The 72,089-nt window shown below is 48.2% G+C and overlaps 1 protein-coding gene across 1 annotated transcript; it reads left to right on the top strand.

Moving 5' to 3' along the window:
* The first annotated feature begins 39,473 nt into the window (after positions 1 to 39,473).
* B3GALT9 (beta-1,3-galactosyltransferase 9) lies at positions 39,474 to 70,073 on the top strand. Its single transcript, XM_086919344.1, has 2 exons — positions 39,474 to 39,833; positions 68,405 to 70,073. Exons 1-2 carry the CDS (start codon positions 39,474 to 39,476, stop codon positions 69,512 to 69,514), a joined length of 1,470 nt encoding a protein of 489 aa, XP_086775470.1. The 3' UTR covers positions 69,515 to 70,073.
* The last annotated feature ends 2,016 nt before the right edge of the window (positions 70,074 to 72,089 follow it).

Below are 72,089 nucleotides of genomic sequence, written 5' to 3'. Positions count from 1 at the left end.
AATGAGTCAAGACTGGAATGCCCCCCTCCTGTCAGGCCCCCCCCCCCCGCCGACACCCTCCATATAGTGGGATATTAAATGAAAGCGCAGGACTGGCAATATGTCTCAGGTGGCATGAAGTTATCAGGTGACTTTATTCCAGTTACATAGGGAAGCTGGTCATTGGAGTCTAGATGTGTCTGTGGCTTTCAGATGATGTGTCACCCACTCTTGCCACAGGACATTATTTGTCAAATACAAGCCCAGGGCCCAAGGTGTTCTGCAGCAGCCAGCAGCAATCACTGCTTCTGCCACTGCTTCCGAATGGCAGTGCCATCATTAACTGCAACCAACCGACTAAAACACATGTGACATTTTCACTATTGTACGCTGTAGGGATGGAATTGAACTGAGTGTTTTATTATTTTGCAGCACATTGAAATGCGAAGCACTCGTGCTAAGCTAAAAATAAAAATAGGCTCACAGCACCTCCATGTGGTGTACTCTCGAAAAGAGATGTCAGTGTTTTAAAATAATTGCTGAGGCCGAGCACTGGGAAATACCAGCACAAATTAAACCCTATTGCTTCTTATTTAAGCGTTAGGAAAGCAGTTTTTCAGCAAAACATGCAGATTTCTCGGAGTCTCCTTGCTGCATTTTATGAAGCTGATGACTAAAACTGAAGAGCAGGCCGAAAAGCACCAAAAACCTCAAAAACAGCAGTCCAGTAATGTGATTTGTAGTGATGTCAACTGGCTAATATTACTTCTAAGCATTGAAAAGTCCTTCCTTTTTTGCAACTAGCAGCACGTGTGTGCAAGTGCAGGCGCGCACCTGCTGCGCCCTATCCGAGTTGAGGATGTGGTGCCTGGTGCGGTATGTGCACCACCGTGTTGGGGACCTGCGAATGGGCCCCAGGGCCATTAATCTGGGTGTGCTTGAAAGCGCTACCAATGATGACGGCCCTGGCAAAAAGTATTGGTCAGTCCCCACCAGGGGTAGAAGGTGTGTTGATGCGGCGCGGCCTCGGAGTGGAGTTGAGCTGGACTTGTGCCTGCTGCCTGAGTGCTGGGTGTCAAGACTCCACAGTGACTGACTAGAATCAACATGAGTTCGAGACCGGGCTGTGAGTGACTTGCTTCACTTAATTGTCACTCTCTGACTGAGTCAGACAGTCCGACCCCAGGCAGTGGCTTAACGAAACTTGAGGGGGCCCACCTGCAAGATATGTGAAGGGGCCCCCTCCGGACTGTATCAGTAGCTCTTCAGCCGAAGTGCTATGCTGAGGGGGCCTCCTGGACTTTGGGGACCCCCACACAGCGGGGGCTGCAGGGGCCTGTGTTATGCCCCTGCTTTGAGCTGACGTTACCACCTCCAGAAAAAAAACACCTGTAAAGTCTGAAGGCGCAGTCCCGTACACGATGGAGATACAAACTGGGTGTACTGAAGAGCCTGCAGAACCAGAAGTAAAGTACAGGAGGGGCACACCACCTGAGGGAATGGACGTAGAATGAACAACCTCTCTATGAACCTGGAGACAGTCCCAGAACAACCACCAGACCCCCTTCAAGTGGACCGGAAAGTCTGAAATGCCCATCTTGGAGGAATGAGAAAGAGAAAACGGAACCACATTCATTCGAACACACCAAACCCCAAACAACTTCCAGTGTCAAACAGAAGAATACCTGTCAAACAGAAGAATACCTGGCAGACACCCTGTGGACGCTAGCACAAAAGAGGAGATAGAAGCCGAGAGACACTGCCACATGATGCCACCCCAACTAATCCCCAAGACACCAACGTGGAAATCGCCAGAGAGGGCACCAAGAAACTTTAAAACTACAGGGCAGAGCAAACCAGTGGAACCCGCCACACCAGACACACCACCGACTACATCAACAGAGGAAATCAAATAGAACTGACCCCACTGGAGCCACCAGAACAACCCGAGCCTTCCCCTCCGAACCGGAAACAGAAAACTTAGGAGCAAGGAAACGGAGGGAAAGAAACATTAGGCCCAGAGGCCAAGGAACCATCAGGTCATCCATTCTCGAAACCAATGCTCCCTACATCCGGAAAAAAAACCAGGGAAGAAGTGCAATGTCAGGGCACATAAATCGGCCCACCCAGGGGCGACCCCACGACCAACACACCTTGATAACCATGTGAAGAGAAGGGCAAAAGTCCAGAGGATGAAACTCCCTGCACAGGTGAACAGACTGACAGTCCAGAACTTGCTGAGCAAGAAAGCCCAGAAGAACTTAACAATGACGGAGCCCATAGAAACAACTGCCCTGCAAAGACTAAAAAGCCATGAGACAAAAGAACAGCCATCAGTGAAGCCAACATTATGGCAAAAATCAGTTGATCAGCCTACAACCCAAACGGCAGCACCAGGAACTGCAAAAGCCCAACCCCCCCCCCCCCCCACACACACACACACACACACACACACACATATCGAACCCCAGAAACCACTTAAGACACAGACATACAGGAACATGAAGGAACACTACCTGCAAAACGATCGCAGCCATGAGGACCCCAGGAGGTCTTGGGGGTAGTAGCTGCTGTAAGGATACAAGTTAAATGGAATGAGCTCCACCCATTAGAAGAAGCACCACAGACCTAAGACCGGCTAAAATACCCCTGACTGAAATTCTCCCGGTAACCTTCAGTACCAGGAAAAAGGACAGCATACACCCCAGACCGATCAAACTGTTTGAAACTGGGATGACTCACCTTGCAACAAGAGCAGGGAGGCACCCCGTAACTGGAGGAAGGAAGATGAAGTCGATAAGATTGAAGCTCCAAGCGAAGCTCCACACCCACTAAACGGAAAGTCAAGCACACATTCAGGAAGGAACGCAGCATTTTACCTTCCCCAGATCATGAGCCCAAGGCCCCACGCCAGGAGCACTGCCCGAGAGACCCACATCGGGAAAGATAGCCTGCCCCCTACCCACCTGAGCAGAGATAGCCCATATGGAAGGAATTGAAATGGGGGTCCGCACGTGGGAAACCCCTGGGCACCCCAGCAGCCAACTTGCATTGTAGTTCTTGTGGTTGTGTATCGTTCTGTGTTTGAACAACACTTGGTTCAAACCTAACATATTCAGAAATATATATATATGTGCATTTAAAAGGGCACTTCTGAAACTTAATGTAGTGAGATTTGCAGAAAAAAATTCTGAGGCAAAGGTTGTGTCTGGTCGGGCCAAGTTCTCGCATTGTAGTTTCCCATCAATGCTTCCCCATAGGTAACTAACATAAAAATAATCAAATTATTGTTAGTTGATTTAAACATTAAAATTAAACTACGTTATTTCATCAAGTAATTTTGCATTATTTGTGAGAAAAACTGACTGTTTTTCTCTTCAATTGGAAAGCCAATACTTCCACTGGGCCTGTTTTACGTGTCTGCAGATATTGATGGAGTTAAATTATGTATTTAATTTAATTTCTATTTAGCAGCAGATTTTCTAACTACATTTTTTCTTACCTACCAGTACTATTCTATCTTCAGGGCGGCTGGGCCTGCTACTTCCTCTGTTGCTCGAGTCCCACAAGGTCCTGATCGCTGCTGGCATTGCAAGATGCAGGCGTAAGATAAACAAACCCGGTACTTGATCCAAATAAGCACTTTGCATACCTGCCAAGGTTTCTGATTGCTCATGTGTGACATTTTCATAATTTCAATGGAATTATGAGTGACATTCAACTTGAGTGACACTTTCGTGCAAGCTAAATCAAGTACTAAAGACCAGCGAACAATTTAAATATCAGAAATTTCACCCAAATGAATTACAAGAAACTCTAGGAAGATCTTAAAACTGCTAAGAAAACACCAGAAATGGAAGGGCTTTTAGTGTTGCCAGTGAACTGCTAAATGTGTGACACTAGGGGGGACATTTTCTCTCAAGTAAAACAAAGCAATGAAGTGCAACGAAAGAGATCAATATTCAAATATCAGACACTTTTTATCAATGAGAAACCCTAAAATACCTTAAAACTGCTTCAAAACACTTGAAATAGAAAATTAAACTACTGATACTAATGATTTGTCAGCATAAAAGATATGAAAGTAAAGAAAATATAGTAAAACCTTTCACATCCTCATGCCATTGCACTTTATATCGTACATGCTGCAGAAATCAAATGAACTCAGGGCAGATATGTTATTCCGGCATGTAAAAAAGTAAGCAAATTCACCTAATGCTGATAAATATTTGCAACCTTTAACTGAACATACTACAAAGAAGTAATGCAAATAGAAAGCACTTTAAACGTGTTCTAGTGCTAATCCATGGCTATTAATTAGAGCAACCAAACACAGAAATAGAATGTTACAAATTAATACATCTGATGTTGTTTCCAGTTCTATTTAACAGACTTGATAAAACAAACTTCTCTTGGGAATGTGACAACCCTAGTCAGAGTGCTTGACTCACCTGACTGCTGCTGTCCAATCCACCACTGCCTGGAGTGGGTCTGAAGGCTGAAAGCTTCGCCAGCTAACTTTTTTTTCACACTGTTGTCGGTGCGACTTGCCTCGGTGATTCAGCTGGAGTTTAAAGCTGAGTTGCAGGAAACAGAGAGCCACAGGCAGCTCTCCTTAAGATTGTCCTGATCTAATTGGCAGCAGTTTTTTAGGTCTCGCCTGTCGATGCGCATGCGCATCGAGCTTGCGAGACTATGGGGGCTTACCAACTCTTTAACCAACTTGCAAGGAATCGTGGCGATTCCTTGCAGTGCACGAGAAATTTAAGCTCGATGCGCATGTGCATTGAGCTTAAAAGCGCGTGCACATGCCCCCAGCCGCCTGCCTTGCCTACTCTCTCTCTCACTGCCTCCCCCAGCTCCGCCCCCTCACTTCTTGTTAGGTCTCGCCTGTCGATGCGCATGCGCATCGAGCTTGCGAGACTATGGGGGCTTACCAACTCTTTAACCAACTTGCAAGGAATCGTGGCGATTCCTTGCAGTGCACGAGAAATTTAAGCTCAATGCGCATGCGTATTGAGCTTAAAAGCGCGTGCACATGCCCCCAGCCGCCTGCCTTGCCTACTCTCTCTCTCACTGCCTCCCCCAGCTCCGCCCCCTCACTTCTTGATTGCACGGCCGCTAGGCCGTGCCTCCCCTACTCTCCTCCCCCCTCCTCCTCCTACTCTCCTCCCCTGCCTGCTCGTCTTTAGTTTGCCAATGGCGCCCGCGTTTTTTTTGTAAAGGGGTTTTCGTAAGCGGTAGCAGCACGCATTTTATTACAGCTCCAGTCCTCTCCAAGGATCAGTTGTGTTTCACCTTCGGTATGCCATACCCTTTCTTCATTAAACCTCTAATTATTTCTAATTTCCTTCTGGGTTAAAACAGCTGCAGTCTAATGGGTCGCCGTTTTGCAGTTTTATAAATACAGCTTTATTTTGTGAAACATTTTGATTTACCTTTATTTTGAAGAAGGTGGCCGCCTCGGTGTTTAGAAGCTGACTCACTTCTTGATTGCACGCCTCCCCTACTCTCCTCCCCCCTCCTCCTCCTACTCTCCTCCCCTGCCTGCTCGTCTTTAGTTTGCCAATGGCGCCCGCGTTTTGGTTGTTAGGCACGTTGTGTATCAATGATCATTAAACTGCAGAGCGATATCACTAATTATAAAAGCCTGTGGGTGCCTTTTCTAACACATGCTCATTATCTGGAGATGGAGAAAATTAATGAAAATGTTTTATTTCTATGAAAAATAAATACTTGAGAAGTGTGAGGTTTCTGCTGTTCAGTTGAGTGAGGGATTAAATCCATACATCGAACTAATTGAGGTTATTGATTGAGATAAATACACAGAACAGGGGAGCCATTTTGAAGATATTTTGGCATTTCATTGGGATATTAGTAGTGTTGACTTCAGGGGTTTCCATCAGGCAGTTTTAGTATCATCATACACATAAAATCTATAGAAGCATGAGGCAGGCAGCTCAGCAATCCAAGCATTGTTGCATTCCGTGTGAAATTTAGAAGCTTCCCTAAGTAACCTTCCGTAGCCTAGGCAGAGAAAAGCTAAGACAATAAACCAATTATCTTAACTCCAGTGAATATGAAGTGGCCAAAAAAATAATTGAACCCTACATTTTGTCATACATCACCTATAAATGAATTTTTGTTTATTTTCTGTAGCTTGAAGAATGATCCGTGCAGAAATATGTAATAAGTGAAACAATATTATTACAGAACACGTGCTAGTTCCTAGGAGCTTTGACCTCTTTAAATGAATTCCTTGGCAGGCACGCTCTAGAATGTTCTGTCCATAACAAATCCTTTGGTCACCTGACTGCGACTGGAAGAGCGCTTTGTGCTACTTCCGGTTTTACATTTGTTGTCTTTTGTGAAGGCAATGCCCCCTTTTGCGACACAGTACTTCACCTTTCCTTTTGTCTTAGAGTCTTCCTAAGTACTTCTGTAAGCCTCCTCCTCCACCCCCAGCCCACATATCCCCCGAAAATCCGGGTGCTAAAAATGCATGGATAAATCCCAGCCATACAAAGTGCAGAGGGTTGGATGATACCGTTAAACAAAAGGGCACTTCTTTTTAGAAGCAGTGAATTACCTTTATTTGTGTCAAGATATTGCTAGATCGTTTTTTAGCACTTTGCTCAGTAATAAAAAAAAATGCAACGTGCCTTTTACAAAAATCCTTGAATGTACACCTGGTTTAATTCATGCACCTCCAGAACGGCAGTAAGTAGTTGAAGAATAGTTTATTGAAGTGTACAAATAGTGCAGCCATACCCCAGCAGAGCGTGCAGTCTATCGACGTGCAAGAGGGGCCCGTGGGGGGGTCTCCGAGGGCCGTCGGTCACGGGTCTCTTTCATGGCCGCTCATTTTAAAGTCCTCATGTGAAATGTGCTTTTGCAACGACCGGCTCAAACAAACCCGTCTTTCCGAATCACCATGCTGCTGGTGTCTGGACTCGGACAGGCTTGAAGTCTTTGCCGTTTGGAGGTGTGGCTACCAGTTGAATGTTTGACATCCCAGTGAATCACCCTGGGGCACGCCCCCTTATTCCTTTAAACGTGCCCTTCAGACATCTCACATAATCTTGGCACAGGCCTAGTCTTCCTGTCATTCTCGCTCGTTCCATTTCTCCTCCCCCCTCCCCTTATCTGCCTTCCCTCCTCGAGGCTCTCCGACGCCCCGCACCCTTCACTTTCCGGCCCACTGCTTGTGCTCTCGTCAGTCACTCTCTGCCGGCCTGTGTATGCCAGGCATGCCTCTGCTCTTTGGTAGCCTCGCTGGGCCCCTCTATGCCCGCTGGACCCCTCTATGCCCGAGCTTCCTCCATTCCTTCCGTATCGCTGCCTGTCCTGCCCCCCCACCCCTTCGTCCCTCCCTGAGCCCCCCCTCCCTCCCAGCAGAGCCCCTAACCTTCGCACCCCGCAGCTGATGCGCCCTCCCTATTCTCCTTGTCTTACCAATTCCTTTACTCTGCCAACCCCTTTTTCCTACCACTTACCCCTTACGCCGGGTCTTCTGTGGCTGCCTGCGTTGGTGCCCCATCCCCCCAATCCCTTTGGCGCCCTTTCCTTCTACCACAGTTTCTCTTTTGCACCCTGCTATCACCCCGAGCCCAACCACCCGTACATTTCACTGGGACCGCTCTTAATAACATTCTATGCCTTAATCGCTCCATTTACTGGTCGCCTCTGCTGGGAGCCCCCACCAGCTCCGTACTCACAAATATATGCCTAATCCCTCCAGTATACCTTGCGTGCCTCTTCACCAACCAGTGACCTCCAACAATATGATGTTGCTACACATGTAATATCCGCCTCGTCCTTCCCTTTAAACGGTAACTTTCACAATTACTTGCCACCCCGCGATGTCCTTGCCTGCGTGCAGCACAAGACCCCTTGCCCCTACTCCGCCCATTACCAACCCACAAGCTAGCCTAGGACCGACCCCCACGGTCCCGGGCCAGTGAAGCCAGCACCAAGAACCCCAGCTGCCCCCCCTATCCTCCGACACCCCTTGCTGTGCTTCTCTCCCCTGCTGCACTCTCCTGCTCTCTAGAGATGTGGCCTAACGACCAGAGCTGCCATCTAAGTCACGTAAATACAAAACATGTTGCATTCCAAATGCTATAGGTGTCACATTCGCGAAAGTTATAACTATTGGCATTGTAAATGACAAAGATATCAATTTAGCTATTTTAAAAACTAACAAATAAATAAAATATTTGTCATTTACAAGACCAATAGCTCCAACTTTTCTAATGCGAGACCTATTGCATTTCCAATGCTTGTTTGATAAAGGACCCAGAGCATGGTATTTTCGGGCGGGCCCGCCTGAGCACCAGTGATGCCTTACTGGGGGCTGGCAGGATAATAAAGTTAAAAACACCCTGCCAGTCATGAGCGCTGACGACCCTCTCAGGTTTGAGGTTAGCACAGTGCACTGCTAATTAAGTGCCATTTGGACACGAGGGCGCCAGCCTCTTACTCTCGCTCTGTCTGCTTCCAGGTGGCAGCGGTGCGTTCCTGAAAAAGAAACTTGAATTTCCTGTCGTCACTCATTACTTCATTTGCCGATAATCCCAACACAGCATTAGTGCTGTTCTCAGATTCAAGACTGTGCAGCAGGCTAAAAACACTGGCTCTCAGAACTGAACCGAAAGCAGTTCCTCCACCACTGTACCATTGAATTTTACTGCGACTGCGCACTGCTGCCTAATAGGAGGTGTGGCACCAGGCAATCAAAGTAGGCGCAGCAAAACACTCTGCGTAGGAGTGCAGACGCAACTTACGCAACTTACAGTCACGTTAACTTTAAAATGGAAGGTTAGCAAAAATAAAAAAAAATAAAAACAAGAAATGTTATGTAAAGTTTTAAACCGCACCATTTAATTAATGATAAGGCTTGCTAGTTCCGCTGAGGGGCCCCCTGGAGCACGGGGCCCCCCCGCAATGCGTGGGCTGCGGGGGCCTGTGTTACGCCCCTGACCCCAGGCAGACCGCGGGCAGGTGAGGTCATGTGAGAGTGAGATGAACTGAGTTGTCACATCAGCTCGACTAGAGTCTCGAAACTCCAACTTCCCTTGTGGTGGTGCTGGTCATTGTGACTCCTGTGAGCTGCGGGCCCTGGGCAAATCTCTAACAGAAGAAACAAGTAAAGTAAGAAAAGATTGTATGTGTTTTTGGAGTTAACCCATTGTCCTGCTTTGGGAGCATGTGAGATTGAGGACGTTGAATCATTGTCTCACTTTGCTAAAATACAATCATGAAAGAGTTCCATCTTGCATTGGGGAATTACGATTATTTTGTATGCTACAGCAAATAAAAGTATAGAGCAACAAATTAGAGATGTGATAGATTTGCAGAATCGTACCTCTGCAATGATAATGTCTACCACCTGCTCGCAAGAGTACTTAATTCATCCTTCACTATATGTCCTGCTGTTTGTACAGCTCACACTACAACAGAGGAATGTGTTCCTGTAGGCTACACTGCACTCCAATAGTACAGCTCAATTACAGAAGACTAAGGGATGCTATCATATTATTAACAGCTGTCGGTGGGCAGTGTTTCAAGCTGATGTAACTTCATTTTGCCAGTTTCCACCTCTGCAGACTCCTCTTTTTCCAGTAATTATAAATAAAGAACAGAGCTCAGACATCCCCATGATCTGAGACACTTACTGAAGCATGCCAGGGGGCAAAAGAACAGTTTGCACCTCTATTTCTAAGATGGCTCTGTGCCACCTTGACAAAAAGAGAACATTTATTTTGTGCCTGAAGCCCATTTTTATTGAGTGATCACAGAGTAAACAAAGAGGGTCCCTGAGTAGCTAAATATATTTGGAGAAGAATCCAGGGAAGGATACAAGTAGCAAAATTACATAAATCTGCATTTAAGAACCATGGGCCAGATTCGGAAAAGTAATCTCAGACAAAATCCTAACTTTAAAACAAACTTAAGTTTAACTGAGACAAAATCCTAACTTTACGACTAGGATTTTGTCTCGGCTAAACATAAGTTTGTCTTAAGTTTAACTTAAGACCAAAACTTAAGTTTAATTGAGACAAAATCCTAACTTTAGTACTCCTAAATGCCTTCTGTGAATACAGAAAGTCGTAAAGTTAGGATTTTGTCTCAGATTACTTTTGTGAATCGGGTCCCATGCGTTTATGATATGAAGCTATCATACATCAGACAAGTTGAATTGATAACTTATTGATCTGAAATATAACATTTTCTTTTTTCTTTTATATTTTTTCACATATTAAATAATGGTGTTTAATCTACATATACACATAAGGTTTGTGAGCAACACATACATTGACTAACAAAGAATTCATGTAAATGCAATGAAAACAAAAACACAAATGACTGACTACATATCAATTAAAGAAAAACACATTCATACACAAAGGAACTTACAAAAAAAACGTTTAAAAAGACATCAACAGCAAAAGAGATCAAAGAGTTCTTAAAAGTTATGACAAAAATTATAATGACAATGATAGTACAATAATGAGAATACAGCAATGATGTTTTGTGAAGAATGACGGAAATAAATAAACAGAAGTGCGCTGACGTGTGCATCGGAAGTAATACATCGATGCAAACATGTAATACAACCTTCATCAGGGCACTGTCTGTATTTTAGAATCGGTGGAGACTGCCATTCAGTAAAAACTTTGTTCAATTGACAATTGCAAAATGGACAAGCATTAGCAATGCAATAGGTCTCGCATTTATGCAAGTTTGAGATATTGGCATTGTAAATGACAATGCCTTTTATTTATGTTTTGGTTTTTAAAACCTTTATAAACGGCATTGTCATTTACAATGACAATAGCTTGAACAGGCATAAATGCAAGTTCTATTACATTGCAAATGTTTTAACGCTGTGCCCCTCCCCTTGCTCAGTCCGAACGAAAGCGGCCTGCAGTATTAAAAAATAAATAAATTAGCATGTCCACTATATTTAAAGCGGACGCGCTATATTTTAAATATATTCATCAGTAAAACCAGAGGGCCTGCTAACGGTTGACGGTCTTCTCGATGACTTTTGCAGGAAACGGGAGCAGCGAGATGGGGCGGTAGTTCTTGAGGTCGGTGGGGTCGGCTGATGGTTTCTTTAGTAGAGCGCTGAGTTCGGCGTGCTTCCAGCTCTCCGGGAAGGTAGCGGTGTCGAAGGAGGTGTTGATGATGTCCCGCAGGTGGGGTGCGATGACAGCGTCGGCCTTGTTGAAGACGTGGTGAGGGCAGGGGTCGGTAGGAGATCCGGAGTGGATGGAGTTCATCGTGCGGACGGTGTCTTCGGTGCTGATCGGGGTCCAGGCACGGAGGGTGGTGGTGGGGGGCGGTGGTTCGGTCGTGGCGTGCGTCGGTTGAGTGCTGAAGCTGTTGTGTATGTCCGCAATCTTGTTGTGGAAGTAGGAGGCGAGGGAGTTGCAGAAGTCTTGCGAAGGGGTGATGTCGTTGTTTCCGGCGTTGGGGTTGGAGAGCTCTTTAACGATGTTGAAGAGTTCCTTGCTGTTGTGTGCGTTGTTGTCCAGTCGTTCCTTGAATGCGGTTTTCTTGGTGGCATGGATGAGTTGGTGGTGTTTTCGGGTGGCAAGCTTGAGGACAGTCATGTTGTCCAGTGTTGGGTCTCTGCGCCAGGTTCTCTCGAGGGCTCTGCAGTTCTTCTTGGAGCTCTTGAGTTCGTCGGTGAACCATGGGGCTTTCTTGCTACCGGGTCTGCTAGGCGGGGTCTTCAGGGGGGCGAGGTCGTCTGCGCAGTTGCTGATCCACTTCGCGAGGTTGGTGGCCGCCTGGCTTGGGTTTGTTGCGCTGCTGGGAGGGTTCATGCTCAGGGATGCGTTCGAGCAGTAGCGGACCCCCCTCCCCTAGCGCCTTGAGACCCTCTGGGTGAGTAGTGCGCTATATAAATGCTTTGATTGATTGATTGATTGATTGATTGAAGATGTCGTGGGTGGAATAGGGAGGATCATTGAAAAAAGTGCTTACCGACTTATGGAGACCGAGTAACTCCACAAGTAAAAGATTCAGTTCTCATGGGAGGTAACAAATGGCGACAGGCCAATAACAAGGAAGGACTAACTTACCTCAGTATAAATCGGAAGCCAGCATTTACCAAGGACAATGACACCAGCCAATGAAAAATATGCGAGGACAGTGGGCGAGGCTTCCACAGCATACTCGACTACTGCATGCCTCATAGAGTGACAGCGCATGCGCGCTGCCGCTAGGCTTGACCTAAAAAGGGTCTCACAACAATCTTCGAAAAACTTGTTTTTAGAAGCTGTACAAACTCATCCTGTGGAATGTTGCTTAGAGTAGACAACTTCTCTGTATTCAATGTCTGATGTCATGTGGTGCTCAGGTCAGTAATGTACTTAGCCGAGTCTTGAGTACATGACGTCAGTACCTTTGTAACTGAGTGTAGTCTAGCGAGCTTCTGTTACAGTCGCACCTGCTGCCCCACCACCCTCTGAACCCCCCTCCCCCTCCACTCAAACCCAATACTACCGGTTACTTCAGAACTTGATGCGTCTCTTTCGGATACAGGAGAGAAGAAAGGGTGACATTCATTCTTTAGGGAGTGACATATGAAAGTTAATTCACCAAATGTGCATAAAAATTCCCAATTCTGAGGTAGCTTGGGAAAACTCAGATAATTTGGAAAAACGGCAGGCATGAGGAAGTAGATCAGATGGTGCAGCCGCTTGGTGGCGCCTTAAGGCGGCTGCCTTACTCTCCCTTCGGTACAGCCTCTGGAGAAACGGAGGTCACGTGCCCTTCACTGCTCAGCTACAAAGGTCTAGATCTGTCTTTGGTGGAAGGATTTCTCATTTTTCCCCAGTGCGACATTTTAAAACAGGAAACAGTACAATTTATTTTGCGTTCGTGTTATCCTAGATGGAGAAACAGATCCCACAGGCTAACAATAGAACGATTCCCTTATGCTAATGAAGGAATATGCAGCGTTTCTTTCACTGAACAGAAAGTGGGGGTGGCGACGATATGAAAACCTCACGTTTTGCAGAGCAGATTGAGCTACTACAAGTGTCATCTGTCAGCCTGTTTGTACTTGACCAAAAACAACGGAAAAAAGCTTTATCTACATCAAAGTAGGTGGGATGACGAAACAGGCAGCCAGAATAAACAGGCACAGAGAGGAGAGGCATGACCAGAGCGTGGAACAAACGAGCAAAGCTGCGTCGGCGCCAGCGCCTCATTCATTATTCAAAGGCTGAGCAGCTCACTTCGCAGCTGAAATGCTGCCTGCGCAACCAGTCACAGGAGCCATCAGACACCGGTTCATCCCGGGGTTAATATCCGCGATTAGACGTTCGATGAACTCTAGAGGGCAGCACGTACCTGTGCTCGAGACGAGTGCGTGGGCTGTGAGATAGGGGGCACCAGCACTTCACTCCCTAGAGGAGTTCATGAGGTCTAAGACATGAAGTAACTGCACTTCACTCCCTAGAGGAGTGCGGGACCTCTGAGACATAGAGTATCTGCACTTCACTCACTAGACGAGTGCGTGAGCTCTGAGACGGGGAGTACCAGCACTTCACTCCCTAGAGGAGTGCGTGAGCTGTGAGACATGACGTACCAGCACTTCACTCCCTAGACGAGTGTGTGAGCTCTGAAACATATAGCGCGTGCACTTCACTCCCTAGAGGAGTGAGTGAGCTCTGAGACGCGAAGTACCAGCACTTCACTCTCTAGAGGAGTGCATGAGGTCTAAGACATGAAGTAACTGCACTTCACTCCCTAGAGAAGTGCGTGGGCTGTGAGACATGGAGTTCCAGCACCTCAGTGCACTCCCTAGCGGCGGGCATGAGCTCTGAGACATGAAGTACCCGCACTTCACTCCCTAGAGGAGTGCATGAGCTCTGAGACATGAAGTACCTGCATTTCACTCCCAGGAGGAGTGTGTGAGCTCTGAGGCATGGAGTACCTGCACTTCATTCCCTAGAGAAGCATGTGAGCTCTGAGTCATAAAGTGCCTGCACTTCAGTCCCTAGAAGAGTGCCTGAGCTCTGAAACACAGAGTACCTGCATTTCATTCCCTAGAGAGAGAAGTGAGCGGGCTGTGAGACACGGATTACCTGCACTTCACTCCCTAGAGAAGTGCATGGGCTGTGAGACAGGAAGTACCTGCACTTCAGTCCCTAGAGGAGGAGTGCGTGGGTTGTGGGATAGGAAGTACCAGCACTTCAGTCCCTAGAGGAGGAGTGCATGGGTTGTGAGATAGGGAGTACCAGCACTTCAGTCCCTAGAGGAGGAGTGCATGGGTTGTGAGATAGGGAGTACCAGCACTTCAGTCCCTAGAGGAGGAGTGCATGGGTTGTGAGATAGGGAGTACCAGCACTTCAGTCCCTAGAGGAGGGTGTGAGCTCTGAGACATGGAGTACCTGCACTTCACTCCCTAGAGCAGTGCGTGAGCTCTGAGACAGTGAGTACCTGAGTACCTGCACTTCACTCCCTAGAGGAGTGTGTGAGCTCTGAGACAGTGAGTACCTGAGTACCTGCACTTCACTCCCTAGAGGAGTGCGTGAGCTCTGAGACAGTGAGTACCTGAGTACCTGCACTTCACTCCCTAGAGGAGTGCGTGAGCTCTGAGACAGGGAGTACTTGCACATTGCCTTTCAGTGGGATGCTACTGCTATGACACAACACGTTCTTGCACTTCATTCCCTAGAGTAGTGGAGATGCTGTGAGGCAGGCAGTTACTGAAGTTCACATCTCATATGGTGCATGTATTGTGTACACAAAGTACCCACACTCCACTCCACAATGGGAAGCAGGTGCTATCAGCCAACACGTTTTCCCTACAGTAGTGAAGGTGGTCTGAGGCAGTGAGTTTACATCTCATGTGATTCACGTTGTGAGACACAGAGCACCAGCACTTCACCCCCCCTTGGAATGCAGGGACTATGAGTGAAGACGTTCCTGCACTCCGCTCATGAGAGGAGGACATCTAATGGGGTGTGAGGCAGGGGCTACTGCAGTTTAAATCTCCTGGGGTGCATGTGCTGTGTTCACATGAAGTGCCCACACTTCAACCCAAAGTCAGAAGCAGTCCGCATCTCATGGTGCGTGTGGTGTGAGGCATGGGTTTACTGCAGTCCGCATCTCATGGTGCATGTGGTGTGAGGCATGGGTTTACTACAGTCCGCATCTCATGGTGCATGCGGTGTGAGGCATGGGTTTACTGCAGTCCGCATCTCATGGTGCGTCTGGTGTGAGGCATGGGTTTACTGCAGTCCGCATCTCATGGTGCATGTGGTGTGAGGCATGGGTTTACTGCAGTCCGCATCTCATTGTGCATGTGGTGTGAGGCATGGGTTTACTGCAGTCCGCATCTCATGGTGCGTCTGGTGTGAGGCTTGGGTTTACTGCAATCCGCATCTCATGGTACATGTGGTGTGAGGCATGGGTTTACTGCAGTCCGCATCTCATGGTGCATGTGGTGTGAGGCATGGGTTTACTGCAGTCCGCATCTCATGGTGGATGTGGTGTGAGGCATGGGTTTACTGCAGTCCGCATCTCATGGTGCGTCTGGTGTGAGGCATGGGTTTACTACAGTCCGCATCTCATGGTGCATGCGGTGTGAGGCATGGGTTTACTGCAGTCCGCATCTCATGGTGCGTCTGGTGTGAGGCATGGGTTTACTGCAGTCCGCATCTCATGGTACATGTGGTGTGAGGCATGGTTTTACTGCAGTCCGCATCTCATGGTGCATGTGGTGTGAGGCATGGGTTTACTGCAGTCCGCATCTCATGGTGCATGTGGTGTGAGGCATGGGTTTACTGCAGTCCGCATCTCATGGTGCGTGTGGTGTGAGGCATGGGTTTACTGCAGTCCGCATCTCATGGTGCATGTGGTGTGAGGCATGGGTTTACTGCAGTCCGCATCTCATGGTGCGTGTGGTGTGAGGCATGAGTTTACTGCAGTCCGCATCTCATGGTGCATGTGGTGTGAGGCATGGGTTTACTGCAGTCCGCATATCATGGTGCGTCTGGTGTGAGGCATGGGTTTACTGCAGTCCGCATCTCATGGTGCATGTGGTGTGAGGCATGGGTTTACTGCAGTCCGCATCTCATGGTGCGTCTGGTGTGAGGCATGGGTTTACTGCAGTCCGCATCTCATGGTGCATGTGGTGTGAGGCATGGGTTTACTGCAGTCCGCATATCATGGTGCATGTGGTGTGAGGCATGGGTTTACTGCAGTCCGCATCTCATGGTGCATGTGGTGTGAGGCATGAGTTTACTGCAGTCCGCATCTCATGGTGCATGTGGTGTGAGGCATGGGTTTACTGCAGTCCGCATCTCATGGTGCATATGGTGTGAGGCATGGGTTTACTGCAGTCCGCATCTCATGGTGCATGTGGTGTGAGGCATGGGTTTACTGCAGTCCGCATCTCATGGTGCATGTGGTGTGAGGCATGGGTTTACTGCAGTCCGCATATCATGGTGCGTCTGGTGTGAGGCATGGGTTTACTGCAGTCCGCATCTCATGGTGCATGTGGTGTGAGGCATGGGTTTACTGCAGTCCGCATCTCATGGTGCATGTGGTGTGAGGCATGGGTTTACTGCAGTCCGCATCTCATGGTGCATGTGGTGTGAGGCATGGGTTTACTGCAGTCCGCATCTCATGGTGCATGTGGTGTGAGGCATGAGTTTACTGCAGTCCGCATCTCATGGTGCATGTGGTGTGAGGCATGGGTTTACTGCAGTCCGCATCTCATGGTGCATGTGGTGTGAGGCATGGTGTTGGACCCGGCCCTTTGGGCAGGTTCACCCCTAGACTTTTTGCTTTTTCCTAGCCTGTTTCTGGAACCTGGTGTTGGTGATTCTAGGCCTCTGCGCATTTTTTTCACGGTGGTACAGTGTAAAGTGCTGGAGCTCTCTGTATGAAGGGTGAATGGCCTGCCCTCCCATAGGAATGAATGGGGAATATGTATGCCCATGGTAGATTCCTGATGCGTGGGGAGTGCAGGGTCGAGTTTGATATGTGTGAACTCGTGAGAATGAATGCTGCAAAATGATGTATGCAGCATGACTGTGTCTAGTCTAGAAGTACCACTTTTGGAAGTTGGCATAATTGTGTAAGTTGGTGCTAGCGTGTGATTGGCTGGTGAGTCTGCCCAGGAGTGCCTGGACCTGCTGGTGGATGGACTGTCCGGTTTGAGTAGGACAGGGTCTGCAGGGTCTGCAAGGCCCCAGAGGAGGGGGTCTGAGTCAGCCGTGGATGAAAGGCCCCTCTGCTGTCAGGGATGGGAGGAAAGAGCGTCTGGTGGTGCCGGGCTGTGCCTGCCACCCACCCTGCTAGCTCTCCATCCTGACGGCCCACTGTCACCTCTGGCCCTGAAGCTGTCAGGAAGACGAAAACCAGAAACATTCCAGCACTCAGGGTCCCTTGCACGAAGTACTTCAAAGGCATTTCTAGGTATAAGAAGGAGATGAGTCTCCTTCCAAGTTGTTCTTGTTCTAGCTCTTGTGGCTGACTTGGATCTACCAGGGGTGGGCGCTGCCCAGCCCCTGGGTGCCTGGATTCCTGGACTCCTGGGGGACCCTTCTGCCCTGCCTGGGCTGAAGGGGGGACTTGGCTTTGCCCCTGGGGAAGCTCTGGGACCTTGGCAGCATGGAGAAGCTGCCTTTTCCTGAGGAAAGCGCTGGAGTTGGTTCCTAGCGCCTGGAGGCGCTGTGCTTCGCCTGGAGCACCTGGGAGCGCTCTGCCTGCTGTCTGGCGCTTTGGAGCGCTTCATTTCCCCCAAGCGCTTGAGAGCGCTTTCTCTGGACTTTCTAGCGCTCTGCCTGCTGTCTAGCGCTTTTCCTGCCCGTTTATAGCGCTGGATGCGCTGAGGACACCTGCCTGCATTGATTTAATGATCTACGAGTGCCCACCTCGCTCTGCCGTGGTGAAAACAAACCACGAAGGGGCCGCGACCGGATTGGCCGAGACCCGAGGAGAGCCGTGCTCTGATTGGTCCGTGGATCGGCGAGGCCGCGCTGCCATTGGTTGGCGGCCTCGCGTCATGAGGGGCTCCTCGCAGGAGCCGCGACGCGATTGGCTGGGCCGCCCGGAGGCCGAAGAGGAGGAAGGACGCATGGCGGCCGGGAGAGAGCTGTTCCCGCTTCCCCCTGCCTGGGGGAAGCTCTGATGATCGTTGCCGGTCTCCCGTGTGCAGAGGGAGACCGGAGATTCCCCCGCCGCCACAGTGAAGCCGGCGGCAGGAGCAGAGAGCCCTCGCGTGCAGCCGCCGCCCGGAGGAGCCCCGCCCCGAAGACAGCCCGGTGAGTTGGAAGGGCTAGGGGGGGGCTCGACGCGGCTGTGGTTGGTGCCGGAGAGCGGCACCGGGAGCGAGAGCAATAGGGCGGCCCCAGATGGCAGTGGGCCGCCCCAACGTCGCGTCTAGTGCCATCGCGAAGCCATGAAGGCTTCAAGGGCGGCCCCGGTGGGCAGTGGGTCGCCCCAACGTGCACGAAGCCCGGAGAGGCTCCCCGCCGCATTTTTGTATTTGGAGCCCTGAGAGGCTCTGGGGGGCATTTTGAGAAGTTAGAGTCCCCCGTAGGGGACTCCACAGTGAGGAGGGCTTCAAGGGCGGCCCCAGTTGACCGTGGGTCGCCCCAACGTGTCAGAGTCCGGTGAGGTTCCAGGGGGCCTGTTGCTTAAGAGCCTGTGTGGCTCCAACGGGCGCAGTGTTGGTCAGAGCCTGTGTGGCTCCAACGGGCGCAGTGTTTGTTGCAGAGCCTGTGTGGCTCCAGCATGGGCGCAGTTTGCTCCTAAGGGCCAGTGAGGGCCCTGGCGCAGTTTTATTGTTCCCCAGGTGCCCAACACTTAGTGGGCACCTGCTACGTTTAGGCTTTTTGGTACTTTGAGACTGGCGCTGCATGGCAGCGCACCCTGACACTGAGACTCAGGGCGTCTGAGCCCCAACAAGGCCGTTGGCCTAGGGACTGCCACAGGTGGTGGCTTATGTGAGTTTGCGCAATGGTATGGTTATTGCACCTCTGAATGTGATCTTTTGCATCATGTGTTATTCCTGCACCTCTGAAGGTTTTTAGGCCTCATGTGATATTTGCGCTATGGTATAACTCTTGACACCTCTGAATGTTTTCTGCATTATGTGTCTTTCTTTTCATGCGCTGCACCTCTGAATGTTTTAGTCATCATGTGTCTTCTTGCGCTGCACCCCTGAATGTATTTTGATTGCATCATGTGCTCTGTCCTTAACACCGCTGAATGTGTAGGTCTATACATCATGTGTTTTCTTTCTGTACTACTCCTCTGAATGTATATTCATGCATCATGGGTAATGTGTTCTGATTTATACCCCTAAGTGGATTTTATCCTTAGGTGGTTGTTCTTCCTAGTACAGGTGGTCCTAGGGAGGTCAGGGTTACCTGCGTGACATGCTCCTAAGGTGTTTAGGGTTGCGTAGTGGGTACTTACCTGTTCCCAGTAGTTACTGGATGTGATTCATAACTGTTACTTTGTGCTATAGTGATTTTATATGCTTATTCTAATTTCTGACAAGTATTTCTATTTCGGAAAGTGTTGAATATGACAGTGGCCCATGTGGCCCTGTCTTGTGAATAATCCCATGTGAATATTGCCCGTGCCAATTGGCACCATGTATATGTGTGATTTTATCTGATGTGCTTTTACAATACAAAGGGTATTTTTTATAATAACCTTGTGTGGAGTCTCTTTTGTGGTGTATCTAGTATGTTGTTGCTATTGTGCGCTGACGCAAATGCTTTACACATTGCCTCCGAGTTTAGCCTAGACTGCTCGTGCCAAGCTACCAAGGGGGTGAGCAGGGGTTATCTTGGCGTGTGACTTCCTTGCCCTGACTAGATTGGTGGTTTCTGCCTGGCTTTGGCGTCAGCCTTAGCCTACCAGAAATGGCCAGTTCTAACATTGGTGGGTCAGCGGTGCGGATTTGGACTGATGTTTGCGAAGTGCCATAGCTACAACTGGCTACATTACAAAACTCTGCAATTGTTTTTTCAGATAGTCACATGTTTGGGATTATTGATTTTGATTTTTTTTCCTCAAGAGTGTCATTTTCAAATGTGTTTCTGCGCTTTATGTTTAGCGGCAGATGAGAGAAAGTGACAGGGCGGGACGCCAGTAGAGGGGGAGGTTCCCATAGATTAGGAATCCCTTGCTGGGTCCAGTGTCCAATCCCAAATCCTATCCCCATGTGTGTGTGTGGGTAGGTAGGAGAGAGAGGGAGTGTGAGGAGAAAAGACTAGCTCAGGAGGGTGGTTATTCCCTGAGTGTAGTGTGTGTGTCTGGATTCCCCAGTGTGGTAGGATCCAGTGGTGGCAGCTTTAAATGTGTCCAGTGTGTTAATTCCCATTCCCCGCTCCCAGAGTTTGGTACCTGTGTCACGTGTGGTCAGGTTGAGTGATCAGGGGTGGTAAAAACTGCCTTACCAGTCCGAGGGGGGGGAGTGTGCGCATGAGTTATGTGCTGAACTGGAGGAGTTGGTGTGAGTTTTCTTTTTGTTAAAGAGCTTGCATGAGAGGTGTACCTCTGGTGGTGTGCAGGAGGTCCTGCAGAGGAACTGGACAAGAGGGTGGACGTCTGGCGGTGTGCTAGATGTCTTGCAGTGGCATTAGGGAGTGATTCTAAAAGCAGTGGCTTGTGTATCTGATGATCCTGTGTAGGTGAAGAGGTTCATGTGTAGCCCAGCTAGATCCCATTAGGATGGTAGGGGTGTAGGGGCTCACGCCCTGTCTCAGTGGAGGCGGAGTGAGTGTGGGACGGTGTGTCCCACGTTGGCCTGAAACCTTATCTCAGGGCCCGGAGGGTTCCCTAAGGGAGCGCCAGGTCAGGGGCCTAAGCTGTACATAGGTCATTTGAGGAGGATCTTCCTGTGTCTAGAGGACGGGGAGTGTCTGTAACCAGAACTCCGGCGGTCCTAGTGTTGGGCAGTACCGCTCCTAAGTGGAGGGTGCAGAAGTCCTGGCTCGCTGAGCATTTGACTGTCTAGAGTGCTTAACCATTTGTGGGGCCTCTGGAGGTCATTCCCCGAGGAGGGGGGAAAGCCAGGTTGGGGTGTGGCCTGACCTGGAAGGAGTACTGGAGGAAAGTGTGTCACTGATACGCCGCTGGCGTGTGCTCTGTCTAGCCTTGGACATACTGAGAATCACCCTGTGATAGGGAGTACTGAAGGAGAGTGTGTCACTGATACGCCGCTGGCGTGTGCTCTGTCTAGCCTGGGACATACTGAGAATCACCCTGTGATAGGGAGTACTGGAGGAGGGTGTGTCGCTGATACGCTGCTGGCGTGTGCTCTATCTAGCCTGAGACATACTGGGCCTGTAGTCATGGAACTGGAAGGGGGTGCAGAGGGACAGTGTCCTTACTTCTGACCCCGGTGCAACCTGAGGGTTTAGGTCTTAGGTTGGGAGATTAGGAAACTTCTAGGTCAAGAGGAATCTCTGCCCAAGTGGATCAGCTGAAGAGACTGAGGGGGGCTGCCCTAGCTGTGTGATCTGGGGCTCACCTGCAGTTGTTGTTTCCACTAAGGTAGAGGAAAGGGGGCTTTGCTGTGGACTGTGTCCCCCCACCTGCTTGAAGAGGAACTGTGCTGTGTGCTTTGTACCTCAGAAGTGAAATAGTTTCCAGGTGTTAGACCAGTGATGGAGTGAGGTCCTGATCTGGTAGGAGACTTGTGTTCTGGTGAATGCTTCTCTGTGAGGGTGCGGAAAGCCAGAAGTAGAGGTAGGGTGGGGCATTCTTACCCGAGACCTCTGGTCAGCTTGGGGGTGTGGACCCTAGGCTGTTGGATCAGTGGTAGATGTAGCTACACTGAGAGAGAGAGTGGAGAATGGCTATTGTGTGCCAGGGGTTATTGCCCCCCGCTCTGTGGATTAGTTAGGACCTGTGATTTGGATGGTCTTGGCTGTGGATGACTAGGGAGTACCAGTGGGGTGTCCTAGTTGTGTCAGAGAGTTATTGTTTAGAGGTAACCAGGTAGGTTCAGAGTGGCGAAAAACCAGAGGGTTGTCCCTGCCGGGCAGGTCCGTGTCCGTGGTTTTTGTCGCCCAAAGCAGTGAAGCCCATCAGTGGAGTGATTGGTCTACCCTGCGTTTTGGCTGGAAGGGGGCTGTGTTGGACCCGGCCCTTTGGGCAGGTTCACCCCTAGACTTTTTGCTTTTTCCTAGCCTGTTTCTGGAACCTGGTGTTGGTGATTCTAGGCCTCTGCGCATTTTTTTCACGGTGGTACAGTGTAAAGTGCTGGAGCTCTCTGTATGAAGGGTGAATGGCCTGCCCTCCCATAGGAATGAATGGGGAATATGTATGCCCATGGTAGATTCCTGATGCGTGGGGAGTGCAGGGTCGAGTTTGATATGTGTGAACTCGTGAGAATGAATGCTGCAAAATGATGTATGCAGCATGACTGTGTCTAGTCTAGAAGTACCACTTTTGGAAGTTGGCATAATTGTGTAAGTTGGTGCTAGCGTGTGATTGGCTGGTGAGTCTGCCCAGGAGTGCCTGGACCTGCTGGTGGATGGACTGTCCGGTTTGAGTAGGACAGGGTCTGCAGGGTCTGCAAGGCCCCAGGGGAGGGGGTCTGAGTCAGCCGTGGATGAAAGGCCCCTCTGCTGTCAGGGATGGGAGGAAAGAGCGTCTGGTGGTGCCGGGCTGTGCCTGCCGCCCACCCTGCTAGCTCTCCATCCTGACGGCCCACTGTCACCTCTGGCCCTGAAGCTGTCAGGAAGACGAAAACCAGAAACATTCCAGCACTCAGGGTCCCTTGCACGAAGTACTTCAAAGGCATTTCTAGGTATAAGAAGGAGATGAGTCTCCTTCCAAGTTGTTCTTGTTCTAGCTCTTGTGGCTGACTTGGATCTACCAGGGGTGGGCGCTGCCCAGCCCCTGGGTGCCTGGATTCCTGGACTCCTGGGGGACCCTTCTGCCCTGCCTGGGCTGAAGGGGGGACTTGGCTTTGCCCCTGGGGAAGCTCTGGGACCTTGGCAGCATGGAGAAGCTGCCTTTTCCTGAGGAAAGCGCTGGAGTTGGTTCCTAGCGCCTGGAGGCGCTGTGCTTCGCCTGGAGCACCTGGGAGCGCTCTGCCTGCTGTCTGGCGCTTTGGAGCGCTTCATTTCCCCCAAGCGCTTGAGAGCGCTTTCTCTGGACTTTCTAGCGCTCTGCCTGCTGTCTAGCGCTTTTCCTGCCCGTTTATAGCGCTGGATGCGCTGAGGGCGCCTGCCTGCATTGATTTAATGATCTACGAGTGCCCACCTCGCTCTGCCGTGGTGAAAACAAACCACGAAGGGGCCGCGACCGGATTGGCCGAGACCCGAGGAGAGCCGTGCTCTGATTGGCCCGTGGATCGGCGAGGCCGCGCTGCCATTGGTTGGCGGCCTCGCGTCATGAGGGGCTCGTCGCAGGAGCCGCGACGCGATTGGCTGGGCCGCCCGGAGGCCGAAGAGGAGGAAGGACGCATGGCGGCCGGGAGAGAGCTGTTCCCGCTTCCCCCTGCCTGGGGGAAGCTCTGATGATCGTTGCCGGTCTCCCGTGTGCAGAGGGAGACCGGAGATTCCCCCGCCGCCACAGTGAAGCCGGCGGCAGGAGCAGAGAGCCCTCGCGTGCAGCCGCCGCCCGGAGGAGCCCCGCCCCGAAGACAGCCCGGTGAGTTGGAAGGGCTAGGGGGGGGCTCGACGCGGCTGTGGTTGGTGCCGGAGAGCGGCACCGGGAGCGAGAGCAATAGGGCGGCCCCAGATGGCAGTGGGCCGCCCCAACGTCGCGTCTAGTGCCATCGCGAAGCCATGAAGGCTTCAAGGGCGGCCCCGGTGGGCAGTGGGTCGCCCCAACGTGCACGAAGCCCGGAGAGGCTCCCCGCCGCATTTTTGTATTTGGAGCCCTGAGAGGCTCTGGGGGGCATTTTGAGAAGTTAGAGTCCCCCGTAGGGGACTCCACAGTGAGGAGGGCTTCAAGGGCGGCCCCAGTTGACCGTGGGTCGCCCCAACGTGTCAGAGTCCGGTGAGGCTCCAGGGGGCCTGTTGCTTAAGAGCCTGTGTGGCTCCAACGGGCGCAGTGTTGGTCAGAGCCTGTGTGGCTCCAACGGGCGCAGTGTTTGTTGCAGAGCCTGTGTGGCTCCAGCATGGGCGCAGTTTGCTCCTAAGGGCCAGTGAGGGCCCTGGCGCAGTTTTATTGTTCCCCAGGTGCCCAGCACTTAGTGGGCACCTGCTACGTTTAGGCTTTTTGGTACTTTGAGACTGGCGCTGCATGGCAGCGCACCCTGACACTGAGACTCAGGGCGTCTGAGCCCCAACAAGGCCGTTGGCCTAGGGACTGCCACAGGTGGTGGCTTATGTGAGTTTGCGCAATGGTATGGTTATTGCACCTCTGAATGTGATCTTTTGCATCATGTGTTATTCCTGCACCTCTGAAGGTTTTTAGGCCTCATGTGATATTTGCGCTATGGTATAACTCTTGACACCTCTGAATGTTTTCTGCATTATGTGTCTTTCTTTTCATGCGCTGCACCTCTGAATGTTTTAGTCATCATGTGTCTTCTTGCGCTGCACCCCTGAATGTATTTTGATTGCATCATGTGCTCTGTCCTTAACACCGCTGAATGTGTAGGTCTATACATCATGTGTTTTCTTTCTGTACTACTCCTCTGAATGTATATTCATGCATCATGGGTAATGTGTTCTGATTTAAACCCCTAAGTGGATTTTATCCTTAGGTGGTTGTTCTTCCTAGTACAGGTGGTCCTAGGGAGGTCCGGGTTACCTGCGTGACATGCTCCTAAGGTGTTTAGGGTTGCGTAGTGGGTACTTACCTGTTCCCAGTAGTTACTGGATGTGATTCATAACTGTTACTTTGTGCTACAGTGATTTTATATGCTTATTCTAATTTCTGACAAGTATTTCTATTTCGGAAAGTGTTGAATATGACAGTGGCCCATGTGGCCCTGTCTTGTGAATAATCCCATGTGAATATTGCCCGTGCCAATTGGCACCATGTATATGTGTGATTTTATCTGATGTGCTTTTACAATACAAAGGGTATTTTTTATAATAACCTTGTGTGGAGTCTCTTTTGTGGTGTACCTAGTATGTTGTTGCTATTGTGCGCTGACGCAAATGCTTTACACATTGCCTCCGAGTTTAGCCTAGACTGCTCGTGCCAAGCTACCAAGGGGGTGAGCAGGGGTTATCTTGGCGTGTGACTTCCTTGCCCTGACTAGATTGGTGGTTTCTGCCTGGCTTTGGCGTCAGCCTTAGCCTACCAGAAATAGCCAGTTCTAACACATGGGTTTACTGCAGTCCGCATCTCATGGTGCATGTGGTGTGAGGCATGGGTTTACTGCAGTCCGCATCTCATGGTGCATGTGGTGTGAGGAATGGGTTTACTGCAGTCCGCATCTCATGGTGCATGTGGTGTGAGGCAGGGAGTTGCTGCAATTATCATCTCATGTAGTACATGAGTTGTGACTGAGACACGGCATACCTGCACTTCACCCCACGGTGGAGTGCAGGTACCATGAGTCTGGAATGCAGATACTGTGAATCACTATGTTCCTGCACTTCGTTCCACAGAGGAGTGAGGGTGATGTGAGGCAAGAAGTTACTGCAGTTTAAATCTTATGGGTGTATGTGGTGTGAGGTGTTGTTATTGCAGTTCACATCTCATTTGATGAATGTGTTGTGAGGCATGAAGTTGCTGTAATTCATCAAATGTGGTGAGAATGTTGTGAGACACGAATGACCTGCACTTCACCCCACTGTGTCAAGAAGTATATGCACTTCGTTCTCTAGAGTAGTGAAGATGGTATGAGGCAGGGAATTACGGCAGTTCATATCTCATGTGGTGCACATGTTGTGAGAAACGAAGTAGCTGCACTTCACCCATCGTGGAATCAGTGGCGTAGCTAGGGGGTGCGGGGGAGGGGGGGGGCCCAGGCCGCACCAGTTTTGAGGCAGCCGTGCGGCACTGGAGGCCCGTTGCGGCTGCAGCGGCCTTTATTTATTTGGGAAGAAAGTGCGAACGATTTCAGTTTGATTGTGTCCCAATTGAAATAAATTATTAAGGCAGCCGTGGCCACAACGTGCTTCCAGTGTCGCGGCCGCGACCCGCTGCCGCCGCCCAGTAAGTCAAGTGGTGGCAGGTGGCAGTCAGTCACAGTGCAAACTAATGCAAAGCCGCGCGCAGTCCAGCCTGCACTCCCGTGACTGACTGTCATCACGGTGACTGTCACTTGCTGCTCGTAACTGCAGATTCATGCACAGTGCACTCACTAGTAACGCAGGACTTACTTTTGGCAATAAAAGTCCCGCGTTTGCACTGCCACTGTTCCTGCCTGCTGGCTGCTGCGCTGCAGACAGTTAAAAATGTAAAAAACTTAAAAGCCGGTGGTCACTCAGGACTCAGTTCAGGCTGCAGTGAAGCGCGGGCTAGAAAAGACCTGCCACCGCGTTAGTGACGTCCTGCCTAGGCTGCCTCGTCCTCCTCCGACCGTTGTTGGTCGCCCCCCCTTCCTAGCCTCGCTCAGAGAAGTCCTCCAGGGCCGTCAATCAGTGTAGCGTGCGAGGCGCGCGAGTGCTACCAATAACGGCCCTGTATGGATATTTTTGGCTAGCCCTCGCCGAGTTGCGATCAAAACGTAGCAGTGACGCGTTACGCACTCACCGCTACCTCTCGACGTGTGACTCGTGGTGTCGGAGACTAGTTAATTCTGGCCTGGGGGCGCCGGCGGGCACTGGGCAGTGCCTTATATAATATTTCACGGTACAAAAGGGGGTGCTGATGGACGGAGCATCTGAATCAATCAAACACTCACACCCAGTCTAAAGATCTGGGTTTAATCCATCACCGTTCTTTAGCCCACTCTGCCACCCCAGTTCAGACATGGCTATATGCAAATCAGTCTGACCCTGTGCCTCATGGGAACAGTCCAGCCCGAACTGCCAAGCCATGCCTTCCCTGGACCGGAAACAAGCTTCAGAGGACCGGTTTCTGGCATTCCATCCGTCTTCTGCCCGGCTTGCTTGAATCCAGTGCAAAGTGAGCAAAGGACTCACGTCTGAGCATACCCTGCCACACTTATGGCGGCCAAAAGCGGTACAATGGCAGTTAAGGGGTGATGTAGGACAGCTTTGAGATGCACCGATGGAGCAGACTGGGATAGATAAGCAGATGTGCATGGCTGCTAGGTCTAGACTAGCAGTCGGTGCTTAGGCCTTGTCTGAGATGCACTGACAGGGCTGGGAAGGGTAATGTAGGACATGGGAAAGAGGTGCACTGACCGAGTTGTGTCTGGATCTCTCGAATAAGACATTAGGGGTTACTGCAAAACAATGATTAGAATATTGAGGTACACTGGAAGAGCAGTGCGCACTAGCAGTCACGGGGGCTGCACCCCAGGATTTGGGATACATCAGCCGGGTGCTAAAAGTGGCCCCTGCACTACCAGTGATGGAGTTGGAGCCTAGTATTGAGGTGCATCGGCAGAGTGGTGACAGGGCCCAGTGACGGTCACTGCACCTCAGTATAGAGGTGCATTGGAGTAGTGGTGAAAGGGCCAAGTGATTGGCCCTGCAGCCCAGGATTGAGCTGCATCGGCGGGGTGGTGACAGAGCCCAATGATGGGTGCAGCACACCAGAATTGAGGTGCATCGGCTGAGTGGTGACAGGGTCCAGTGACGGGTGCTGCAGCCCAGGATTGAGGTGCTTTAGCTGAGTGGTGACAGGGTCCAGTGACGGGTGCTGCAGCCCAGGAGTGAGCTGCATCGGCAGGGTGGTGACAGTCCCTATGATGGGTGCAGTACCCCAGGATTGAGGTGCATCTGCTGAGTGGTGACAGGGCCCAGTGATGGGTGCCACACCTCAGGATTGAGGTGCATCAGTCGAGTGGTGACAGGGCCCAGTGATGGGTGTTGCAGCCCAGGAGTGAGCTGCATCGGCAGAGTGGTGACAGGACTCAGTAGTGGAACCCTAGAGCTCCACCAGTCTTGCTCAGGTTAGACTCAGGTCCTTGCCTGCACCTCCCAGAGATGATTTTTTACCCAGTGTAGGGTGTCACTACAGCAGCTGCTCGACTGCGAACTGTCTTTTTTGTCAGCCCTCACACCCCACCTCAAATACTACCCCATTTTGAAACCGAAGCTCCTTCAGCTCTGGTTGCAGACTACTCTGCCCACTCGCAGAACTCTGCAGGATAACTCAGTTTTTCAGTAATTTAGCGGAATTCCGCAGGGTGAAGCTCTGCCCAGGCTTGCCTTTTACTTACACAGCACCCTGCCCTATGGGCCGCCTAGGGCCTACCCTAGGGGTCACTTATGCGTAATAAAAGGGGAGTTTAAGGCTTGGCAAGTAGTTTTAAATGCCGAGTTGAAGTGGCGATGGCAGGCCTGAGAGAGGCTTGAGAGGCTACTATTGTGGGTGGCACAATCACTGCTGCAGGGCCACCAGTACCATTCAGGTTACAGGCCCTGGGTATATGACATACCACTTTACACGGGACTTACAAGTAAACTAAATATGTCAATTGTGTTTACACCAATGTTACCATGTTTAGGGGAGAAGCAGATGCACTTTAGCACTGGTCAGCAGTGGTAAAGTGCTCAGAGTCTTAAGGCTAACAAAAAGATAGAGCAGTTTGGGGAAAGACCACCCTAAGGACGACAGGTCTAACTCAGGGTTACTGCGGTACACATCTCGTGGTGGATGTGGAGTGAGGCAAAGAGTTACTGGTTCACATCACGTTTGGTGCATGCGATGTGAGAGAAGGAGTTATTTCAGGTCATCTAGCATAAGAGAGCATGTACAGTGGGACAGGGGGCAGGATCACAAAACATCAATGTACTGTGGTTGGTGTGTTGTGTTCTTTTCAGCTGTTTTGTTGTGTCATGTTTATTTGTATTCTTCTGGAGCTGTGTGTTTTTTATTGTGCAATGCTCTGTTCGTTGCTATAGCAATGTCAACAGATGTTTGTATATTTCCAGTCAATAGCAGAACGTGCTTTTTACATTCTGTGAGGAGCAACCATGTTTCACTATCTAAGGTGGTAAAGTAGCTCTGCTCCAGCTCTTTAGTTACTTAGACACCACTGAGCCCAAAACAGTAGTAGAAACCATGTCTTAAGTTAGCACTTGCAGTGCTCACTTTATGGGATGTGGCCAAGAAACCTACTGTATTTCACTTCAAACAGGATTCTGTACTTTATGATTCAGGGACTATCTGTGGTTCCCATGGCATAGGGGCGGGGCGCCTGCTGTGTCATTTGGGTACTAACTGCAGACACTGACATCGAAGCTCAAGTCTTTCTGAATGGGACTTCAGTGTCAGACACTGAGGCAGCGCATTAAAAATAAATCGTAAAACACACAAGATGATGGACGGAATGTTGCACATTGGCAAAACATTCACCCCCAGTCAAGTGTTTTGCTATTAAAAACAAATCAACAGTTTTACCTTTTTTCAGGTAGCTCTGAAATGTCAGTAAAGTGGCTTTGAACGATGGTAATCCTTTGGAATTCCATCTCCTGAAACCCGATCGAGCTCCTTCTCAGGTTCCCCGCTCCGCGCTCAGGTGAGCAGCCGGCTCAGGTGGAATGGAAAGAGGCGTCACCTGCAGCCACCGCACTGCGGCAGCCAGTATCCACCCCATCCATGGCAAACCGAAGAAGCAAGATATCAATGGTGTACGTCGTTTCTGAACTAAGAGGAGTGGATCCCCGGATCCGCAGGGAGAATTTGTTCCACCATGCAGGTGAGTGATCCCGCCTTCAATTCGCAAAGTTTTCCAATGTGATCATTGGAGATTCATGTAGAGTGGACCCAGCTTTAAAGCAATGGCGCGTGGTACAAAGGTGGGAGTAGAGAAGAGGAGTACAGAGAAGGAAGAGGGCGAGGATGCAGAGAGGTAAGATGCCCATCATCCCCAGGTACACATCAGTGAAGCTTTGCTTGAAGATGAGGGTCTTCAACTACTTTCTGAAGAGCTAGAGTGATGGAACCTGCTGGGTCTGTGTTGAAAAGCGGTTCAGATTCCAAGACTGTACTAATAGAAGCCTTGGTGACTTGTCTTCTTGTTCTGTATGTTCTTGTCTCGAGCCTGATGTAGTTAATAACAAACATCTTGCTAAGAAGGGTGTCTAAAAACTGAGTAGCCTATTTACAAGCCCATTGCACCGCTGGTGCGTCACTGTTTTTGATGCACCGGGGAGCGCAACGGGCTTGCCCATATTTACAAGGCCACATAAGTCACCCTGTGTGACTTTTCATGGCTTTGTAAATATGGGCCCCTTTCAAGCATTACTCTGCGTGAAAGGGGCGTTCCATGGGTGTTACTGTGGGAGTTCCCAGCAACATCCATGCAACGTGACGCATTACCAGATTTACATTGTGTGAAACGTGGAATGCATCAAAATGTGATGCCTCCCCAGGGGAGGCACAGGAAATGCACAACCATGAGAAATTCTTCTATTTCTCCTTGTTGTTTCCTCTTTCTCTGCGTTCAGCATTCTGCAGCATGCATAGAAAAAGGAAAATGCATTTAATGATTGTTTTTGTGCAGGAAGGTGTCCCTTCCTGCACAAAAAAGTCACCCCCGCAGTGCAGGCACCCTTGCAAAATGATGCAAGGGTACCTGCGCTAGTGCATGGCAGCCAATTGTGCACCAGTGCAGGGGAAAACACAGGAATGCGTTGTAGTGTTAATACCATGCATCCCTGTGCTTCGAAAATTACGCAGCAGGGCACAGCTAAATAGCGTGCAGATGAGGCCCATAGAATAAGAAGGTTAGTTAACCAGTTAATTATTAGCAATTACATGTCATCAGAAAGCACATGCAATAACACAAAGAAATCCTGATGGGTGGGGTACCATTTAACATGCATAAGGTATATGTGAATGGTAAAAGTAATATTTGGATTAGAGCAAAAGCGAGGTTAGGTGACGTCATTTATGTTTTAATAGCTGTATTTAGCTTCAGTTGTGTGGTGTTAAAATGCATCATTTTTAAATAGGACATTAGAGGTTTTTTTAATTAAACTTTTCTTATTGAATGTTACCTTAAACCGGGAAATCAATAAAGAACAAAGAAAATGTTGGTGGTTACACAACACAGTGTTCTCCTCATACTTGTAACGTACCCTCCCAAAACATCCATTCACTTTTACCATATAATTACAGTTCGTGACTTCCCTTTCCCCACCCCACACCAGCCTGCAGGAAAGCCACTGCTGCCATCAACCACCTGTCCAGACAAGTTGATAAAAGAGAGAGTTCAACTCCTTTGGGAATACCACGTGACATTTAACATTGAAATTCAGTGTCCGCATGGTTATGCCCCATTCCTAGGCGTGTCGTTCATCACAGGAGGCATGCATTCCTTGAGGAGATATTGGCCAGGAACATACAGCCTGATTCATCAAGCTGAATTGCGCTCGCAAAGGGCCAGGTTCTGAGAATCTGGCCCTTTGCGAGTGCGATTTTTGCATTTGGGATTCATCATCCCAAATGCAAAAATCGGTAATAGCGATTTCGCAATTTAGCGAGGAATTACATTTAAGGAATCTCTATTTGAGATTCCTTAAATGCAACTCATCATCCTTTTTTAAATAGCGAATTCGCAATTTCGGCCCGCTATTTACCGCGAGGTCAAACCTTGTGGTAAATAGCGAAAACTTAGAAAAATGCTTTTAAAAGCATTTTTCTAAGTTGCATGTTGCACACACACATGTCCTTTGGACATGTGTGTGCGCAACTCCTGTTAAAATTTGCATTTAAGGGGTGCTACAGGGTGTCCTTTGGACAACCCTGGCACCCTTAAAATCGCTATCTTATTTGCGATTAGCAAATTGCTAATCGCAAATAAGGAATACTCCCCATTCATTCCTATGGGCCTTTTGGCCCATAGGAATGAATGGGGAGTTATTCCTTATTTGCGATTAGCAATTTGCTAATCGCAAATAAGGAATATGTAGGAATCGCATTTTTTTTGCGATTCCTACATGAATCCCGTTTTGCGAGCCTGTAATAGCGATTCCTTATGAATCGCTATTATTGACTCGCAAAACGGGTCGTTGATGAATCAGGCTGATAATTCCAGCTATTGGCAAACGCTGCATGGAATTTGTTTTTACTTCCTTCCTCTCCGAAGGGCAGTTCCAGGGGTACAACCGGGTAAACTGAATGTGAAACCTTCTATACCCACCTACTTCCTATTAATATCCATGGAGTTATCTTCTATTAATGCCCTGGACAGAGAGGAGATAGTGCTTCACACACTACTCAGGTTCTTAATGTGTAGCCCATTCAAACTGTCCTTTACTTCTATGAATGTAGAGGAGTTGGCCTAATGGCTAGGGCGGTCGACCTTGAATCTGGGGAACCGGGTTTGAGTCTCGGCAATGACACTGAACATCCTGTGATTGTGGGCAAATCACTTAATCTCCCCGTGCCTAACAAAAATGAATGTGACCTCATGTAACGCAACTGGTGCTATGTAAAGTGCTCTGATACCCGATTCGGGTCAATTTCCTGCTATATAACACTCTGTAAAATATATATATATATATTTTTTAAATGAATAATTTGTAATAGTGTAAACCTTGGCTCAACAGCAGCCCATCACATCTGACATCTCCACAAATACAAGCGTGTGTGAGTTTATGTGTTGCTAATAAACAGTATACCTTTGCCACGAACAGAATACCATGCAAAGAACTCGATGGCACTCAACATAAACGTACTTACCCTACTTAAATTGTAATAAAGATTACTGCAATTGGTATGAGTCCTTCAAAGAACATGAGCCCATGAAATGTATGTTGGAGTTGGGAGGCATTGTGTGTCTTCAGTCAGGAGGAGAGACTGATGCAGGAAGGCAGTATGACTCAGCCAGTGGTGTCAGGAAGAAACATCCAGAGATTAACCTAAGCCTACAGTGTGCCAGATGGCATCTAATGAAGGACAATGACATCATTTCCTGGAGAAAGGGCACACTTGCATGAAACCTGTGCCAAAAGCTGCAAAAGATGATATCCTGAGGAGAGATAAAGGCAATGCTTTATGTCAAGAAGTCATCTGAGCATGTCCAGGAGGACTCATGAGCTGGTAAATTGTTGAGGAAGATGCCACAATCTGGGTTGTATAGACTAAGATAAGTTTTATTTGTGCTGTGAAGCCAACAATTTCATCCAGTTCGAGAGAAGACGCAAACTGGTGGATTGTAGTGGCAAATGCTGTTGACCTTATGTCTAAACAAGCGAGACAATGAAACACAAACCAATGGACTCAAATGTCAAAATGTTGTGCAAGTGTTGCGACCTGGAAGAAGACACACGTCAGCATATCTGGCAGTGGACACAAGCGTGACCAGAAGGTGTCACAGACCAGGGAATTGTGAAGGGAAAGAACGGAATTAGTGTGGACAGCCTGAGGAGAAGAGTGGATCTCCATAACAAGGAACAGTTCTGAGTCTAAGGAATGGTGCTGCCCTGTTTGCCAGCAAAAACAAGCAAGCAGTGGTGAATTGAAGCAGAAGAGCTCTTCAATTCATGACCCTTAAGGGAATTTTTAGGGGGATAAAAGTTTATGTTGAGAGAGAGCTTCCAAAGGAAGGTAACAAGAGACATTTCAGATGAAAATTGATCATCGTGCTATCTTAGTCCACTCTCCAAGTTTATCAAATCTTTGAGTTCCATAGGTCTCAAATAACCTTTCAGTTTCTCTTTTAGGTAGTGCTCACACTTGGGTCCTTGAGCACTGGAAGTGGTTTAGTGTTCAGCACTTCTCGTGTAGATGTAATATATGAGTATGTGTCTTTATTGCTCCTTGCCCTGTTGAAGTTCTACAGGCTGTTTCCACTGGAACGAAACGTGTTGGCAAAGGAGTTCTGTTGGCAAGAAGGTTTTTGATCCTCGTATTAATAAAACAAATTGAAGATGGAATTAACTTCCAGTACCTATTTATGAATGGCATCCTGGAAATCTAAGGTTTGATGAGCTCTGACAGTCGACTCAGATAGGGTTGGATGAACTTTCATGTTATGCATTTTGTTGGCTGACCTAGATAAAGAATCTTGACAACCAGCAATTCGGTTTACCTCCTTTTGTGCAGTACCTGGTGATTTATTATTGTGTATGTACATTGAAGTGTTTAGTCATAAACTATGAGGTGTAGCCATAATTCATGGGGATTGAATTTGGATTTGTGTTTTGTTTTTGACATTTCACGAAGGCTGTGACTCCAATCACGTCTGTCACGGGCAGTGTGAAAGACATCTGGGAGTGGGCCAGAAGACTTCATAAACATTTGAGGAGCCACAGTGCGATTTGGTGAGGTGCATTTGGTTTGTTTTTTGGAGTGTGGGCCAATGACAGTTTTGGTGTGGGAGCCCAGCAGTTTCATTCACATTAGGAGTACCATTGAGGAAGACCAGTTAATACTGGACAACTGAGCGCTCCGTCATGAGCATCGGCTGAGCTGTGCTCATGACGGAGCGGTTCCGTCATGGCCCTGCCGCCGCGCCTGCGCTGAGCTGATTTCGCGCCTGTGCGGCACGTTCTATAGAGCGGGTGGGGCCATGACGGAACCGCTCCGTCAGGAGCACAGCTCACCCGCGGCTCGTGACAGAGCGGCTCCGTCACGAGCATGCGGCCGCCGCTCGCACCGCCCCCCCTAGCGATGCGGCGGAATTGCCGCAGCAGCGAAGAGGTTAAAGGACTGCACCTGTACTCGATGTGTAAGGTTCCAATGTCTCTCAAGTTTGAATTTGGAGACGTGCGCTTTTGACAGGAGCGAGGGAGTAGTAAATCTTTCTTATGGTGGCATATACATCTGCATCCTAATGCAGCACAATCTTCACAACAAAATAATGTTGTTTCTTCTACATTCTTGCATCCTCAAACTGCATGCTTTCTCAAAAAAAGCTTCCACATTCCTTAAATCCAGCATTAAAAATGGAACTTTAATTAAAAATTCTGTTTGTCACTTCTCCTTTTTTCTTCTCCCTTTCAAATGCCCCTCTGCTTCCATTTCAACCTCTATATGTCTCCTCTCTCTGAGCACGACCTACTCTGACACATGCATGTTTGTCTTATTCTCTATTTTTGTATTTTTGGAATTTGCCCACAACCCTTTTACAAAATCACAAACTCTCCTCCTTCCACTGAAAGTCATACCTATACAACCTAACAATACCTAAACTCCTCAAACTCCTCTATGCGTATGACCTCATACCTCCCCCTCACTAATAATCTCAACCAATAGAGGCTCCTGGAGGGAGTGCTGCTGGGTGATGATGCAGGGCGGGGGAGGGGCAGGGGGGTAGTAAACTCCGGATTATGGCCGAACTGAGGTAAGTATACAAATGAATAAATAAAACGAATTTCTTACGCGCGCTGCATCGCATTTGGCGATGCAGCGCGCTCAACAAAATTTGTTTTATTTATTTATTTATTTGTATACTTACCTCTGTTCGGCCATAATCCGGAGTTTACTACCCCACACCCTGACCATCCCCCGCCCTGCGTCACCACCCGGCAGCACGCCCTCCAGGAGCCGCTACTGATCGCAACCGATCCACGATTCATTTAGTCCACCATAAAGAAACTGGAATGACTGCATGGAATGGTCTGCGTGAACACACATGGCTAATCCTAATAATGAACCATAATCATTAACACTGAGCTAACCACTAACCTTGGGTTTCTGAGCAGCATACTACCCGGTGGAAAGTGATTCGACACGTCGTCCGGGTGCTATATAAATGCAATTATAATTACAGTGTGGCCTGTGTTGGGGAAAAGAGGTGCAGCCGGAGCAGCGGTATTCGCAGAGGCCGCCGCACCCACCCGCAGGGTGGGGGAGGCTCAAGGGCCGGCGCCATAACCCACGCGGTGCCAACAGGGGGAGATGGAACTGGTCCTGGGCGCCCCAAAGCGGCCAGGACCAGCGGAAGCGGGGTGCGCACCAGCCACCCCGACAGGAAGTGACCTCGTGACCTTGGCGCCCATGGGGGGCGACCAATGGCCAACCTCGCTACCTTTGAACCCCCCAATCAAAGGGGGTTCACCTGAAGCCCGTAGGGGGCTCAAGGGGATTTAAACACCGCCGCTCCCCAACCAGAAGCACAACGTCTTCGAAGGAGCTGGGAGAGCGGCGCGACAACGACATCGTTTGAAGAGGACCGACTACGGCAGGAGGCGGCGAAGGACGGCCGGAGCAGAAGAACTACCACACAGAGCGGCGCGCCGGTCAAGTTCTCCACCCAGCTCCCCGGGAACCCGAAGCGACGGAGAAAGACGACGAGCTCGGCGGCCTCGCCAAGCTCCAGCGCGGTAAGCAATTGTCCGGTTGGAGCGCGCAGTGAGCCGTTTCATCTGACGGACAGCACACACGGGTAAGGAAGTTCAAAGGCGGGTCCGGAATTCCTTCCGACCCAGCGGCGCAGACCAGCCCGCAGAAACCAGACCTAGGCCTTGGGGACAACATGGCGGAAGATCAGCCAGGAGACATGGCGGAAGTGCTGAAGAAAATCCGCGAGATATCGGCGGTACACGGCGACGAATGGCTCCAGCCCCATTTGGCCAAAGGGAAGGAGAATAGGCCGGACGGCCAGGCAGAGGAGGAAGCAGGCCCGTCGGCACCCAAGAAGCCTAAGACCACGCCGAGGAAGAAGACGTACAAGTGGAATCCCCCAAGGAAAGTGCGCCAGAAGCTCCCGCCGCTGAGGTCGGACGACAGCAAGCAGGGTGAGACGAACGGCGGAGCGGTTAATGGTGAGCATATTAGTACCATTGTAAAAGAATGCTTGTAATCGCTCGTTCCGTCGTTACTGAACAGCTAAGGGCAGGGGGCGGCGGGGCCCAGGGAACAACGCACTGACGAGACAGGGGGCTTAACGTGGCACATGATGGATCCGGGGTGGGCCCGGCAGTCAAGGGTGCAGGAGCAGGTGGGCCTATCCCCGCAGGGGGATCAGGTTTCCCCATTACCCGGGTGGGGGTACAATACTGGGTCCGGGAGCCCGGGGTCAGGGGGGCTAGGCAGTGACCTGTACGCCAGACCATCCCCCGGCCCTGCCTCCTTGACGACGAAAGCCACGGGGCTTGCGTGCCTTATTCCTCTCGCAGTAAAAGAGAGGATATGGCGCAAGGAGTTCATCGATATATTCTCGCTCCTAGAAATACAGCTAGAGGGTCTCGACCTGACCACATGCGACAGGAGAGATGATGAAAAAAGGGAGAGGCGAGGGGCCAGAAAGGAGCGGAACTTCGAGAATTGGCTAGGCGCTTTCAGGATCATGCCGTGTATCATAGTAGAGAGGTTCCCCCATTGCGCAGCTGACCTATGGCTGTATGAGGCTAACATACATTCTGCGCAGAGGCAATTCCCCGGGGATGCATGGTTGGAATATGATAAGGGTTTCAGGTTAAAGATGCAGAGGCACCCAGAGATGGAGTGGAACGAGGAGGACGTTTCAGGTTTTATTCATAAAATGCTCGCTGCCAAAGAAGTGAGAGCCTGGACGGGGAAATACGACCAGTCCTTTCGGAGTTCGTCCCACAAGGGGAAGAACAAAAATTACCAGAAGCATTCCTCTGGGCGGTCCAGCTCCCCCCCGCGTCCAAGGCCATATGCTGGAGATACGATGCGGGGGACTGTTCATGGGGCTCCTCGTGCAAATTCCAACATGCATGCTCAAGCTGCGGGGGGAAACACGCTGCAGCGACATGCAAAGGCTCCAAGCGGGAAACAAAGAGCGAAAAGAAAGAGAAACACAAGAAGCACTAGCCCGAAGGCTAGTGGGGGCAGGACACTAGTAAACGTTCAACAGTGCCAGCTGGCTAGGTCCCCCATTAATACACAACAGCTGCGCAGTTTAGCAAACAGGTACCCAAACAAAACAGACGCCAGGACGCTAGTAGAGGGTTTTGAAAAAGGCTTCATCATCCCGTTTCAAGGCCCACTGCCATTAACGGGAGCGAATAACTTACAATCAGCGAGGCAGCATCCCCGGGTGGTGAGCGCGAAGATAGAAAAGGGGAAGAGCCTGGGTAGAATCGAGGGCCCCCTCCCTCAGGAATTGTGCGAAGGAATAGTCATCTCCCCCCTAGGAGTGGTTCCAAAAAAGGAAAAGGGCCAATTCAGGCTGATACACCACTTGTCATACCCTGAGGGGGGGTCTGTAAATGATGGCATCGACCAGGAAGCATGCTCTGTGGGTTACGCGTCAGTGGATGACGCGATCGCACTAGTCAAAACGGCAGGAAAGGGGGCCCTCATGGCCAAGGCGGACATCGAATCCGCCTTTCGCTTACTACCGGTACATCCGACCAGCTTCCACCTGCTCGGCTTCCAATGGGAAGGGGGCGTGTACGTTGACAAAGCCATGCCCATGGGATGTGCCATATCTTGCGCTTATTTTGAACAATTCGCTACCTTTTTGGAATGGGCCCTCCACGACAGGCATCAGGGGGGCGGGAAGCTGCACTACCTGGATGATTTCCTGTTCACAGGACCGGCGGGAGCCCCGACGTGCGCCAGTACATTGGCGGCGTTCGAGGACCTGACCGAAACACTCGGAGTCCCCATAGCAAAGGAGAAGACGACAGGCCCAACGACTAGACTGACGTTCTTGGGCATAGAGCTGGACTCCACGGCGGGGACCGCCAGGCTCCCCCCGGAGAAAGTGCAGGAGTTCAGGGAAGAAATAGCCAAACTACGGGGCCGGCGCAAAGCCACCCTCAGGGATATCCAGGGGGTGGTAGGCAGGCTGAACTTTGCGGCGAGGGTCATCCCGCCCGCCAGGGTCTTTTCAAGGCGCCTCACCGCGCTAACGGCTGGCGTCACACACAAGCACCACCACATCCGGCTGAGCACGGGTGTAAGGCAGGATCTACAGGTATGGGACGAATTCCTGCAGGATTTCAATGGCGTGCTGATCTGGAAGGAGGGTTGGGTAACAGCGGATCAGCTATCCCTATACACAGACGCAGCCGGGAGCCTGGGATTTGGGGCGGTCCTGGGGACCAGATGGTGTGCCAGCCAGTGGCCAGACAGGTGGCATGCGCAGGGGCTCACAAAAAACATCACGTTCCTCGAACTATTCCCAATAGTAGTGGCTCTGACGGTATGGAAAAAAGAGATAAGGAACCTGAAGCTCACCTTGTGGTCGGATAACTTGGGGTAGTGCAGGCCATTAACAGAGGCGCAGCAAGATGCCCGGGCATGTTGAGGCTAATGCGAGAGTTGGTTAAATTGCAGCTCGAGGGGAACCTGGAGCTGAAGGCCCGACACGTGCCGGGGACAGAGAACACGGTCGCCGATGCGCTATCCCGGTCACAGATGACACGGTTCAAACAACTGCTACCCGGTGCGGACGAGGTGATGACCCCCTTTCCATCATAGCTGTGGGACCTGGGGGGGTTGACTTGTCCAGATTAATAGGGCACTCACTCACCTCTGAGGCTCACAGGAGATACAAGAAATACGCGGCCACAGTAATGAGAATAGGGGGCATAGAGTCGCTGGAAGACAAAGCAAGGGTGCGCACAGCGGTGGAGAAATTCGTACAGTGGGCATTCGACGCTAAGAAAACAAGGTCTTGGGCACAGGCGCACCTGGCCGCCATTGCATACTTTGCCAGGCTCCACACAGGCGAGGACCCCACGGCAACTGTCTACCTCAAAGCAGCCCTGAAAGGCTGGCGGAAAATCGAGGGGTCCAAGAAGGACGCCAGACGCCCCATTGATTATGACAAGCTGGGTCGGTTACTTAGCGCCCTATCCAGCATCATTGCAGACAGGTATGAGCGGCTACTCTTCGGGGCCGCGTTCACCACAGCTTTCTTTGGGGCATTTCGGGTAAGCGAAATAGTGGCCCCCAACAGGTCAGGCCCGGCGCAGCGCTGCCTGCAGGCAAGGGACATCAAGCCGATGGTAAAAGCTGTGGAGCTCACACTTAGGCAATCCAAAACGGATAGGGCCCGAAAAGGGGCGACGATACGCCTACATTGTATTCCAGAGGTGGGGCGCTGCGCAGTGTGCTGGCTGTTTCAATACATGGCGGTTCGCCCGGCGGGGGATGGCCCCCTCTTTGTGCACCAGGATGGAAAGAGCTTGAGCAGGTTCCAGTTCACGGCCGTAATGCGCCAGGGCCTCAGTAAGGCGGGGCTCCACGCAACATCATTTGCCCCGCACTCCTTCAGGATCGGGGCGGCGACCTCGGCATCGCAGTATGGCATGCCAGAGGGCAGGATCCAGGCCGTGGGCAGATGGCGGTCCAAGGCCTACAAGTCTTACATACGCCCGCATCTCATATAAAAAAAAAAAAAAAAAAAAAAAGAATGAATGAAACAGAAAGGGGAGAGGGGTAGTGGGGGGGGGGGAGCAGCCGCCTTGGGATGCCGTACGGCAGGGTTTCCTGCCCCTCCCTCGTCCACACCCGGTGCGCAGACAGCCACCTTAATCGAGCATTTTCTCTCGGCAGGAGGACGCCCACAACTGGTATGGGTCGTAGGACACTCATTTGTATCCAGAATGGAGTCCTGGTGGAGGCGAGTCGGGCACCAGGAAAGCAGACCCAAGGCGACATACATCCGCTGGATCGGACGGCCCGGCATGAGATGGGAGCAGTTGCTACCGACCCTGGACGGCCCCATGGCAGACTCAGCGTGGTTGCCGGACGTACTGATCATACATCTAGGAGGGAACGACCTAACGCGGTTGGGCCGCAAGGCGGTGGGCCAAGCCATCCAGAAGGACATCGCCAAAGCGGCGGCATGGCTGGGGACCACGACAGTGGTGTGGTCGGAGATGATCAGCAGGAGGCACTGGAGGGGTGCCGACTCCAACAAAGCGGTGGATAACGCGAGGCGCAAGTTAAATATCGCCATGCACAAGTTTTGCTCAACAAACGGCCTGGAATCAATCCGGCACGGCCTCATCCACCCAGGCCGCCCAGAGCTATATGGACAAGATGGGGTGCATCTGTCCGACAAGGGAATGGAGGTGTTCTGGGGCAACTTGTGGGGCGCAATGACGCTCGCGGGTTGTCGTTAAAAAAAAAAAAAAAAAAAAAAAAAAAAAAAAAGGAGCAAGAGAAGGGGGAAGGTAGGTGGCCACGAACCAAGGGGCAGAGGGGGGAGCCGCAGAAAGACGTGAGCCTCCCTGCGGCGTGGCGGAAATCCTACAATCGTTGGCTAACCAAACACACCGGTGGGCGGTGTGTAGGAGGAGGGCCACTCACTTTTCAATGCCGCACGGCAGGGTGACGTGGCCGCACAAAGGAGGGGAGGAAAAGACGGAGACGGCACTCGCGGCCCAGACCCGGCCGGACGGCAGGGCGCAAATGGTAGCGAGCTGGGGACCTAACTCCAGGCAAAGAAGCTCCCCTCCATGACACCCAAAAAGGGGTGTGGCCAACCAACTACCGGAACACCAAGAAACTGATTAAGAACTGGTTGTACACAAGTGCCATTTACGAACTGATGGGTGCACGAGAGACAGACACCTGTACCAGGGGAAGGTGTCATAAACTGTAATGTGATGTGCATGATTTATGGTTAAAGTTCGCAAATGAAGATTGTACAACCAGTATGTTATTAATATGTTATTAATATTGTTATCAATAATCATTATTGATATTAATAAATCTGCGGCCAACAATGACCATCACCAAGAACTGAGATTGTTGGCTGACATTATTTGCTAGGAGTGTTGGAGGAGATGGAGGATGTATGCAGATGCCGACCGGCAAGTAAGTATAGACGGTTGACCCACTGAGTAGGCACATGCGAGGGTTATCGCAGAGGCCGCCGCACCCACCCGCAGGGTGGGGGAGGCTCAAGGGCCGGCGCCATAACCCACGCGGTGCCAACAGGGGGAGATGGAACTGGTCCTGGGCGCCCCGAAGCGGCCAGGACCAGCGGAAGCGGGGTGCGCACCAGCCACCCCGACAGGAAGTGACCTCGTGACCTTGGCGCCCATGGGGGGCGACCAATGGCCAACCTCGCTACCTTTGAACCCCCCAATCAAAGGGGGTTCACCTGAAGCCCGTAGGGGGCTCAAGGGGATTTAAACACCGCCGCTCCCCAACCAGAAGCACAACGTCTTCGAAGGAGCTGGGAGAGCGGCGCGACAACGACATCGTTTGAAGCCCACCCACACACACCTGAGGAACAGCAGAGTCGCAGTGCTGGACAGTGGGGAAAGCGTTGGCGGAAATCCTACAATCGTTGGCTAACCAAACACACCGGTGGGCGGTGTGTAGGAGGAGGGCCACTCACTTTTCAATGCCGCACGGCAGGGTGACGTGGCCGCACAAAGGAGGGGAGGAAAAGACGGAGACGGCACTCGCGGCCCAGACCCGGCCGGACGGCAGGGCGCAAATGGTAGCGAGCTGGGGACCTAACTCCAGGCAAAGAAGCTCCCCTCCATGACACCCAAAAAGGGGTGTGGCCAACCAACTACCGGAACACCAAGAAACTGATTAAGAACTGGTTGTACACAAGTGCCATTTACGAACTGATGGGTGCACGAGAGACAGACACCTGTACCAGGGGAAGGTGTCATAAACTGTAATGTGATGTGCATGATTTATGGTTAAAGTTCGCAAATGAAGATTGTACAACCAGTATGTTATTAATATGTTATTAATATTGTTATCAATAATCATTATTGATATTAATAAATCTGCGGCCAACAATGACCATCACCAAGAACTGAGATTGTTGGCTGACATTATTTGCTAGGAGTGTTGGAGGAGATGGAGGATGTATGCAGATGCCGACCGGCAAGTAAGTATAGACGGTTGACCCACTGAGTAGGCACATGCGAGGGTTATGTCTAAACCTGTGCTTAAGCAGAGGTACAGCTTTGAGTGGTCACATGCCCATCACCTGTTCACAATGGCGGCTGGTGACATTTGAAAGTGGTGAGGCATAAAAGTCGTGGATAAGTGTTACGTAGCGAGGAAAGTGAGCTAGCCTTACTAGCATAAGGGAGGTTCCAGAGAGTTTTTTTTTTTTTTTTAAAGAGTGGGCAAATCATTGCTTTATAAAATTATCAGTAGAAATGCATTATTGCTAAAATGTAATGCCCATTCCAGTGGAAATGTGCTTTATGTGAATGAGAGTGCACCACAGCACCATCCTGTAGTAATATGTTTGCACACAATCCTTTAGTAATATATTTGCGACAGTGTTCCCCAAACTGCTTGACCACCAGTTACATCCCCTGTGACAAAGCACATACTCATTTCATAGAATGCTTTCTGCAGTTCTCTACAGCCTCCCACCGCTCTGGCTGCAACTGGGAAATCCGTGCCAGGTGTAGGTGGGCTTGTGGGATGTGGCCAATTATATGATACTGGTACTATCCCTGCATGCATTCAGACCATTCCCATAACACAGGGCCTCACCAAGTGCTTATGTTGAACATGCCTGGAAGTGGGAAGGCTGCTAAATCGATTTCTGCCTGGGTGTTCTGACATAAAACCCAATCGACGTCATAGGACACGCTCCTAACACTGCCCCGGCCCTTCCAGCTCCCCACTAGCAACATCCTATTGAAAATATAATTTCTCAAAAGCTTGGCCCATCTCTATTAGGAGGAGGGAATGTGCTCTTTGGCAGTGATGGTGAAATGTCAATCAAAGCCCAGACGTCCTCACTCACTTCCTATCGATGAGTCAACGCTACAGGGATAAGTGCTGAAGCGGGGTCACTACAACCCCCTGGAAATTGTTCTCAGAACTCCTTCCCTTCCTCTGTGTCTTTCCATCGCCACTTAAAGGGACTGCGAAGTGCCGACTAAAAGCAGCTGCTCACAAAAGATGACGGGGAAAGCTGAAGCAATAAAACTGACAATTATGAATCGAAACAGAGAACGAAACACTGCATTTTAGTAGCCTGGCAGTCAAACCAGAAGAAAGACCGAGAACAAGTCACTAATAAAAACAAAATAAAGAGGGAATATTTGAAACCCAGGACAAATCTGCGCGGACGAATGCAACGAGACATTTTACCAGAGGTGGCTAAGACATCCTGTGGGACTACGAAGAACAATCTCCATCTCGCTCATTTCAGGGGCACTGAGAGGATGAAGCCCCATCCTTCACAGCCTGTTGTAGTGTGAGGATAGTTCCTTTTAAAGAGGCCGGGAGTATAGTATGGACAGCCGCCTGTAACACATGGGCGCACTGTAATCCTCATTGAATATTCACAGAATTTTGGGCAAGATTCACTAGGTTAGGGCAGTGCTTAATTTGTAAAAGAATAAGTACCGGGGCTCTCATCAGTAGGCCAGAACAGCTTGCACCAGACATTGCCCCAGCCATTACCCAGCCTTGAGGTAAAAGAATTCCATAGCAAAAGGAAGCCCCACGTCACACCTATCCATCCTATCCTCCTAGGATAGTTTGTTCTGCCAATGACAGTACAAACACAACTACTAACCATCACACTCTAACAAGTGTGACGATTCCAACTATTCCTGGCCTTCAAAGCTGTAAGAATGGTTTGGGAAGCAGGTATTATTCACTGTAAATGTAAATTGAACTAATAAACAGCTGTCGCTGTGTTCAGAACGAAATTAGCCAGACATCGCCACCATGTGGCAGACTGTCTAAACCCCTGTGCTGGCACTTAAGTGCTGGTGCCGAGCACCAGAAACCACGGGCTCAAATTAAGCACTGTGAATGCCACATTAACACATCCTCTTTGTTTCTGACAAGGCCGAATGCACAGAAGAAAGTTGTGGAAGTCGGCATCGCTGAATTCAAACATGGCTGGTTCCAATAGCAGAGCGGCCTGCCTGTGTCTCCTGGGCCAGTCCAGATGCTGCTTCATTGCTGTTTATGTTATCAAAAAGCATAGAAGCAACGCCAGGATTGGCTGGAGCAGAGAAACGCAGCACTCCACAAGAGACCGAGGAGTTGGAGCAGCAACCCCTCCCCCCGCCTCACTAATGTTGCACAAAGGCAAAGCATTAAGTGCGCATGCCGGGTTGGATGCAGATAGGCACCCGGTCAACCCAAAATGTGCACTTAACTTTAAACCATGCCCGCTGTAAATTCCCAACGACCCCTGCCCGCCCTGCGCTCTCACTTATGCTTATTGGCACCAGGCCTGAAATGAAAGCATTGCCGGTGGCTGGGTGGGAAAAAAACGAAATCTTATATTTACATCTGGAGGAGACGAGGGAGCAAAAAATGCAGGGGGGGGCGATGCTCCAGCACCCTAATAGGGCAGCCACCCCTGCTTCACTGTGCACCAGTTGAGCATCTTGCCAGAGTGTGGCTCGCCATCCGAGGAAATATGTCAATTTGCTGGCACACACAACCCAAAGTATGGTCATTGAAGTGTCCATGGTCGTGCATAATTCTGTTTTTATGCAACGTGAAGAGAGCCTTTGCCGTACAACCGAAAATGCAATGGGATAAACCCCTGTCTTCTAGTATTTAAATATGATAGTGCCTTAAGTTAAAAAACAGAGGTGCTATAGATTGAGGTGAAAAACCTAGATAGTCATTATGTGGATCTAAGAGAGTTATGCCTTAATTGTGAGTGGCTACTTATCGCCAGTGGGGGCGGTTATTGCAGTTATCAGCCCCGTTGGAATTATAAGTTCTGTGGAACTGTTTAACTTTCCCCAGAGATTTCAAATAACTTGTCATTCATAAGAGTTATCTCATGGTCCAACTGGTTGTCCCCCAGTACCTCCACCCCAGATCACTGAGCCACTTGCGGAGAGGGTCATAGTATCCGTCGCTTTAATCTCAATGGCGAACTGGGAAGGATTGCAATGAAGTAGCATTGCATATACCATGGAGAGGTGAATGGAGGAAGCGATGTCCACTACATGCTGCAATGTTTATATATGTGAAGAAGGACTGCTGTAACATTATGGAACAAAACCGTGGAATAACAGTTGTTTTATGACCATTAATGAACTTTGTGCATCACTAATACAAACATTTGGCTCTTTTCAAATACATTTGTGGAAGAATTTTATGGGGAAACAGGAATCACTTTTTCATCTGCATTTTGTGTAAAAATGTTAAAGTGTGGGGCTCTACTTCACTCTTATAATTCGTGCCTCACAAACAGTATTGTAGAGTATCTAATAGTAGTGACTGAAATAACCAACAAGAAAAGAGACAGCTAGCATTAATGTCCTTAAAGCTAGCTTTAGTAGTGATATATGGCCTGATTCACAAAGATAAATATACACTTTCGTGTACGTTTACGATTGTTTGCTATTCACAAAGGGATTTACGAGTAGCATCTTTACGAGCACGGAGTCTCTACACATAAAAACACAGGTCTTCTTATGTGTGGAGACTCCACACTCATAAATATACTATTCGTAAATCCCTTTGTGAATAGCAAACAAAAGTAAATGTACACAAACGCGTATGCTTACCTCTTTGAATTGGGCCCATAGAGCCCTATTCACAAACTTCATTTTTTATTGTGGAAAGCAGTGCTGTAGTAGTACTAATCATACACTGCAATTCACTAAACTATGCGAAGAGACCTCAACCGCGCCACTCTTTTCTGGTCAGTGCAGAGATCTCTGCCTCATGTGCGGAGATTTCCCACCCAAAAGTTGTAGTAAAAGTAGGAAGGGCAGGTGGCGTGACTGTAGCAGGGAAAGTATTTACTCCTGAATGGTAGGGGTTCAGGGAGAGGTAAAGAAGTGTTCAGGGAGGGACATGCAAATAGAGACACCCAACCACAAAAGAGGAGAAAGCATTTTGCTGTTCACAAACTAAACTTCTAAAGTTACTACAGCCGAAAATAAACCAAAACAGCGCAGCTTTGAAGTAAGTCCAGCACAACGCAGAACCTCTCAGGGATACCGCAAAACATTCCCACAGAAAATAATGGAGACAGATGATTAAGTAACAAGATTAAATAAATAAAAATATTTCAGATTTAGGAAATTTTTATTTTGAAAAAACAGTTTAAAGTGCCATAATAGTTCGGTTTGATAACAAGATCTGTTTTTGTTTTGAAAAAACATAGAAATTCACTGAAAAAGACAAAGGTTAAAGTGGCATTATAGTTAGGAGACTATGTTAGTGACAACATTAACGTTTTGAACTAAAAACAATACAGAAATGTACCTGTTATAGATAGCACAGCTAACTATAACTTGCGCCCGCCATGCACTGCTTATAACCTTACATATTATATCACTCACTCATGACATGTTCTATGACATCATTTATGACATCACTGATGACATCTCAAATGACATCATTGGTGACATCCAGCTCCCCGCAGGCAACAACCAAGAGACAGCCAACCTCATGCTGTGCATGTCCTTTGCGCGTGCGTGGCAGGGGGTTAGCCGCAGAGCCTTTGTTCTAACCAGGCCCTGTTTCCAATTCCCCGCAGGCAGCCAACCGCACGCTTTTGCCCATATGTAGCAGAGGGTGAATCTCTGGGGTTGCCCTGTGGCCAAACCCCCAGCAGGCTGCTAACCCCACACTGCACTCTGCCTCTACTGTGCGCAGCTAAGGGTTGGCCTTATAGTCCTAAGGACCCCATCCCATGGGGCCAAAACATATATATTGAGGTGAGGGGGTGTGCATCCCCCTATTTTGAGCCTTAAAAGGGCAGAGAGCCACATCCCCTGGGACCAAATACAATAAAAAAAATGGGAGGGGGACGAACCATGCAGCCCCCTCTCAAGCCTACTTGGGCTCAGAGGCCACAATTTAAGGGGAAGGGAGGGAGACATTCAAACTCCCTCCGTGAGCCATCCCCCGGGGCCAAATATAATTAGAAAAAGTAAAGAGAAGCTATCTCCTGTCCCCTTATTACATAAATTGGGCCCTGGGGAATGGGGTCCCATGGACAGAGAGGGGCGACACAACCCTCCACTTAATTAAAGAATGTACCCACGGGCATTCATTTTGTTTGTTCCCGCTACAGAGATTTCTGGTTTTTTTTCAATTTTGGCCCCTTTGGAGGATTCCGCCCCCCCCCCCCCCCCCTCTACAGATCCTAGGGGGCATTGTATCCCTACCCTGCCCCCTTATATTATTTTTTTTATAATTTCAGGACAGGGGATTAAGTCCCTGCGTTCTGTAATGGCTACAAGCAACATTTATCTCATGTTGCTGGCAACCAATCAAAGCACTCGCTCCCGCAGGATCAAGGTGGCCTAAAGGAAAAAAGCTCCCTGGGCCAATCAGCCAATGATGGTATTTGTGATGGGAGTGATGATGACTAGTGCGGTGGTGGTGATTATTGTGATGTTGGTGGTGGAGATGATGCAATGATATAAGAATGATCTTTCTCAAGGTTCTAATACCTGACATCATTATGAGTGCTACCCTTTTACTCAACCTCAGGATGTAACACCAACCAACTGTAACACACAGACATTACGGCAATTCAAAACTGAAGTATTCACCAGAGACCTAAGAGTGATTCTGTAAATATCATAACCGTTCACGTGCTAATCATGCTGTGATAACATTGGTGAAATTATTAGAATTGCGCCAGGTTACCACAGTTACTTCTTTTCCGGAAAAGTTTATTTATGGGAATTAGGGCCCAGTCTCCATTTCTTCTCATCTGATGGTCGTTGTGTGGTCATTGTGCCACTCAAGGGAGTAGCCAGAAAATGAAAACACACCCACTTTACACCAAAGGTTTGATGGCACAAAGAAAGCAAAGCTAGTGAGCCTGAGCCTGAACCTCACTAGAAGAACCGCCCTAGAAGAGGTACATTGTCTCTTCCATCCAAGCATCTATCGATTTATCCTTTCACCCTTCAATTCACAGTCTGATATCAACCAGTTCACCTTTACATTTTGGCATCCATTCGTTCTTTCATCAATCATCCAATCTGCCACCATTTTAACCATCCATCCTTTAAGACATCCATCATCTATGTTTGCATTCATCCAGCCATCCAGCCATTTCCTTACACATCCATCATTTAAGCCTTTCATCCATCAATTCATCCTTTTGTCCTTCCATCCATCCTGTCAAAATCCTTTTACTATGCCATCGATCTTTCCTCTCAGAGTTCTATTTATCATGTCATCCTTTCCTCTACCCATCCATTCTGTCAGTTTTCCATTTACTCAGCTATCCTTTCACCCACCAATCCATACATTCATCCACTCAGATTACCATTTACTCTGCCATCCTTTCAGTCACCGATACATCTGTCCTCTTAGATTTTAATTTGCTTTGCTATCCTTTCATCCATCCATCCAATAATCTATCCATCCATCCATGTATCCTTCCATCCAGTCCTCCATTCATCTTCCCAGATTTTCATGTACTCTGCCATCTTTCATCCATCCATTTACCCAACCACTTATGCACCTAACCTTTCAGCCATCCAGCCTCTCATCCTTTCGCCTACTCCTCCTACACACATCCATCCTTATACTTACTCATCCTTTGACACCCATCCTTTCACCCACTAATCCATCATTTCACCCCATCCTTTCATCTACTCATCCTTTCTCCCATCTATCGATTCATCACCCAGCCATCCTTTCATCCACTCATTCATCCAGCCTTCCATCCACCGATCCCCCACATATCCTTTCAACCACTCATTCATCCATCCTTCCTCCCACTCATCCATCAACTCTTTCACCCACTTGTCCATCCATCCTTTTGCCCAATCATCATTTTACCCACTCATCCTCTCAACTCACCCACTCTTTCACCCACTTACCATTCATCCTTTCACCCCATCCGTTCACCCATTCATCCTTTCATCTACCCATTCTTTCATCCACCCATCCTTTCTGCCACTGTTCCAACCATCCTTTCACACCTAATCACCCATCTTTTCTCCCACTCATGCATCCACTTGTCCATGTTTCTTTCCTTTTTCTGTCATTTCATCCTTCTTTCTTGCTTTTATCTTTAATTATGAGCTTTTATCTGCCAAGTTGCAGATAAAGGATGTTCACAAAAAACACACCCCAATGTAGCTGCTAAAGGTGCCCCAGTTGCCATACAGTGGCTTCTGACTGGATTACTGTAATGGTACAAAAGGGGGTGGTGGGGGTTGGTGATGGACTGAGCATCTGAACCAATCAAACACTCACACCCAGTCAACAGATCTGGGTTTAATCCATCACTGTTCTTTAGCCCACTCTGCCACCCCAGTTCAGACATGGCCATATGCAAATCAGTCTGATCCTGTGCCTCATGGGAACAGTCCAGCCCAAACTGCCAAGCCATGCCTTCCCTGGACCAGAAACAAGCTTCCTAGGACCGGTTTCTGGCATTGCAGCCGTCTTCAGCCAGGCTTGCTTGAACCCAGTGGCAAACTGAGCAAGGGACTCATGTCTGAGCATACCCTGCAAACTTATGGCGAACAAAGAGGTTCAAAAGGGGTGGTGATGGACGGAGCATCTGAACCAATCAAACACTCACACCCAGTCAACAGATCAATGCCAGAAACTGGTCCTCAGAAGTTTGTTTCCGGTCCAGGGAAGGCATGACTTGGCAGTTCGGGCTGGACTGTTCCCATGAGGCACTGGGTCAGGCTGATTTGCATATGGCCATGTCTGAACTGGGGTGGCGGAGTGGGCTAAGGAACGATGATGGATTAAACCCAGATCTGTTGACTGGGTGTGAGTGTTTGATTGGTTCAGATGCTCCATCCATCACCACCGCCTTTTGTACTGGATTACTGTAATGGGCTTCATCCGGGCATTGAACTGTCGTTGATGAGCAGTCTCCAGCCTATTAAAGACCAAGATACACTCACTTGGTAACATCCAATCCCCTGATTTGCCTGACCATTGCAATATTGAAATTATTATACTGACTTCTTATTAAAGCTCATATCATTTAAAAGTACCCTGTCTTTTTTCATCATACCATTTATGGCTCAGGGCCTAAATGTGTTGCAAAATACTTAACTGGTATCACATGGATGATATTTAGGTGTTACCAGTGGTCGGAATTGCTACCCCTGGCTTTCCCTTTGTGACGTCTGGCACTGCCCCTGCGACCTCTGAGATACAGCGATTGCACTGCCTGTGACAAAAAACAAACAGGGCTAGTGGTGGCTGGTGAAGCTCGAAAATGGCGGGGCATAAAATGAAACCATAATTTTTCCATTGGTCAATGACATAAGTCTTTTCAATTGCTAAATAAAAGATGATTGGGCGTGTGTTGGACTTGGCCCGTCTGGCAGGTCCGCCCCTGAAGTTTTTATGGTATATGTAACCTGGGGATGGTGATTCCCCCTCTGAGTGCGTGGGAAGAGAGAGAGCGACCTACCCTTCCATAGGAATACATGGGGAATGGATGAGTCCTCGGTAGTTCCCGATGCGTAGGGTGTGCAGGGTCAAGTCTGGTATGTATGAACTCGTGAGATTGAATGCTGCGCAACGGTATATGTGGTATGAGTGTGTCTAGTGTAGAAGTCCCCCTTTTGGAAGTTGGCATATTTGTGAAATGTGTGCCTGGCGTATGATTGGACGAGGCTGGCTGGTGAGCCTGGCTCCCAGGATCTGGGAGGGTCTGCCCCGGTGGTGAATGGAGTGTTTAGCATGCTGATGTGAGGGGAGGAGTGAGCCTGGGTCTGCTTGTGGATTGACTGTCTGGTTTGAGTGTCATGAATGAGGCTGGGTTTTCCCCAGACAATGCTGGCTCCACCCCCTGGGGTGCGGCTGATGTTCCTAGCCTGGCCAGTGTAAAGAATCCCCCCATAACCAGTTCCAGCTGGTTCTCCCCCTGCCTGCCCCTTCAGACCAAGAATGTGTGTATAAAAAGGGTGCTGTGACACTCTGGACTTGTTCTTGTTCTCAACTTGAATCTACCAGGGGCTGCTGCTGCTTGGGCTCAGGGTTGGCTTGCCTCCCTGGGCCCTGCCCTACTCTTGGACTGCTGATGGCCTTTTCCCTGCCAGGAGCTGCTGTGCCCCCCCCTGAGTTCCTGGACTCTTTGCTGGACTTTGCTGTCTTCTCTGACCTATAGCGCTTGGGAGCGCTGTATTCCTGCTACCTGCGCTGGGAGCACTGGTCCTGACCTACTAGCGCTTGGGAGCGCGTCATCTTTGACCTAACGCTTGGGTAGCGCTTTATTTTTCCTTCCGTGATGGGCCAAGCCGCTGCTGGCTGATCGTACACCCTATGACAGGTGCCTACCCTGCATGGGGACACTTCGCTGTTCCCATCGAGTGCCCACCTCGATTTCTGTCCCTTCTACCCAAACCGGTGCCCACCCGGCATTGCCCTGAGATCGTCACCGCCGCTGCCGGAGTCCGCCTGTGAGGTGCGGCGCCCGCCTCCCTATCCAGGGCCGCACTGCCATTGGCGGCCCCGGAGAAAGCAGGCCGCATGCTCATTGGCCCCGGCTGCCGAGACTCCGGCGACGTCATTGCTAAGCCGCGTAGGGATTGGCCCGACCCTGAGGGCTTCCCCACGCGCACCCGGAAGTCCTGTGATTTCCCCGAGGAGGGAGCACCGCCACCGCCGCACCGAGGAACCCAGAAGAGAGGAGCTGAGGCCCCGTGAAGCCGCCGCCTCTAACAGCCGGTGAGTGCGGGCGGGCTACGGGTCGCTCCTCTGCCCTGGGGAGTGCTGTGGATCGGCGCGGCCCTCTCCCTTGGTTCTAGAGTCCGGGAAGGACTACAACGATGCTCCATCTTTGACTCTTTCGTTTCTTGAGCCCCTGAGAGGCTTCACCTCTGGTCCCTTCGTTCCTCGAGCCCGGCGAGGCTCCACCTCTGGCCCCTTCGTTCCTCGAGCCCGGCGAGGCTCCACCTCTGGCCCCTTCGTCCCTCGAGCCCGGCGAGGCTCCACCTCTGGCCCCCTTAATTTCCAGAACCCCGAGAGGCTCCACCACTGTCTCTTGCCCTTACGAGCCTGCGAGGCTCAGCCCCAGCACATCTGTCCCCGAGCCCGTGAGGCTCCCCCCTGCTGCCTAAATATTCCGAAGCCTGCGAGGCTCCAACGTGATGCCCCCATCATCTACAGCTGTCCAGCACTTCATTGGCAGCTGCCACGTTTAGGTTTATGGTAGGCTACCTGCAGCCTACCCTGACATTGAGACCTTGGGCGTCCTAGCCCCCGAAGGCCAGTGGCCTGTTGAGAGTACTAGCTAAATTTTAATTGTGCTCCTTGAGAGTTATTCTATGTGTCCTTCCTACAGGTACCTCTGTTGTGTTGTGTACCTTGTCCCTTCCCTCCTGAATACCCGATGTCCCCTGTATGTGATCCCTGATCAGAGTGAGTTCTACTGCTAGTTCTAGGAAGCTCCCAGTTGTAATATGTTCTAAATGTCGACTCCATCATGTGCACCTTCCTGGCAGTGGTCCCTTGGCCCTGCCCTGTACCTTTTCCCTTGTAACCCCTGCTGTGCCTTGAGCACATTGTAAAGTGTATGTTCCTATGTGTCCTTCTTAATACAAAGACTATTTTCATATATACTTGGTGTGGAGTTCCTTTTGTGGGAGGCCCGGGATGTTGTTGTTGGTGGGTGCGTTCGCAAATGCTTCACACATGTCCTCCGAGATAGGCCTGACTGCCCGCGCCGCGTTACCTAGAGGGCGAGCAGGGGTCGACTTTACATAGGAGTGGCGGTCTCTGACTGGCTGTGGCGCAAGCCCTGGCCGGCCGGGGGTCCCATTGCCTACAGCGTGCACCTATTGTCCTTGAGCCAACCACAAAGAGACAGCAGTCAAACGATGGATCGCATGCCGTTTTGGTGAGTCGGACAATGCGAATCTTTCACTTGAGGTCTGTGTTCAGATTCCACCCTGCATCCCTGGCTCTCCTAATGCACCTCCTCAGCTGGGTAATGGTGGCACTTTACTGGTGCAACTGTTTTTAATTTTGAAAAACATTTGTGACATTTTGTTCTATAAATAATAAAACAGACTGAATAGGCGAAGGAGACGTCGCGTTGCATGCACACCAGCAGCACAGGCTCGCCAAGGCCTCTACTGCCTAGGCATGGGCGGAAAATCCGTTCCGCTCGCGGATTTTGCGGATTTTCGGGAAATCCGCAATCCGCGAGATTTGCGAATTTCCTGAAAAATCCGCAAATCCGCGAGCAGCGGATTTTGCTCGCACTGCTCGCACTGTTCGCGTGAGTTCGCGCCCCGCGAATAAGTGCGAAATTGCAGAAATACGATTTTAGCAAAACTGAAAGTAACTACTTACCAGGTTCAAAAGTTCAGGCTCATCATTAGTAGCCATTTCCTGTAGTGCTTCCTGAGGGGCCCCTCCAGAGTTCAGTTGCCAGTTGCAACTATTATGTGACCCTGCTCTGAACCTCAGAATAGTTACACATATGCCACAAAGGTCCTGAATTACAGCTAAGGGAGACAAGCAGGAGCCAGGCTGGAAGTTAAAATCCATTAATCAGCCCCTAATTCATTATTGTCAGTTGGGGCAGGGCAGGTGTTGTAACTAATTTTGCAACAATGAAAGCACTTAGCAAGTGCAAAAGATCACTAATCAGGGCGCACTAAGGAAGCAGGTGCCAGCTAAAAAAATATTCTGTGACACATTAATCAGCCCCAAATTAATTCAGGTCACTTGAGGCAGGGAAGGTGTGCTTTGCTTTGCCAAAAATAATGTACACTGGACAACCAGAGGGTGTGGTGATGAAACAGAGGGTGGCATGGGTGGGCCAGAGGGTGGCATGAGTAGTCAGAGAGTGGCAGTGGTGACAGAGAGTGGCAGTGATGAAGAAGAGTGTCCCAAACAGGTTGGACACGTAGAAACAACAAGTTCGCAAAACTTGCGACCCGACAGGTAAGTTCGCAAATTGCGAAATTGTAAAAACCCTCGCGAACTGGCAGAAACACGGGCGAACACAAAAAAAAAAAAATCCGCAAATTCGCGGGAATTCGCGGATTTTGCGGATTGCGAGTTTGCAAATCCGCAAATTCGCGGATTGCCAATCCGCAAAATCCGCTCATGCTTACTACTGCCTCCAAGTAGGGATGAGTCGCTGCAGCTTAAATACGGAGGCTTTGTTTCTTTAGCTAAGTGGTGGCTGGCCCGGATTGGGGGTGGCAGGGCGGAGGGCAAGAGCTAGAGGGGGTAAAGAAAAAATAAATAAACGTACTTCCTTGCCGTGTCTCGCTGCGTCATGACTCGCCGCATCTCTCCACCGGTGTCTCTCCGTGTCTCTCCATTCACGGGAACAAGAATAGAGCACCCAGGAAGCACCCAGACTCCCCTAAGCTAAACATAATGCTGGAATGTAGCGTTGCCATTGGTCTGGGTGCCATGGTTCCGTGCTCATGCGGGGATTGGGAGCCTGGGTGGAGTACATGCAAAGTGCGCATGACTGTACCAATACGACATGCCAAACATTCATGCGTTCTTACATAGTGCCCCCCACTTCTCCCCCTGCTCTGAGAGCAGAGCTGCTCTGACCTGCCCCACAAAACTGCAGCAGCAGGAAAAAAAAATTATATTAACCAGTTATTATCATTTTATTTTTCCTTTATTCACACTGCTGAAAAACAGTGGGGCGACGCTCCTCTGCCTTAGAGAAGGAGCCGCCACTATTAGCTAATGGCTACTTGTCCTCCTGCCAAAGGCTCAGTCCTGGAGATAAACCTCTCACTAACTCGCTTTGTAATAATGCTTTATGTGTCATCCATATAGAACATGCCACATGCTTTCCATTCATAACTATCTATATATTTCCTTGTGTGTGGTGTGTTCTATGCTGTAAAGCCTTTTGGGACCCTGGTCTGCAGTGCATAGAACGGAAAGTATATTAAACTCTAAAAATAGACATAGTGCATACTGGATACTGGTATGGAGTCTTAAACTCATTTAGTATTTACAGAGACCAGTGAGATATATCTGTTGCGCTACCATCGGCTGCACAAGAGTGTGCGCAACCTGCAGGTAAGAGACAGGGGGCCTTATTTATGAAGGCCTTGCGCCACCGGTGCGTCACTTTTTCCCATTTTAAAAGTGACGCAAAAGTGGCGCAAGACCTTCATAAATAAGGCCCAGGATTTCTTTTGGGTGGGGCCTACCCAGACATTTATTCTTCCAGGCCTATAAAATGAATGGTGTAGGCTTGTGTAACAACAGCCTCACCCATTACATTCTGGGGCTCTTGGTTGCTGGCTCCACCTTCGGTAGAAGCGTTTGTTATGTACTGGTGGGAGTACAGCCCGCTCCTCGCCCAGTCCACAATGCCACTCGCCATTCTGCTGCTAAACTTTGTTACTTTTTGCGACTTCCTGCAGGCTGGGCTGCACCGATGCTGGTTGAAGGCTCCGATGAGTGGAATGGAAAAGGCATTCTTTTCATCTTCATTGCCACCGCTGCCTGTCCACCTTAATGCACTCCGTGGTCCAGCAGAGATGTTTAATAATGTCCCCCACCAACTAAATCAATCCTGATGCTGCTTTCATGTTGCTTGTATTAGTGAACAACATGACAACAGTAACCGGATTGGATGGGGCAGGCAGATACAGTGCTCGGGAATTAAACTTGGAGCTTTAGTGCAGGCTGTCCAGTACGAACATGTATTGTGCCAACCATGCCATCCTCTGCTTCGGGCATTGCATTATTCTTGTTTTACAATGGTAGGGTACTCAGGACTATCAAATATGTTTAAACTTTGCTAAAATAAGGGGAACCTCTACAAATGAGGGCCACTGGTGGCCTAACAAGGCAAGTACATGGTAATGTATTTTTGCAATTATAAATGTGCAGCATCGCCTGTGTGCATGGGCCTTTTAACTGTATGTGTCTTTCAAAAGGGTTTTAAAGCATAAGGCATTTGATGTCATAACTATAGAACAGTGTTTGTCAATCACCATCATGTTTAAATCCTTGCACCATTAATGCATTGTAATTATGCATTATGGTATGTTTAAGGTGCTCTATTATACCTGTTTTCACCTGGTGAAAATGTCATTTATTTGATCATTAAAGCGGTGAAGCTACTTAGTAGGCCCAATATAAGGCCTCAAACATTTTGCCTTAACATGAATCCTTGTACTGTGCAAGTTTTAAGACGGAGATACATAAATACACAGATGTCAAGTACTTGGTGTGTTGCAATGTGTAGCACTGTAACCGACTAGTGTGCATCACACTCTGTCAGTCAGCAGTATTGTGGGTCATTCTGATACTAAATGTGGGCAAAATGATGGCCATACCTTCCCTCTGCAAGGGACATTCTACAACCTTTACGTATGTATTTATATTTTTATTTATAGAGCGCAACATTCAACCCAGGGGATATCACGGCGCTAAGGATTGCGGTAATGAGTATAGTCAGCGAGGGTGATGGATCAGATACCAGTCTTTGGGGAAAAGATGTGTTTTAAGTTTTCTCCTGAAGACAGTGTAGTCTTTGGTCAGCCTGAGTACAATTGGAAGCTCATTCCAGTGCTGTGCTGCTAGGTGTGAGAAGGCATGGCCTCCCGTTCTAGATTTGTTTATATTTTTTGTTTCAGCCAGAGCGAGGTGTTGTGATCTTAGTAATCTGGTGGGAGTGTAAAAGCATATTTTGTTCTGGAGGATTATGGGGCCTGTGTCGTGGAGTGTCCTGTGGGCATGTCCAAGGAGCTTGAAGCAGGCTCTTTGACGCATGGGCAACCAGTGCAGTTGCTTTAAGGAGTCTTTTGCTGAGCTATATTTGTCCTTATTGCACACTAGTTTTGCGGCGGCATTCTGCACCACCTGCAGTCGTTTGAATAGATAATTTGGCATGCCCACAAAGAGGGCATTGCCATAGTCCAACCTGCTGACTAGCAGGGATTGTGTGACTGTTTTCCTGCTTTCCAGCGGGATCCATGAGAACAGCCTTTTTAGGAGCTTCAAGGTAGCGAAACTTTTCCCACATAGAGTTTGTATGTGTGCCTGCATAGATAGTTTGTCATCAATGGTTACGCCCAGATTTTTGCCACAGTGTTTGGGTGCAGGGGCGTCTCCTAAGGAGGAGGGCCACCAGGAAATGTCCCAGATATGTTCGGCTCCCCGGAGGAGCAGGATCTCAGTTTTCTCTGCGTTTAGCTTTAGGCAGTGGTCTGCCATCCAGTTAGCCATTTCAGTAAGACAGTTGATAAGTTTCATTTTGATGTCTTCATGCTCCTTCCTGATGGTGATTGTTAGTTGTGTGTCATCCGCATAGGAGCATACAGCGAAGCCCCATTTTTTCCTGATTTGTGCCAAAGGTGAGACGTAGGCATTAAACAGTGTGGGGCTGAGGGATACTCCCTGCGGGACACCGCATTTCAGATGTTTGGGTTTAGATGAGAAGGCTCCTAGCTGTACAGTTTGGGTTCTATTGCACAGGAAGGAACTAGGCCATTCTAGGGCTTTTCCGTTTATTCCTTTCTTCCGTACGTTTTCTAGTAGGAGGTGGTGGAAGACCGTGTCAAACGCCGCCAACAGGTCCAACAGGATCAGGGCCACCGCTTTGCCTTGGGCCAGGAGGTTTCTGATATTGTCTGTGACGGCCAGCAATGTAGCCTCTGTGCTATTGGTGGCCCTGATCCCGTTTGGGAGGAGTCTACTAGATTTATATCCTCTAGATATTTGGACAGCTGTCTGTTGATCAACTTCTCCAATACTTTGGAGAGATAAGGTAGTTGAGAGAAAGGTCTATAGTTGACCGGGTTTGTCACATCTGTTCCTTGTTTTTTTACGGTCGAGCCTATCCCATTCCGCAGGAATGGATAGGGGAGAATTGTAGTGTGCAAAATAGGTTCACAAACCATTCGGTGGATTTAAGACAGTTCACGTGAAATCACATGAACACAAGCACGCGCATTTCCCCACATCAAAGCCATCAGCCTCCCTCCCACAGGCTTCCCCAGCATGCGCAGTGCGCACTGGCCTCTCCTCTCCTCCCCCCTAATTGCATTCACTTTCACGGCCGCCAGGCCGTGAGCTACTTCAAAGGATTCCGCTGTCCCGCCCCCTGCTTCACGGACGCTTCTCAGGCCACCAGCCTGCCCAATACTTGGGTTTCATGGGCCGCTTTGGCGTTCTAAAAAAAATGTGCTAATTCACCGCCTGTTACAGCTCTACTTATATTATAGGAGTGTTTCCTTTTAATAGTATATTCTCCTCTTTCCGTGGGACATCAAAGCGGAAGCTGCGTGGTTTCATGGCCCGCTTTGGCTTTCTAAAAAACGCGCTGATTCACCGCCTGTTACAGCTCTTCCAGCCTGCCCAATACTTGTTTTTTTGCAGTTTGTTTTGTGTTTTAGCAGTTTTGATATAGAGCAAATTGAACTCGAAGCTATTGGAATGCTTAACATGGCACCAGTTACATTACACAAGGACACATTCGCTTTTTTGTACGCACTGGAAGATAACGGGATTTGCCCAGAATCACAGGTCGTCAAGGCAAGCCGACGCCGAGATTAGAACCTGGATTCCCACACTCAGAAGTCCCAGCACAGGCCGTGATGTCACATTCTCTACCTGTGGCCAAAACTTCACAAGCCCGTGTGACATCAAAGAGGAAGCTGCGAGGTTTCATGGCCCGCTTCGCCTGTTACAGCTCTACTTATATTATAGGAGTGTTTCCTTTTAATAGTATATTCTCCTCTTTGGGCTTGTTTCACTCTTGATCTAATGCCCTAAATTGCTGCCGCAGCTTTTTCCCTGTCAGTTCCTTTCTTCCCCATTTGTTTCTGGCAGGTTGCTCATCTTACTTCAACCCTCTGAAACACTTGTCTAAATGTGAACATGATGTGACTACCACAGCATAACTCAGCACCACCACAGCAGCACCACAGCATCATTCAGCGCCACCCCAGCACCACTCAGCGCCACCACAGCATCCCTCAGCACCACCACAGCACCACTCAGCACCACCACAGCATCACTCAGCGCCACCCCAGCATCACTCAGCACCACCACAGCACCCCTCAGCACCACCACATCATCACTCAGCCCACCACAGCATCACTCAGCGCCACCCCAGCATCACTCAGCACCACCACAGCACCACTCAGCGCCACCACATCATCACTCAGCACCACCAAAGCATCACTCAGCACCACCACAGCATCACTCAGCCCCACCCCAGCATCATTCAGCACCACCACAGCACCACTCAGCACCACCACAGTATCACTCAGCACCACCACAGCATCACTCAGCACCACCACAGCACCACTCAGCACCACCACAGCATCACTCAGCACCACTACAGCGCCACTCAGCACCACCACAGCATCACTCAGCACCACCATAGCACCACTCAGCACCACCACAGCATCACTCAGCACCACAACAGCATCACTCAGCACCACCACAGCATCACTCAGCGCCACCACAACATCACTCCGCGCCATCACAGCATCAATCTGTGCAACCATTCAACAACTGGTTCAAATATGTTCTCTCAATGTTTCAAGCTTTATTACAAATGTCACAAAAAGATGTTATTATTTCACTTCTGTTCTTGGATTTTCATCACAATAAAATACACTGAACATAATCTTCACAAAAGTTATTTAAAAAAGTTTAAGCTATTGCCATAATAAATTACTATCACTTTTATTTAAGTATAAATTATTTAAAAAAATTAAAAGCCATTGTTATTTGTAATATCAATACATCTAAGTCACGTAATTACAAAACATGTTGCATTACAAATGCTATAGGTGTCACATTTGCAAAAGTTATAACTATTGGCATTGTAAATTACAAAGCTATTAATTTAGCTATTTTCAAAACCAACACATAAATAAAAAAATTGTCATTTACAAGACCAATAGCTCAAACTTTCATAATGCGAGACCTATTGCATTGTAAATGCTTGTTTAATAGTGGGGTTACTATTGCTTGCTTCCATGTCTGAGGGAAGATTGCTGCTTCTAAGGAGTTGTTAAAAAGCTGCGTAATGGCTGAGGTGAGGGTGGGTATGATCTGTCTGAAGATAACATGTGGGCAGGGGTCAAGGGGGGATCCAGACTTGACTTCATTCATGGCTCTGGCAACTTCTGCTTCTGAAATTGGGGGGAAACTATTGAGTTTGGCGTGATTGCTAGGGGAAGTATCTGAATCTCCCATGCTAGTGGGAGCCACTGGGATGTTTTGGTTGAATGTTAAGTAGATTTTCTCTACTTTGTCTGTGAAGAAGTTGCTAATCATTTCACCGTTTTCTGTTGAAGGGTGCAACGTTTGAGATATGCAGGTAGGTTTGCATAGTTCTTTTATGATTTTGTATAGCTCTTTAGTTGAATTGCCCTTTTAATTTATTCTTTGTGCAAAGTATGTCTTTTTTGCATTTTTTATGGCGTGGTTGTAGGTTTTGAGGGCGGTTTTGTAGACTAGCTTGTCGCCAACCAGATGAGACATTCTCCAGGTATGTTCCCTAGTTTTACATTTCTTTTTTAATGTTTTGATTTCTGCGGTGCACCATTTTTCAGAGGTAGTTCGTTTTGTAGTTTTGGATTTGATTTTGGGGGCACATAGATTTATGGTGTGGGCGATCTCTGTTTCGAGATTTAGAGCACCACTGTTGGTATGGAGAGTGCTTAGATGTTCCAGGTTGCTATTTGTTGGCCAGTGTAGTTGGAACGTTTCTGGGGTGACAAGCTTCCAGGGTCTGTAAAATTCGGGTGTGGGTAGGGAGGGTCTAGTGGGTAGTGCGAGCTGGGCAAAGGAAAAAAAGACCAGGAAGTGGTCCGTCCATGTCACCGGTTGAATCTTCTCATTCAAAATAGTTTCAATGTTGGAGAACAGAAGATCCAATGTGTGGCCTGCGTTGTGTGTGGGGCCTTGGATCCACTGTTTAGTTGAAGAATTTGCATGTCATTATTTAGGTGTGCAGCCGCCGAGTTATCTGGTTTATCGAAGTGGATATTAAAATCACCAATCACCAGGAAGTTTTTATATTTGAGGGAGGCGGGGAATAGTTGTGTGAGCAGTTTCACACTAAAATCGGCATGGTAGCCAGGGGGGTTGTAGATCACTGCTCCCCCTAGTAGGATGTGATTGCCTTTCGATACTTGGAATGCTAGTAGTTCTTGCTCACCCAGCTGGGCTGTTGTACTGAGGAGGCAATTGAAGTTTTCCTTAAATATTATGGCTAGTCCCCCTGCTCTTTTTCCTTGCCTACCTTGTCAAACTATTTTATAATTTGGGGGAGGGCAATGGCTATGTCAGGACTGTTGTTCTCGTCTAGCCAAGTTTCAATTATATAAACTACGTCTGGGTTCATTTCGTTAATAATGTCCCAGATCTCAACGGAGTGTTTAGGTAAGGATCTGGAGTTAAAGGATAAGCATTTGGTTCAAGGATCATTTTCCCTTGTTTTGGACGTAAGTCTGATGTGTGCTAAGCCACACCATTTACACTTTAAGCAGATGAATGGTCCTTTGATGTATCCAGGTGGGGCTTTAATACATTTTGCCTGGTTGTTTAGGGTGTGTTTGTTGTGCTCAATAAGTGCGTTTCTGGGGTAGGTTGGTGGGTTTCTGAGGTCCGCGCTGTGGGAGGCACGGGTCCTGGCCCCTGGTCCCGGCCGGGCGCAGACGGGTGCACACGGGCTTGCCTTAGGTGCCCCAGCGGGTGGCCCTCTGCGCACGTCCGCTCCGCGCACGCTGGCACATTGGTTTAAATAATGTGTGAAGTGGAGGGACAGCTCCGCCCCTTCTGTAGCCGGAAATGCCCTGCGCGTGCTATTCTTTGGTTTACACGCCCTCCTCTCAAACAGCAATCAGCTGCGGGGACCGAGGCGGGAGCCAAGAAGAGCAGTTTGCAAAGTATGCAATTGTAAACAGTAAGGATGGTTTTAAAAAAATTGCTGCGTAGCTTGTCTAAGAGCTCTGCCACAGTTTTATAAAAACACTTTATCACAGTTTAAAACACTTAAGTCGTATTTCAAAAATGTACCCAAAGAATTATCTGGTGAGGTCAGGCAGCCGCCTACTCACGGCGCTCCCTTTACAGTTAGCCAGAAGGGGCTACATGTAAGAATCTAATTGACAAAATATAACCTGTCTGAAATATTGTGTCCTGAATATTGTTTACTGAAATAACATCCAATTAGGTGTAGATTGTATTTATTTCACCTCATAGAGTGGTATTGTTGTAAATGGAGATATTTAGAACACAATATTTTTGTCAGACTACATTTAGTATATGATATTCTGCTACTATACAGCTGACTGCATTAAAATGCACTGGTCCGGGACACACTGTCCACATGTCAAAGGTTACCTGATATCACTTCCTGTGATGACTTTGGGTCACAGATTGTGTGATGTCGCTTCCTGTGACGCCATTCATGGGTGAAAGGGCATGTGATGTCACTTCCGCTACCCCTGGTATATTGGTGAATCAACGTCCATGTGCTATCATGCGACTAGACCTTGGATACACAATCTTAATTTAATGGATCTTTAGTTTCCATGCAATCCACATGTCGGTATTTAACCATAGATCATGTGGGTGTAGCTGGCTTTCCGTGTTTAGGGTTCACCTTGCCCCCACCGGATGATACACCTGTGTATTCTCCATGTATGCCCTTCTGTTAAATTGCTCACACACCCCCCTCATGTAACATAAACCAGCCAACATACTCCTTGTTGGAAGTAATAGCAGTTACATTTACAATTCCCTGACGGAATAAAATGGTTAATTAGAGAGGGAAGTATTTCATTTGCAATAAAGTTCCTTTCTTTATTATAAACATTTTTTAAATGTGAATTGTTTGATAGTAATACCATAATTCTCCAGCAAGCTAATTCATTCTGTCTAGCATACAGTCAGGAGTGAAATAACAATGGTAGCAATGTATCCGCAGATCTCAAGAAAACCGGGACAGTAAAAAGAGACAAACTGACTTTAACTCCTCTCACTACATCAATATAGGGGCCTGGTCGTCAATCAATCGGTAAATGGGACTGACCTACGCCAATGTAGCCAGCAACTTAACTGTTTTGCCATCCACTTTGCACGAAAGATGCTTTGTTCCATTTCAATAGATGGCGCTGTTGGACTGTCATTTAGAATCGCTTTCTCTCTTTCTCAATGTACTTTAGTATGGTACACTGTGATCTGACACGGCAAGTTACATTCTTTACCTCTTATAAGAAATGCCTTTGTAGCTCAGGTTTTAACGTACTTAGAGAAAACACACACCGTTACTTATACGGAATCATAAATTACAGGCTTTAAGCTGTGTTTGACATTGATGCACATTGTAATTAAAGGTTTTTAATGTAAATGTTTAAACATATATTTTCTTTACATTTGCTGCATACGTTTTCTTTGCAGTGGACAATAAGCTTCTTTTCCCAGTTAACATAGGGTCAGTTTCTTAGATGTTTATTGTGCTGGAGACAACTCCCACATCGCGTTCTTTGAGTATGAGGACACTGGCTCATAGTTACACTTTCTAAAGTGCATCAGTACACAGTACATAGCCTTCACGCTTACATTTTACAGCATTACGTCTATTACAAACACACTGGGGCAGATCTACGAGGAAATGCCGCAGCGTGGCACCGCAAGCCCTTTGGCTGCGCCACGCTGCGGCACTTCCAAAGCACAGGGATGCAACATATTTACAAGAATATGTCGCATCTCTGTGCTTCCCCCTGCACTGGTGCGCAAACTGCAGCCATGCGCAGGCACCCTTGCACCATGGTGCAAAGATGCCTGCATCGTGGGAAGATTGCTTTTGTGCAGGAAGGGGTGATGGAGCGGTAATTTCTTCTGGTAGTTTCTCAATGCAAAACCCTCATGCTACCTCTAATTTACCACTCAAAAGGTGTTGAGCCCTTCACACCATGTATTACCTTCAGGAGACTTTAAATAAAGATGAACAGTCAAAAATGAAATTAATATTTGAAGCCAATAAAGAGAGTTGTTGAGTATTTAAAGGGTTTTATTTTCTAGTCAAAAGTTAAGTTTTCTCTGACAGTTTATTCATTAGTAAAATATCAATCAGGTTACAGAATTTGGAAAACAGGAAAAATAGCATTAATACAGAACATATTACTGTCTGAATATAAGCATTAAATATAGAAATGTGGCGCAAAATGTCATTCAAAACTCTTAAAGAGTTTCTAAGAAAAATAGTCTTGCAAGGCTAATCAAAAATCAAATAGTTTGTAAAAATCTCCCATTAAGAGAAATAAATGCATAAGTCAAATACATCTTTTCAGACCTAATTAATTAGTCAAAGCATAACTGAAAGTTTAGCATCTAAATCTAAAAAAAACTTTCTATCTGTTTGGTGCCCTGTGCATCTCTGTGTCTAAAAAGCAAAAAGGAGCGAGACAGCCCGCCCTTCACTAGACCTCAAAGGAATGTGGCCTGACAGTGCCAAGATATGACGTGGAAGCAAGAAACCTCCCCCTGACACTCCTCGGACGCCACTCCTCCCTTCAGCAATCTCCCGGGACGTTTCTCGTACCTAACCCATAGAATGAAGCAAAGCCTAAGCCAAAATGAGCAAGAAGCCAGCTGAGCTAAGAAAGCCAGCCCCTCCTCCGGAGAGTCAGAATTTATACACAAAATTTTGGCAGACTAGACAAAATGTTTCAATTTCAGGAAAACCTGTACGTGATTGGTCAGTCATGATGGCATGAGTTCGCACAACCCTGACTCATTCTAAAAAACCTGACTTTATCAGTTTTAACAAAAGAAGCATACATGAATAACTACATTTTATAAGTTTGCAACAATTGCTAGGGAAAATGTTTCTATAGTTCCTTCCTTCCTGTCACAGTGCAGCAGGACGGATACTTTAGTTAGCTGGTACATTGGCACAATCACAAGAATGTACAGTTCAAGCTGTCCTTGACTCCTTCCGCAGTTTGAGTCAAGCTGCCACAGTCTGCGCATGCTCTCTTCTCTTCTCTTTCAAAGCAAGCCATAGCCTTGCTGGTTTCACAGGCAGCCATTTAATGGTAGGCCCCAAAATAAAACAAACACAAAGATAATATGAATTTCATGTAAATCAGTCCATTATGTTTCCCAACTCCATACTAATACTCCTTATAAATGTTTACCTAGCCAAGCTACTAGTGTAAAGCAGCTTTTCTATTATTTATGACAACATGGCAATGTGCAACAAAGAAAAAGAGATGTTATTAACTGAAAATATTTATCAAAATATGCAACAAGTCAAAGTCTCTTAAGACAGAAATAGTGGATTTAGGGATGAGCTGGGAAGAGAGAAACATATTCTATTAATCTTCAAAGCTAAAAAGGCCACTTTTCTCTACACTGCAAAAACACATGTTAATTCTGCAACGTAAAGTGCTGCGTGTGAAGGGGCCGTATTTGCATAGATAGGAAAAGCCATGCAGGGTGGCTTTTACTCTCCTTGTAATTATGGAGAAGCCCCCTGCGTACCAGTACGTCACAAAAAGTGATGTACTGGTGGCGCATGGGGTCTTATAAATCTGCCCCACAGAGTTTGCATTGTAATATTCTTTCCTTTTTAAACCTTTTTGTGTGTTACAATGAAATAATTCTAGCACTGCCTACCACAATTCACAATCATTTTTGGTGTGCTAAGTTTCAATGTGGAAATGTGCTGCTAACAATTCTGTGTCCTGCCTTTTTTTTTTAGAAGTCTCTGTCCTTGGATAAAAAATAAATCAGGTTGTCTAAATATATTTCTTCTCTCTTTTCACATTTAGTTTTAAAAACACAGCACAAGGTATATTGATGCAACTTCAATTATAGGTCAATGTGCATTTCTGCATTGATTTGGATAACACATAGGGGGATATTTACAACAGAAGTGGTGCAGCATGTCGTTAGCCTCCTTGGCTTAACGACACCCTCCGCCACTTCAGAAACACAAGGCTGCACCATATTTACAAGAATATGGTGCAGCCCTGCCTTTCCCCCTGCACTGGTGTTACACTTAGCAGTGTAGCTCCAACGCAGGCACCCTTGCACCATAGTGCAACAGTGTCTGTGTGCGGGGGAAGATTGTTTATGTACAGGAAGGTCCCCCTTCCTGTACATAAACAATCTTGAAATGCCGTTTTGTCACTTCTATGGGTTCTGCTTAATGCAGCACACATGTAAGTTACAAAATTTCTTTTTTTCTTAAAGATTTTTATTGTGCAGGAAGGTTCACCTTCCTGTAGATAAACAACCCAAGCCCTCTTGCTTTTTCCATGTGTGCTGCACAAGGCAGCACACATGGAAAAAGCAAAACCGAGGAGAAATAAAGTATTTCTCCGTGTTTCGCCAAGTTAAGACCAGGTTTTCCCTGATCGAAATTTTTGAGCAGCCTCACCCCACGTGAAAGGAGGCCTTATTTACAAGGCAGCGTTAAGCCACGTTAAGTGGCTTAAACCTTGTAAATAAGGTGAAGCCCCTACCGCCACGGGAACGTTGCAAAAAGTGACATTCCCATGGCGATAGGGCCTTGTAAATATGCCCCGTAGTTAGTGTATTAGTTAGCTCATATATTCTGATCGTGTTCATCGTACTTATGTTTTTGTAACATCAAATGTCACCTTCTAAACCACAGTTCTGACCACTAGAAACTTCTAATGACATCATTGGACTACAATTCATCGTTACTGGTTATGTTTCCTATGTACAGTTTACTAGAAAAGATGCTTGGGCCATGAAATTGAGAACATGAGATACTTTTCATTTATATGTTGAGATTCTCATGTATGCAGAAAACTGGGCCAGATACACTAAACAGCTTAACTGTCGAGAACAGTCTGATTTGGAGCTTGTGACCGTTAAAATGTCTTTCCTTTGTGCTACTCCCATTTTAGGAGTCCTGCATAGTTTTCAAACTGCTAAAATGAGATTCTGAATCAATACCGATTCGGTGTATTAAAAGAAATGTGTATAGACACCCTTCCAAATATTGAATCAATGTCTTATACATTAATGATTTGCAAGCAAAATCTGGTCACAAAACATTGAAAATGTACTGACACCCATTTGCAAAAAGGGATCCCTTCCCCTTTGTGAATGTATAAAAAAAGATTAAGGAAGAATAGTTAGTGGTTCAGGGTACCACGGCCGAGTATTCAGTAAACTTTAAAATAAAAAGCTTTTTCTTTAAAAATGTAGCCCCATTCTTTTTAAGGAAAACAAGCTGAATTTTTTAAAGATAAAATGTACTTTATTGTAAATCAATGACAGACATGGTGTTATGCTGACCCTTGCAGGCCACCATCCCTGTGATTGAGGCTAAACGGATTGAGACATAATTTGTAACCTTCCTAATGAATATTTAATAGATTTGTCGGATGGCGGCTCAATCCAATTTTGTTTTCTACAAACTGACCTAATGGTACATTCTCAACTAGCTGAAAACCTTTCAATGTAAATTTACCAAATATTTTATAGGTGGTTATCCTGAAAGTAGGACTGAATGTACACTATTCACTGGGTTGACCAACTCAATCTCTGAACAAACTCTGTATTAGATGACCCCAACTACTCAATAAAGACTCACTGTTATTTTCTTTTACAGGTGGCGCTCTGCAGGTTTCGCACGCACCAGTGGTGTTTTATTATCTTTAATATCGTCTTGTTCCATGCTTTACTTTTTGGTGCGGACTTCATAGAAGAATACTTCATGCAATCTCTGCCGGTTACTTATACCGATGCCAGTGTTCTAGAACTGCGAGAGAAAGCCCGAAAATTAGACTTGGTGCCCATGAAAGACAACATCTCCAGGTCCTATGTGATCAGTGACTCAGAAGCGTGTTCACACAAAGACATTCTACTGCTGACAATCATCTCCAGTAGCCCAGAGAACCAGACCAAGCGGGATCTTATCAGACAGACATGGGCTAATGTCACCCAAGTTAAGGGTTATACAGTCATAACTCGGTTTGCTTTAGGAAAACCCAAATCAGAAACAGTCCAATTAGAAATCATTAAGGAATCAGAAGAGTACAGAGATATCATTGAAGGAAGTTTTGAGGACTCGAATCAGAATCAGACCCACAAGGTTATCATGTCGATGCAGTGGACGGTCACCTTCTGCCCCAACGCACGGTTTCTTCTGAAAGTAGAAGAAGACATTTTTGTCAACCTGATGAGCCTTGTGGACTACCTAATGCACCTGAGGACACACCCTGAAGACATCTACATCGGAAGAGTCGTTCATCAAGAGGTGCCTATCCGAAACCCTGGGAGACCAGACTTTGTCTCCTTCAGCTTCTTCCCAGAGAAGTACTATCCCGACTACTGCAGCGGGGCTGCCTTCATCATCTCTCAGGATGTGGCTCGAAAGGTCTACGTTGCATCAGGGGATATTCCCACCCAGGTGCCCCCGGATGTGTTTGTAGGCATGTGTGCTAAAAGTGCAGGCATTGTGCCCATCCACAGCTCCAGATTCTCAGGACGGAAGCACATCCAATATAACCGCTGCTGCTACAAGTTCATCTTCACGTCGGCCATTATGGAAGAGGAGAGAACAACCGCAGGGTGGCGTGATATGAACAAAGGCAGCGACTGCTCGTTGCTGGAGACCTACTATGGGCTGGTGTCTTGCAAAGTCTGGACCTACCTGGACAAGTTCAAACATCTGAACCTAGACACCATCAGGAAGGAGCTCTCTTCTTTCTCCAAATAAGGCTTCACTTCTCAAATTCCTAGCACTGAGAAGTCTTTATGCCCTCTCCCTGCATTATGACAGTTCTCCTTGCAGAAGGCTGTTCTTTCAGTGAAGAGAGGGAGGTGGGTTTGTGCAGGATGAAAAAGCCCCCAAGAATGATTAAAATCCAAGCTTCAGAAAAAGAATTGACCATATGACTTGAAAGTATTGCTAACATGTGGTAATGCTCTCAACGAGGCCCTGATTCACTGGCACTTCTTCCTAATTTGCATGAGTCTGCACTCTTTGTCTGTACAAAAAAGAGTAGGTCCTTGAGATAATGCACATGCAGCGGAAGAGTTCTTTGAATAATAACAATGGAATCTTGTAGGGTGCTTTTACCCAAAGGTGATGAGTTGGCATTATGGTGGATTAACTCAGCCTTCCACACTTCCCAGATTTTTAAGGTGAATGCCATTAAGACTGGTAATAGTGATGGAGCAAGGACTCGTAGAAAAGAGACTCCTCTTTGATGGTATTTTAAAGCCACCAATAGCATCGGTTATTGGTGCTGAGAGACCCTTTCACTCCTAGTGTGTACTACAGAAATTGTCACAATTGACAGTATTAACATTAATCCTCTGTTGTTGCCATTTCGTTTATTATATACTTTAGCAAGAAGTGAGGTAAGAGCAGGGAACCTGGATTGTTGAGGCTCTTGGGTGATCAGTGTGACTTGGGGTGTCTGCAGTGGCCCTGGGAGAAGTGGACCAGGTCGTTTTTGAGGTGAAGAGCGTGGGAGTCCGAGGTCAGCAGCCCCCACGAACGAGAAGGCAGAGGGATAACAGAAAGGAGATGTTAAGCAGGGGTTTGCTTCAAGGCACGGATCGCCTTAATAAAAGTGTTATTTTTTCCCCTCACTTGTGTTGAACTGAAAATAAAACAACTATCCTCATGTGAAGTCCTTTTTTTAAGGATCTTTAATTCAAGAGTGAAGCATGTGTCTGTCCGTTCTTTATACTGTTTCAAAACATCTTTACTACTCACCATTACTCTGTCTAGTACTCTGTCAGGTACCTGCGTGGTGCGCCGCCATCCGCCTTGGCGTAAAAACAAGAGGACACCGTCAGAATCTGCAATTTTCATATTCATAACATTTAAAACAAAGTCATTAGTTTCCCTGGAAAGAAAGAGGGTAATTCCTGATCGAACACGAAAAGGCCCCAGATGAACCTAACCATTATTGTTTGTTTAACTTGTGAATGCTATCCATTAACTGCAGCTCATTAAACTCTGCATCAGCATAAACTATTTTAGACACCTGCTGTAAAGATCTGGGCCTCACCTGTAGTTCACAAATTCGAATTTTAGGTGGACAGAATTAATATTCAAGAAATATCTCACACGCTAAGTGACTGTCAGCATCTGCTGCAAAAACGGCCCTGTAACAAAAATGGCCCCAGGGGTCCAAAACCGGCCCCCACCTGTGTGGCACATTGGGGGATTGCCCGGTGCCCGCTATGGCCAGTCCGGCCCTGCCAGCAACCTCTCGAGCAGGTGATGCCGTGACGTCACAAGTGTGTGGGGCGTCGAGCCACAGTGACCCATTAGCATGCTGGTTGCAATTGAAACTAGAACACATCTTCCAACCTTATAAAAAATAAAGGAAAAAACAAACGTAATGACTATATGTTGCTGAACATCATTTCTACCAGAAAAAAGGAAAGCGAACAGATGGACGGAAGAGTGAACTTCAAATAAAACCTTTTAACTTTTAATGGCAAATCTTGTCCTTTTATCAAAATCTTTTAACTTCTTGAGGCAAAATGTTGTCCTTATAGAAACCCTAGGATGAAAAAACTGTTCACACAAGACAGAGATTTCAGGGACCACACTCTTGTTGTCCAGAGCTTTAGACACTTCTCGCTCAGCAAAGACTGCTTTGCTGCCCGTCCCAAGAATTTACTGACATGCACAAAATGAGAAATCACAATTGTCTCCAACTTAATAATCCTCAGATTTCCAATTTTCACCTTTTACAACTCTATTTAAACTTCACCCAAATCCATTTTCCAATATAACAAAAGTTCCACCTATTTTTTCGACAGCAGAAAATGTTGAAAGTCCCTTCTTGCTCAATGTAGGATCTTGAAAAGATCTCCCATGTTAACTGTTCCTTTCTATTTTGCTTCACCACATTTCAGAACAAATCTGTTTTCCCAGTTCATTGAGTTAATTCCGTATTACGGCTTGCTTGGTTCTACTGCTCATGCAGTTGGACTTTTTTTTACTTCCTTTCTGGTTCACATTCCCTTGACTGAGCAGACGCATCAGCCATCAACCTCTAAAAAGTCTGGGCCGGATTCACAGAACTAACTTAAGACAAAATCCAAACTTACTACCATTTTGGTATTCACAGAAGGCACTTACTCATTTTGGTATTCACAGAATGCACTTACTCATTTCGATATTCACAGAAGTTAGGACTCCTAACTTTAGGACTCCTAAATGCATTCTGTGAATACAGAAAGTCTTAAAGTTAGGATTTTTCTCAGTTTAGGAGTAGTAAAGTTAGGACTCCTAACTTTAGGACTCCTAAATGCCTTCTGTGAAT

Source organism: Lissotriton vulgaris, chromosome 5 (assembly GCF_964263255.1).
Source record: "Lissotriton vulgaris chromosome 5, aLisVul1.2, whole genome shotgun sequence".
Lineage (NCBI taxonomy): Eukaryota > Metazoa > Chordata > Amphibia > Caudata > Salamandridae > Lissotriton > Lissotriton vulgaris.
This window is presented reverse-complemented; position numbering and strand designations above follow the sequence as displayed.

What these genes read in the sequence shown, in the direction of transcription:
- B3GALT9 (XM_086919344.1), top strand. Translation starts at nt 39,474, where the DNA reads ATGAGAATAGGGGGCATAGAGTCGCTGGAAGACAAAGCAAGGGTGCGC. An exon ending in CTTTCTTTGGGGCATTTCGG is followed by an intron (nt 39,834 to 68,404) that starts GTAAGCGAAATA and finishes TTTCTTTTACAG; the next exon opens with GTGGCGCTCTGCAGGTTTCG.